This window comes from Medicago truncatula, chromosome 5 (genome assembly GCF_003473485.1).
Source record: "Medicago truncatula cultivar Jemalong A17 chromosome 5, MtrunA17r5.0-ANR, whole genome shotgun sequence".
In the NCBI taxonomy this organism is placed as follows: domain Eukaryota; kingdom Viridiplantae; phylum Streptophyta; class Magnoliopsida; order Fabales; family Fabaceae; genus Medicago; species Medicago truncatula.
Window position 1 is genome coordinate 19,619,657 of NC_053046.1, and position 70,856 is coordinate 19,690,512.

Consider the following 70,856-nt stretch of genomic DNA (forward strand, 5'->3'; position numbering starts at 1 on the left):
GTAAGAGAAGTAAGGGAAATGCAGATTCCACGAACACTAGTCGGGAATATTTCTGAACAGATGATAGCGGGAATAATAGCAAGACCCATGCAGAAGACACTTTCATAGACCACAACACTGATAGCTGAAATCGATGCATCTAGGACAGGGTTGAGTTGAAAAAACTGTCTCAGTACTAGTACTAGTAGACATATTATCAAAATCGGTATCGTGTACAGCATGATTGACCTGTCACGAGAAAATGAACAATGTTGGATTATATGCATTTATAGGATACCGTCTAGATTAACAAAAGTACGCCATCAAAGGCCAAAAGATAGGAAAAAGTACTTGTAAACATACAAATTAAGCTAATCTACTGGCATAAGTACTTGTGAAATTGTATGGGAGAGTTTATAGAAACAACTTATTACATGTTAATAACTGGTGTTTTCAGCTTACTTTCACAAAAACTGAAATAGCTAATCTACTGAGTCATAGTTTTAAACATACCTTCTGCCGGCAACATCCATGAGCCTTACCGAAATAGCTATGCAAGGAAGCATACAGAATGATGTAATAATATTAACAAGAAAAGAAGCAGATATTGAGCTGATGCCTAAATTTGATAGAAGAGATCCTACTCCTGCCTGCTCAAGAATCTGAGGAGCATAGAATAGAAATCCATTTATGCCAGCAGCCTGCAATGTGTATTATTGATTATCAGAAGAAAGAAATAAGTTGGTTTATAATCAATTATCGAATGATACACAGCGCAAAAAAGTTGTACCTGTTGAAGAATTTGAAGTCCGATTCCAACAATTAATGCACGCTTGACACCTGGTTCTAAAAGAGTTCTCCACTTTGGCCCTTTTGCAACGACTTCTGACATACTCAACGCACTCCGGCTGACTATACCAGCAGCCTGAAAAGCTTCGCCACTATCCATAGCCATGTCAATGTCATTGCCAGAAGTTGAAACAACCGAAATATGCGGAGACTGAGACACTGCAGCCGCAGAAGGATCTACATGCATATAAACTCTTTGGAGTCCTTCTCTTTTCCCACCCATTGCATCATCAGTTGATTTGTAAACCAATTTCCAACCTCCACCGATGTCTGTATTTCTCGGTATTTCAACATCATTTCCATGAACCAAACTGCTATTGCTTCTCATGCTTAACATGTCCTTAGATCCATAAGCCCTATCAGCATTGCCGTGAAATGGATTCAATGGAGCACGCAGGCTGTCACTTGTACCGAATGGGCTAGACTCTAAATCTCCCGTGCTAGAGATACTATTAGCATTGTTAATCAACATGCTGTTCAAACGGCTGTTCTCGATGAGAGTACTCTCGTGCAAACTGCCAAATAGGTTAACAATAGGATCTTTGAAATTAGAAGCTGTTTGAGATGAAATGCTTCCCTGCTGAGACAATATACTGCGAGATGCCATGCTTTCGTGCATAGACAGCATACTGCGCGATAGCATGCTACCTTGTCCATTCACTTGAGCAACCATTGTAACTTCCTCATTAGCTCCATATAATTTTATATAATCTTTTCCATCTTCTTTGTTGACGAGGATCTCACTAGCCGGAGAAACTACATATTCTTCAATGGACATGTCTTCCCCCCCAGGACTGAGACCCTCCGCAAGCAAAGCCAACTCCCCTAAAAATCAAACACAATTCACTTCTAATTAGTTGAAATACATGACAACAATCAAGCCTTGTTTTAGTAGGTGGAGACAACTACATAAATCAAACTACGACGCAGTAATATTCTATCCTAAAGATTTTCTTGGATTATCTTTATTAAGATTATGTAGTGTTATAAGAACTTCTGAAATCTTATTAAAACAATTTATGACATTTACAAAGTATTTTAATCTTTTTTCTATAAACTCTTCAAGATGGTTTTGGAAAACAATGTATACTTATATAAAAGTAAATAAAAAAAAATAACTTCATTTCATCTTTAGTTATAAAAATAACTTATACATAATCCATTATATGATAAGTGCTTATATCCTAAGTGTTTAATTAAGTTGTTATTGGAAACATGAGCTAAATTAAATCATGGGCTAATCAATTGAATAATAATGATTCGAAAAACATAAAGCTAACAATAAAAGGCAAAGGCTAAATGTAACCTGAGACATCATTAACACGTCGAAGTCTTTTCAAAACTTTCTCAGCCTCAACGATTCGACCTTTGCTTACAAGCCACCGAGGGGATTCGGGGAGATAAAACACAGTCAGCAAAAAATAAACAACAGAAGGAATAGAAATAACACTAAGCATAACTCTCCAACTAGGCGATGGCATCAAGGATATAATGAAAACAAGAATGTAAGCCAAAAACATTCCAACGGAACAAGAAAATTGTGGAAGAGTGTTCAATTGTCCTCTTATATCAGGTGGTGCTATCTCAGATATGTAAAGAGGATTAAAAGTAACAGCAAGAGCAACGGCAGCGCCTTTGATAATCCTTGACAAGAGAATAACTGTAACATTACGAGCCCATAGCATTACCAAACCTCCAATGATATACATAACAGAAGATGTTATCAACATAGGTCTTCTTCCAACCAAATCAGAGATTGTTCCTGAAAACATGGTGACAACTGTTGCTGTTATAAAAGACACCGACACAATCAATCCTTCTAGTGTTGGATTCTTTTCCAGTTCAAATTCTTGTTTGATATAAGTCATAGCCCCTGCACAAGAGGCAAAAACACATTTTAAACTGAAAATACTATACAAGCAAATGAGAAATGATTGAAAGAGAAGAAAAAAAAAACCTGCAATGGTAGAACTTTCCCATCCATTAAGTAAATTCCCAAGTGTAGCAGCAGCAGCAATAATCACAACTTCCATCATATTTTTGATAGCAAGGTTTAAACAATTCCAACCTCAGGTGATTAAATTTTTCTGAATCAGTATAGTGTTGTTTGTGTTTGGTTCTCATGAATAATAAACAACTGTATCCTTCAAAAATCCTAGAAAAAAAGGAATACAGGTCTGCTAACAAACCCTAGAAAAAACCCTAAGTTTTTTTACTAAAATAACCTTGAGCTCCAAAATGCTGCCTTTTTAAAATAGTGTTTTTTACTGAAATACCCTTAACCAACTCATTAAGAGAGAGAACCACGTGAAAGATATTCTTCTTTTCTTCCCCTTCATATTTGATCGAATTTATTGAACCCTAATTTGGATGGATCGAAGGCTGTAGCAGAAGGTGAATAAAAGGATTACGGATGTAGGGTTCATTGGTTCTTACAAAGGATTTTCATGTAAAATTTTGTTGTTAGCCTTCTTTTGTTAATTATGTGATTAAATAATTTATCTGAATTTGTTTATGATTTTGTTCCTGTAATTTTTTGAAATTGTATTATTCCATTTTATGTTTGGAGGTGAATTGATATTTTAAATAGTAGTTCTCCTAATGTTATATATCATGATTAGTTCTCTTGGTGGAAAGAGAGAAATGATGGAATGATAAAGTATGGTTGATATTTTGAAATATATGTTTCTATCATTCTCAATTTATTGATATTGATATGTTTCTTTGCATTTTTAAGAACTTATTTTTGAAGCATTTGGCATGAAGTGATTTTATTGATTTTTTATTTGTGTGTCATGACTTGCTAGCAAGGTTATAAAAACTATAGTATTGATTTTGATTTGATTGATTTAGAATTTGAAATTGTCTCCACTCTTGTTACATTCTTCGATGCCTAAATATGTGTTTAGGTAATTGTTTCATTCACACGTCTAAATCAAATTCGTAATTTTTATTTGTAAAATATGGCCATTAATTAATTTTAGGACAAGTAGGAACAGGTCTCTCACTACAATATTTTAATTTTAGAACGGTAATTGAAATAATAACCATGCTATTATACATTTTAAACTGATCTCTTACTACTCTTTCATGTCGACTCTCCTCTTTGTAATCCTTTTTTATTTTAATTTTTATATGTTCTATAAATCCTTCTTTTATATTTAAAATTCACTTGTCATGCTTTAAAATCACATGAATAGGGTATTGAACGGGTAATAAACAAGCTTCAACTTCAATGGTGTTATAAGCTTCACCAATCCTCTTCCAAAAACTATCTCCTCTTTAGAGCAACAAACTTTGAAATAGATGGATTGATTTTTTTGTGCCATCGACCTTTAAGTGCCGTCGGTTTTCTCTCTTGAAAATTCTTGTCGCGATGGTTGTTATAAGCTTCACCAATCCTCTTCCAAAACTATCTCCTCTTTGATCATTCCCAACAATTGGATCCTTTGAAATATTGAGCCATGATTGAATGAGAAGTTCATCCTCTTTTGGTTGAAATCTTGTTTTCAAAGTATTCGCAACCGATCGATGTAGCTCCGACTTCTTCACAAAGATTAATTGTTTCCAAGCCATCTTGAGTGCAAGGTTGTGACGTTTCAATCTCTTGATCATTTAATTGGACACCACTATTTTCCATTTGAACTCCATGAGACATGGTGGGACTAGTTGATTGAGATGAAAAATGTTGATAGTGATATGGATAAGGTGGTGTATGATATGGATAATTTCCAATGTGTGGGTTTGGGATAAAAGCATGATTTTGAAAATTTAGGTTAGGATGTGGGTTTGGGTTATTGGATGCATTTTCAAAGTAGGAGACATTTTGTTGATTTTGGATGCATGGAGGAATGCCACCATTTTGCAAGTAGTTGGACCAAGAATTATTGTGGTTGGGGTTCATTGGCAAATGAAATGTGTAGAAGAAAAAATTAAAAAGAGATAAAATTAATAGTTCAAATTTAGACTATATGTGAATGAGAAATTATAATAGATTGAAATGGTTCATCACTTAATTATTTCAACTTGCATTTTATAAGAAATAGTAAAAAAAATAAAAAAATAAAAAATGACCGTTGCAATCTTAACGTTGTACAACGGTAAAAAATTAATGTCATATTTCAAAAATATGTCAATTTTTAATTCATTATAATATTATTTAGAGGTGTATGAATTTTGAATTGCTACCGTTGCCAAAGTATACCACGTATCCATTTTATACCACTCTTACCACATCAAATAGTGGTGTCTTTAATGACAAGCACTGTGGCATGGTTGAAAAAGCAACTTAAGCACCCCGCGATATTTGTGCTCTAAAGTATCCATGACCTCCTTCCTCTCGTGGTACTTGAAAATCATGAACAACACAACAATTTTTGGTTACATAAATAAATTCTTCCTTAGAAGGCTTCTCCTTCAGCTTTAGGATCACCTACAAGAATTTCATACAACAAGAACTTTGTTCGACCATTTCTTTTATGGGCATATGACTTTAAATTTTTCTAAAGCTTTTATGAGATCTTGAAAATTTCCATTTTCTTGATGCTCACCAACTCTTATATCCTAACGTAAGGTATTTCCTTCTCCTAAACCATGGATATAGATCATATTTTTCTACAGAGTCACCGCCAAGTAAAGATTTTGATAAACCAGTATAAAAGATTATTGAAATTTCTTCGTTGTCTTTATAAGGGGGAGACAAAAATGTGTAATGCACTCTTTTTCCCTTAACCATGATTTTATCCCACTGAGTTTTCCTGGTAAAGTTTTTAATGAGGCAGATTAAGACACAAAAGGTTGTTGTAATCTTTTTCCTTTGCTAGAATTTTTTTTTCCATTGGGTTTTTCTCTAGTAAGGTTTTAATGAGGCACATCCTTCATGGACATTCAAGGGGGACTGTTATGAATAAATGCAAATATGATGTGGATGACCATTGTCCCTAGACCTTATATATCCCTTAACTACTATGATTAAATGCCTTTATTTATTCCTATTGATATTTAGTCTCATGGCTGACTCTTCATGTAACTGTAAGTTACAACTTTTGTATCCTATAAATATGACATACATTGTCATGTAAAGAACACACTTGTAAAGTAATGTAATATACTCTCTTCTTATCCCATTATCTCTTTCTCTCTACTCTTCTTCTATACAATGTAACTTTTGATTAATTTCATAATAGTTGTACAAATATAATTTCTTTTATAATAATGAATTATCGAAGAAAGTAAAAGATTATAAAAATGATAAAATGGGCCAAAATTATAAACTCCAAAAAGAGTAACTTAGAAAGGAAAAAAATAATAAGAATTAATATTGGATTGGATGTGTGGATCAGGCATAGCTGTCGCGTTGGGTGGGAGAAAACATTATTAATTCCCGTTTAAAAAACTGTCATAGGGTTATAGATTTAAAATGAAGAAAAATAAAACAAATGAAAAGTCGCTAGAAGGAGGGGTTGAACCTCCGACCTTGTGGTTAACAGCCACACGCTCTAACCAACTGAGCTATTCCAGCTTCTTGTATTTTAATTCGATAATAACGCATTATATTTTAATTATTCGTAATGAAAAGGACGCTAATGCTACGAACCCATCGCAACTCAGAGCAGAAGAATGAAAGGAGCAATAATAATCGAAATGGTCGAATGAAATGAATAATGGCGAAAAAACTTATGAAGTTGAATGTTGTTCCAAATAGAACAAGATCATTCTCCTCTGAAACTCCATCTCTTTACTCATTTCTTCAACCTTCTTTATTCAAATTTAATCTCCATAATGATAATGATAATGATAATGAACCCCATAATCTCCCAACTTCACCACCCCAATCACTCTCTCTTACACATCAACAACTCACCACTCTTCAAACAACTCTCCACAAATCCCTTATCACTTCTCAAACCGACGAAGCTTGGAAATCTTTCAAAACCCTAACAACCCATCATTCCTTCCCACCTAAACCCCTCACTAATTCCCTTCTCACCCACTTATCCTCTCTTCCTGACAACATTCTCAATCTCAAAAGAGCTTTCGCTTCAACCCTCTTTCTCATTCAAAAACACCCCAACCTCCTCGAATTCAATACAATTCATGCCATCCTTCTTTCCATTAAATCTGCCAACACTGCTCCCCCTGCTTTTTCACTTGTCAGATCAATGTTCAAATATCGTTTTTTCATTCCTTTTCATTTGTGGGGCGGCGTGCTCGTTGATATTGCTAGAAACAATGACAACCTTGCTGCCTTTTTACCTCTTTTTGAAGAAAACTGCAGGGTTGCTTTCGATGAGAAACTGGAGTTTATGATACCTGATGTTGCTTCTTGTAATGCTGCTCTTGAAGCCTGCTGTTTTTGCCTTCAATCGGTAACTGATGCTAACAGAGTTGTTGAAATTATGTCCAAGCTCGGTGTTAAGCCTGATGTGTTTAGTTTTGGATTTCTTGCTTATTTATATGCACTTAAAGGGTTACAAGATAAGATAGACGAGTTAAAAGTTTTGATGGTTGGTTTTGGCTACTCCAAAAACAATAAATGTTTTTATTCTAATTTGATTAGTGGCTATGTTAAGTCTGCTAATTTAGTTTCTGTAGAGTCGACAATTCTTAGCAGTTTGAATGATAGAGATGATGAGGGGGAAGTTTGGAGTTTTGATAGAGACACTTTTTGTTTAGTAGTTAAGGAATATCTTCATAAGGGAAATATTAAGGGTTTAGCTAATTTGATTATCGAAGCTCAAAAATTAGAGTCTTCGAATATCAAAGTTGACGAGTCTATAGGTTTTGGTATTGTTAATGCTTGTGTTAGTATTGGATTATCAGACAAAGCGCATAATATTCTTGATGAGATGAATGCTTTGGGAGGCTCTGTGGGTCTTGGGGTCTATGTGCCGATCTTGAAGGCTTACTGCAAAGAGAATCGAACTGCGGAGGCTAGTCTATTGGTGACCGAGATTAGTAGTTCAGGTCTAAAGTTGGACGTGGAAACCTATGATGCTCTGATAGAAACATCCATGTCCGGTCAAGACTTTCAGTCGGTCTTTTCTCTGTTTAGGGACATGAGAGGGGCGAGGGTTCTTGATTTGAAAGGGAGTTACTTGACTATAATGACAGGTTTGATGGAGAATCATCGACCTGAATTGATGGCAGCTTTCTTAGATGAGGTGGTTGAGGATCCTCGTATTGAAGTGGGTACTCATGATTGGAATTCTATAATCCACGCTTTTTGTAAAGCCGGGAGGCTAGAAGATGCAAGGAGAACTTTTAGAAGGATGACATTCCTGCAATTTGAGCCGAATGACCAAACATACTTGTCCCTGATTAACGGATATGTTTCGGCAGAAAAATATTTTGATGTAATGATGTTGTGGAATGAGGTTAAGCGAAAGTTAGCAGGGGATGGGCCGAAGGGGATCAAATTTGACCAGAATCTGGTTGATGCATTCTTGTATGCTATGGTCAAGGGAGGTTTCTTTGATGCTGTGATGCAAGTTGTGGAGAAATCTAAAGAGATGAAAATATTTGTTGATAAGTGGAGATACAAGCAAGCGTTCATGGAGACACATAAAAAGCTCAAAGTGGCCAGGTTAAGGAAAAAGAATGTCAGAAAAATGGAAGCGCTTATTGCTTTTAAGAATTGGGCTGGCTTAAATGCATGAACTGTATCCACAGCTGAGTGACCTCTTATCCCATGGATTAAACAACCACTTCAGGATAAAACAGAATTTCTCTCTCTCTCGCCGTCGCTATTGAATCCGTGACTGTTGGTCTTACCGGTCTTGGTGGTTAGGGAAATGACAGTTAACGAAGGATTCATTTCAAAATGGGAGTTCTTTCAAGAAGCGTGCTTTGATTTCACAAATTCAGAACACTTCAATTTTTTACATACTCTGATAACAACAGAAGTTTTACCTGGCGGGTACTCCACAATGTCCTACTCTTTGTATTATTATGTTATATAAAGCAATTGTTTGACAATCTTTTAATAAGTTTAGGTAGCTAATTATTGCATTTTGGTCTAAGTGTAGTCTAATCATTTTTACCATTTTGTTCTTTGTTCACTTCCATTTTTACTCATTGATTGTTGTCCTCAGGTGTTTTCTTTTACACAGAATAGGAACTGTAAACACACATTGAATCAATGAACTTCGTTATGAGATATGAACTTGTGCTGAATTATTGAGAACTTCTTGCTTGAAAACTTAATGACAGTTAATCGTAAATTTCTGCATATCTGTGTCAGGATAAAGACAAATTTAATGACTACTATAATAGTTATTTCTACCTCAATTTGATCGATCATCTTTTTGGACATGTTTAAATAAATTTGGTGTAAGTCATGCTATGCTATAGATAAATCTTGTATGTCTTGGCAGAAACTAGTGAGCTCACTTCTAAACAAAAAAAAATTGGTTTACCATATGATAATAGTCTCATTTAGAAAAGAAAAAAAATTTCATCAAAAACATTAGTTTCACATATTGCCAAGTTTTGAGTTAATAACAGCTGACTCAATTGACATACCTTTTAGGACACAAAACACCATATAGGATCAATGGAATGGGGAAATAACAACCTGTCGGACATGGACAGTCCTTCCTATAAAATTTCTCAATACTATAGAGTTCTATATATATATATATATATATTTGGCCCACTAAGCTGCTTTCGAATCCCCTACTTGTGTGTGAGCAACTGAGCATGAAGAGTCATGCTATTGTTTGTTCACATGAAGAGTCAAATTTCCGCCATGGTGTTATAGCATTGCAGACTTTGTGCCAGCCTCCATAAGCCGCAACGCCATGTATATATGGCAGATTTTTTGTTGGCCTCCCTAATACGCGATTGACAACTGCATGATGGTACCATGAGTGTGGCAATGAAATTTAAGTGTGTTTTATCTTCGAAAATAAATTGAGAAGGAAGCTCCAATTAAAGGGAGTGGGTGGTTGGCCGTGATAGAAGAGATTGAACTTTGTAGATGGATAATTTTAAAGTGCTTCATGTTGCATTGGTAGCTAGAACAAGGTTACAATCATTTCTTTATGCCTTTGATTTTTTAGCATAATTTATTGTCTAGGAAGCTTACGGATAAATGATAAAAGGAAGAATGTGAGCGAGATTAGATTACCATCTATTTAATTTAGGAATGAGCTTCATCTTTGAACTTGTATTCTTGTTCTGTCACTGCTAATCATAAGCAAAAGACTTCATTCATTCTTGTATTTGTTGATTATGATGCCCCGATACAGAAAGAATGACTATCTGTAATTTGGTACTCTTATTCTACATATAGCAAATGGCTTAGGTTTTCACAAAGTATCTAGACTCTGATAGTAATATACTTTATATCAAGGAGATAAGAAAAATGGGTCAAAGTGCTTTTGTATTTATCAATTGCAAGACAGATCTTTGGGTTTAGAATGACATGGGTTAAGGTTTTCTTCACCATAGAAGTGAAACTTGGCTTCCGTAGGCATGTTGGCAGGAAGGAAGGATTATTTCATTTGCGTTAGTGTGCCTTAGGAAGGAAGAGTGCACTTTTGTGGTGAAAAAAATCTTAAGCTTATACATAATTTACCATTGTATTTATTTGTTGAAAAAACTATCTTTTCAAATAACAGAGTTCTGATATTAGAATTATTGTTAATCGTGCAATTATGTAACTACTGCAATTAGGGTAATTGTCAACTTTGTATTTGTGACTATATATATAATATTATCTTGTGTGTAATTGAGATACTGATGCTCTCATAATTTCTCATTTTTTTCTTGCTCAACATGTTATCTAAGTCCCTCCTAGATCTGTTTTTGTGCCATCTCCATTTGTCCATCCCCAAAATGTCTAGTCCTATTATTGTAAGATTTGGGATGTCCTCATTGCTTGATCTAGCTTTTGTGATTGAGTTAGGCTTGGTCTAAATTCTAAGATGGTATTGGAGCTGGTTGTCGGTTTTTTGCTTGTAATAACCTGGTCACCTAGAAGAACAAGAAAGAGAATGATGTGACGAAATCAGGTTTAGAAGCAAAATATTGAGCTATGGCTTCAGCCACTTGTGAACTTGTATGCTTTGATTAGTTGGTGATTAATACATTTGGCTTATTTATAAAAAAACATTGTGTAATCTTATCTGTTTAAACGTGTCTCAGTAACTCTTGTAGTTTATGTTGTACTCCACTCATGAGTTTAATTGTGTCTCAAGAACCTATTCTTTGCTTTACTTCTATTGTTGGTGAGCTTGTTGGATATTCATTCATCACTGTCTGTTTCTTATCCTTTCTTATTTTTTGTCTCTTAAAATTATTTCTTCTGCTTTTTTGTTATTCTTAAAATTGTTGATATAGGGCTGTGTGTGATGTACAGGAACAGGGTGATGCTTCAATTTCACAATTTTTTCCTTCAATATCAAAGTGTGTACAGGAATAGTTTTTCTTTTGCCTTATAGTTGAGTTTGTGTAAATTTCAGTATTGCTCATTTATGTTTTTCTTCTATGTTCTTTCTAATGTTTTCGAGGTTTGTTTTTTATTGTGGATTTTTCAGGATATGCCTCTTTATAGACTGTTTTATATGTGTTTGGACATCATATTATCAGTTTAAATAAATTAAGTTGGTTGTATTCCCATTGGACTTAAAAATTTGGTTTTTTTATGATGCCAGTTTATTTTGTATGATCAATGTTTTTTATTGTGTTTCTTAGTGGAATTTTCATCAGGCCGTTTCTACGGTAAAAGAGATGTCAGATTTTGTGGACTAGTAGAAGAGATATCAGTTCTTGAGTGCTACATTGTGAGCAGACTAGTAGAATGGATGTAAAGCTGTAAAATGTAAAAGAGAAATCAGATTTTGTGGATTGTGGTTTGAAAAGAAACTGTCTTAGAAAGGTTTTAACGTAGTAAGCTTTAGGTTGTTGATAATTTTCTTTGGAAGATATATTGTTAAACTTCATAGGAGACTTTTTTAATTTGTTGCTATAATGATTATAATAAGACTTCATAGTTCATATCAAAGATTCTCATATTTTTTTATAACAAAAAAGAAAAGATTTGGTCAACTAATATGTATAATTAATGATGATGTAAACGCCAATGCGCATAGTCTATCACCATCTTTACATTTGAGACTCTCAGCTGTGTATTATATGTTTTTATCTGTATAGCCCTGTGCTGGAATTAAGTTCTTACTTATTTTCTATATTACTCTTAATAGTATGTAAATGAATTGTCATACTATCAAATTATATGAGTTGTTCTTTCCTTTTCCCTAAAATCAGCAATATCAGTTTTGCAGGAAGGGAATCAACATATATGCAATTTTTCTAGTTTAATTCAACGAGGATGTTGGAATCTTTTTGGTTTGCAAGCATTTGGTGTATTTGGTGTATTTGGGCTTCAAAGCCTCTTGCATGTTTTAGTCTTGCTGGATAGTGTTAAGAGTCCCACATCGGGTAGGACATAGCCTGACAATGTGTTTATAAGTGGGGGCAATCCTCACCTTATAAGCCGGTTTTGTGGAGTTGTGTTAGGCCCAACCACGATTTCTAAGAGATAGTTTGGTGTTTATGTATGTGATGGAGGTGGCGCCATCTATGGGTTTTTAGTATCAACTGCACCTGTTGCAGGTGCATGAAGGCTGCGGATATTGGATGGAAAGAGATAGTTTGTGAGTGTAACAAATTATTCAATTCAGCTTACTGCAGAATTATGCAGGTGGGAGATTTAGTATTGACTTTGTGATAATTGTCATATTCTGTTGGATAAATGAGATTTAGTATAGGCACAAGAAGCGCCTCTACTTAGTCCACACGAACATAACTTCTCCGATGACCGGTGCTAGCCAATTTCAACAGATATTTAGAGAGAAGAAGGTTTAGAGAGCGGCGGCTAGGGTTTCACAACTTTTGTGAATTAGGTTAAGCACTCACTAAAAGTTAGTTATGCTTCAACATAAGGGTTCTATTTATAGAATCACTTGTGTGGTCAACAAGACAACACTTAAATATACCGTATCTTACGGTGGACCGCGTTTCTCTATTTTTCGTAAATTAAATAATAAACTCATATTTAATTATTTAATTTACTAATAAGTCTCACTTATTATTTTATAAATAAGTCTTACTTATTATTTTATAAATAAGTCTTACTTATTATTTTATAAATAATTCTTATTTATTTCTCTCATCTATCTGTCATTTGTGTGTGACCCTATAGGTTTCCGTAACGTTTGCAATAATATTAAATCACATATTTAATATTATAAACACTGAGCGGTATCTAGCAACACATCACTGCTACCCAAGTGACGAGAATGTCATGTGATCTGATGAAACCTTTCTGTGATAATGATCATGTGTATAATTACCCTTTTGCCCTCATGTCTATATTGAACACAAGCCATAGACCGTGTCGTCCTTGTCTAGTTCAATATTGGGCCCGTAGACATTTCTCCTGTTATGTAGGAGGGGCAAATTTCATCTAGGTCGCTCATGTCCCTCAGCATGATTCATGGAGTACCCATCAACCAACTTTATAGTCATCTTGTTACGGACAACGTTTGAATGGTGACAGAGCACTCGACTCCAATATCTAGGGTACATAGTTATTCAGGTCGAAGGGTGGAATACACAATTATCACTATGAGAAAATCTTATGACACTTTTCATAACTTTTACTATGTAGTATTCTCATGGCGGATCAATCCAATATAAATATTACTCCTAGTATTTATATCTATGTGAAGATTTGATAACTCTTTATCCATGATCTGTGAGATGTGATCATCAGTCTACCCACATAATAGTCTCTATGCTTTAATGATATCCTACTTCTCAATAAAGCTTGACTTCGGATATTTTAAGAATAGATTCCTTATGTTTAACGGGGTCTCACAATTAAGTTATACTTAATGTTCCATTAAACTGACTAACTATTCTAGGGACTTTATTACTTTGAAATAAAACAAAATCAATAAAGAAATGTCTTATTATTTATATATACACAATATATATTTATATCAATATCATGATACAAAGCCAAACTCAATCAATATAGATTGGCTATTAGGGCTTACTCCAACAACCTCCCATTAGCACTAAAAGCCAATCAAATATTAACTCAATATCTATTGGTCAAGTGTTAGCATCAAGCACATTATGGGCAAGATATTATACTAGCAGATAAGGAACTCTTTCCTATGTTGGTAGGTTATACTTCTTTCAATTTCCACTTTCGATCTTCTATCAAAAAGAAATTGAAGTGTCAAAGTATATATTTGGATCATTGGTGAGATCAAGTTTTCATTGCTCGCAAGATTTAAACCAACTTTACCTCATACGAGATTAATGGAATCCGCAACGCAAGAAACACATGTTTGCACTCAGTTATGAGCTAAACAATCCAAATCATATATATTTGACATCTGTAATAGAAACAACAACTATCTGAAGCTTGTACTTTTACAAATTTCATAGTTGATATCCTAACATAACATTTATTCCAAATTACAATTTGGATATACTGTACACCGATATGAAAGTCAACATCATTGTAACTCATTTACAATGTTTCTTTCATCTGTGTTCAAGAAACAATCTATAGTCCTTTAAGACATCCAATGATATTCTTGAAGGTATTATAATGTCGAACACTATAATCAATTTTGTTACATATTGAAAATAATTTTCTAACCATGTCTTACATGTGTAGATAAATTATTGTGGTGACTATTATGTCATCCACATACTCCACCAAACTAATTTCAATGCTCCCACTAATCTCCTTATGTGCACAAGATTTATTTATTAATCAAAGTTTTCATAAAACTTCGTTAATAAAATAAACAATTTAACTTCGAGAAGATTTCTCTAATAAATAAATTTTGTAATACATTTACCTTTCTAGTATCCTTTGGATTAACGAAACCCTGCATATATGTCAAATACATATATAAGGTCATTCTAATTAAAGAATGCAACATCGTTATCCATCTCCTAGAATTCGTATTATACAACAATGACAATTGAGATCGTTAGATTTAAGCATTACGATGATGTAATAGTTTCGTCATGATTTGCATCATGAGTTGCATGAAACCTTCTACAATCAATCACATCTTAAAGGTATTCATAATACCATCCATGTCAGTTTTCTACAAGAAAACTCACATTCATCTTATGAGTCATACTCATTTGGATGATATAACCAATATCCATATATGGTTTGTGTACATGGATTCTCTATAAGATCTTATGGCATCTAGTCACTTCTCAAAATCAAGCCATTTGCGACCTTCTAGTAAGTCATGTGCTCATCTTCCATGAGCATCATATCACCTTGTTGAGTCATGACAAAATCATGTTTCTCATCCTAGTGTTATGACATATCATACTCATCTAGATCATGTGCTACTCGAACTAGCGATTTACCAACAACCCTTTGTTGAATCAGTTCATGTTCCATTCTTAGAGAAACATGTATTTTATGGTACTTGACTTAATTCAAGTTCTACATCACTCCCACTAGCTCTTGCAAAGCTATACTCCTTGAAAAGGAATACTCCAGTTCTAGCGACAAACAACTTTTGTCAAGGAAGAAGATGTAGAAATAGTATCCTCTAGTTTCCTAAGGAAACCTCCACAAGTATACATTCATTTAATTTGAAGTTTAGTTTATCTAGTAAACAATATAACCTCAAATTATCATAAAGTCAAAAAAGTAGGTACTCTTACCTCCATATCTAATATGGTGCATTTATGATTACTCAATTAGAACTTGTTGTGGGTGAAGAATAACTGTAATTTAATTAATTTCAAGAGTCTTTGAGTTATAATCAAACTATTTTAGATCGAGTCATGTCAAAAATGAAACGATATAAATAATCATTATACTCATTAATCAAGCATTTACCATCACGACTTACTCGTATAGTCTTTATACTTTTCAAACTTATTCCTTTTACTTCATTGTTAAAATCTTTGAACAATTTCAAAGTTTTTTTGAATCGTGTCAAATACACTTTTCTTATCTACTAAATGATTTAGTAATGTTAGATGAAGTAATAGAAACAATATCTAGCAAATATGTTTAGTTCTCCATATACATCTCATATGTATATAAACTCAAATAAATTATGTGTCCTTTCACCTTTGTTGGTGACCGGTATACTAATCTATTTTGAAAGGTTGGACTCACATCCTTCAAATGATATAAAATCAAATGAGTCTAATAGTCCATATCCGTGGATTTTGGAAATGTGATTCACACTTGTTTGTACTAAAGAGTGATGCCAATGATATACAAAAGGTTCTAATCTCATTTGATCCTTTTCTCATAAGTTATAGACCAGCTTACCAAGATCATGGAACTCAATTGCACACTTGTATAAACATTATTTGGATAATAGGACAACATTTGTCTTTTTATTCAACTACACAATCATTCTCTTGTCAATACAAGATTTATGATTTAATGCTTCTATTTTATATGGAATTTAATAACAATTATTTTGTTCCATATTAAGTTAAATTAAGTCCAAGCATTAGCTCCTATGTCAATGAAACAATTTGTCTCATTCTAGACGTAAGTGGACTTCGCTTATAGTTAATGTCTCGCTTCTTTAAAACTCTCTATATTTCAACAAATATGAGATTAACTATCAAGTATCATATACTTATGAAGCAAAAGTATAAACTTAACTTTCTAAAACTATATGGGCAAATAAGAAGTCTTGCTTCTATTTTGACTCATTCATAACATTAACAGTTTTTCTCATTATTAAGAATAATTCTTAATTTTGTACCAATTCAGAAACTCCTTTGTGAAGATTTTGTTCTTCATAAGAACATTTAACAGTATAATAGAAATGTATATGCCGAAGAAATTCTAAATACAGAAAATAAATAAAAAAATATATCATGATTTAAAAACATAATTAATTAGGTCTTTAATTAAATATGCTCCCACTATTATATTCAAAACAAATGACCTTCAACATTTGAATTGGAAAATCTCATTAGAAGATTTTCTAGTGGGTTGAAATCCATATTTCACCTTGCTTTAAGTCAACGGGGGCTGTACTCAAAACTCAGTTATTTAGGTAGGAACTCCTTCCAATTGTATCTCATACAACTTTCAAATCATTTGAGTGAATAACTGCTTACTCTAATATATCATATAGATGTTCTCAAACATTGCTTCTAAATTTATTTTAATCATATTAAAATAATTTAGTTAAGTTGGACCCAAAGAATAACAGTCGGGTAAATGGAATTACCGCACCGCAACTTACTAGTAAAGAAAGTTCACCTCGCGGAGGCAAAACCTACACATTTCGATATTAGTCTTGAAGGGTGTCATCCTTTGGAAAGCAATTAACTTAATATTCTTTTGAAGTAAATATATATATATTTTAATCTTATTAAAATAATATAGTTAAGTTAGATCCAAAATAACAATAGGTAAATAGAATTACCGCACCATAACTTACTAGTATAAAAATTGCACCTCGCGGAGGCGAAACCTACACATTTCGATATTAGTCTTGAAGTGTGTTATACTATGGAAAATAATTTACTTCATATTATATTTGAAGGATTTTAATTAAGTTGATCTCACTGACATGTGTGTATCTTATATACACATCTAATATTATACATGACATTCATGTTCATAGATAGCAAGTATATATACGATATTTAAAATATACATGCACTAATCTAAACACATATTTCATGCATCACATACATAAAATAATAAACTAGGTAGTATGGTTATGACCTCCTAACGCGTAAGAATTAAATAAACTACTTTATTACAATTCTTTGACCCACGAGCAAGCTTCAAAAGTTTCTCCATCGAAATCATATTTTGGCGTTGTCTTCTCTACAACTTGAGCATTTACATTATTTAACATTTAAATAAAATAAATAAAAGCAAATCACGACACGCAGATCGTATTTAAATAAAATAAATCACGACACGCAGGTCGTATTTAAATAAAATAAACCATGACACGCATGTCATATTTAAATAAATAAACATACGCCAAAAACTAATGTCATAACCATATACCATAAAATAAATAATAATAAACTATTTATAATTATTTAAACAATTTTAGAATCAATCAAGATTTGGAAATAATATCTTGACCGAGATATACATCATATAAAATTGATTCATATATATATATATTCCTTTTGAAACTATTTTCAAAATCAATCGGGTCATAAATAAAATTAAAATATGCAAATATTAGGACTAAATCTAAAAGATCATATCTGATATTGAAACTTTTTCAAAATCATGATCCTTTTAAATTAGAAATAAATTATATTAATATCATGCAAATCTTTTAAATAAATTCAAAATATCATATATGACCTTGAAACTATTTCAAATCATGATCTTTTAAATTTACTATCAAATTAGGATCGTTTATTACCTTTTCAAACTACTTTTGAAAGACAATCCAAAAGGTAGAATTTTTATTTACTCAATTATAGTAATATTGACACTCAATAATTATTATAATTAAATCTGCTTTATTTGGGCGACCAATTTGTCTCCAAAACAAATTATGGTGCTAAAATTAAGAAAATATTTATTACAAAATTCAAAAAATCATATCTGATATTGAAACCCTTTCAAAATCATGATCTTTTAATTTTATTACCTTTCTCCAATTGAATAAATTAATTAAAAATAAATAATTTCAAAAATTGTTTGTTTAGCATGAACAGCCAGATCTTTGATGCTTCACCAGATTCGGATATCGAAACTCAATCTCACGAATTGTTCAAAGTCACAACAATTTTCTTGAAAACAATTGATCAACCATAATAATACAACTCTTGTATAGTTAGGTACCCTAATACGACAATCAAACATCAATAGTTTTAACAATTGTTTGTTCCGTATGGACAACCGGATCTTTGATGCTTCACCAAAATCAGATATTCGGATATCGAAGCTCAATCTCACGAGTTGTCTACAAATTCACAATCAATTTCATAAAACCTATTGAACGAATGACATCATCAATACTGCCTCCGTCCCAAATTGTATGTCGCTTTGGAAAAAAAATTTGTCCTAAATTATAAGTCGCTTTACAATACCAATGAAATATTAATGTTACTTTTCCTATTATATCCTTAACTATTAATTACTCCCTCTTCTTTCAATTATTTCATTTATCTTTTCCATACCATTTATTAAGGATAATTTTGTAAAACAACTCATAATTTCTCTTCCCCACACAATATTAATTACATTTCTTAATATGTGTGAAATGGCCAAAACGTCATACAATTTAGGACGGGAGAGAGTATATCACATATAATGATGTTGTATTAGAATCATATATCACATATATGATATTAATGAATCAATTTTAATTTACTCTTATTATTTAAATAATAAAATATTAACACTTAATATTATTATAATTAGGATTTGCATTAAAAATTAATCAAATAAAATTGATATTACGGCAACAATAAATATGATCCGATCATATCAAACTAATTCCTAATATATAATTGAAACACTTTTCAAAATCAACTAATAACATCACTATCTCATAGTAATCCGTAAGAGATGCATATATAAAATTATAATCAAATACATATTGCCTTTTTGAGTTAAAACAAAACCTTTTGAATTAAGTCAAAAACAAAAACATGTAATCGGTCGGTACCGTGAAACATATCCATGTGATTGGCTTTGAATCAAAACATAGTGGTTCAAAACAAATGCAAAGTATTTACGAAGATGATGATAAACACAATTATATATCATATATATACAAATAAATTATCACGCCATCATGAAGAACAGTGTAGTGCTCACAAACGAAAATACCTTGCTATACGTAAATCAGATTCGAATTAATGATTCAATCACAACCGTGCTCTCATACCACTGAAGGGATTTAAGAGAGTTTTTTTTTAAATTTTTTTTAATCCTCTTTGCGGAAGAAATCTCATTGAAACGGATCTTGATTAAATTATTAATCACAAATCAAACACATACTTAAACAATTTAAGGATTCATGTGTTTACCTCTTGAAACATTTGTAGTAGAATTATTTCTGATCACGAGCAAAGCAAAACAACGATGCCTCTACTTAGTCCACATGAACAGAACTTCTCCGATGACTGGTGCTAGCCAATTCCAACGGAGATTCAGAGAGAAAAAGGTTTAGAGAGCGGCAGCTAGGGTTTCACAACTTTTGTGAATTAGGTTAAGCACTCACTAAAAGTTAGTTATGCTTCAACACAAGGGTTCTATTTATAGAATCACTTGTGTGGTGCAAGACAACACTTAAATATACTGTACCTTACGGTGGACCGCGTTTCTCTATTTTTCGTAAATTAAATAATAAACTCATATTTAATTATTTAATTACTAATAAGTCTCACTTATTATTTTATAAATAAGTCTTACTTACTTATTTCTCTCATCTATCTGTCATTTGCGTGTGACTCTATAGGTTCCCGTAACGTTGGCAATAATATTAAATCACATATTTAATATTATAAACAGTGAGCGGTATCTAGCAACACATCACTGCTACCCAAGTGACGAGAATGTCATGTGATCTGACGAAACCTTTATGTGATAATGATCATGTGTATAATTACCCTTTTGCCCTCATGTCTATATTAAACACAAGGCATAGACCGTGTCATCCTTGTATAGTTCAATATTGGGCCCGTAGACATTTCTCCTGTTATGTAGGAGGGGCAAATTCCATCTAGGTCGCTCATGTCCCTCAACATGATTCATGTAGTACCCATCAACCAACTTTATAGTCATCCTGTTACGGACAAAGTTTGAATGGTGACAAAGCACTCGACTCCAACATCTAGGGTACATAGTGGTTTCAGGTCGAAGGGTGGAATACACAACTATCACTATGAGAATATCTTATGACACTTTTCATAACTTTTACTATGTAGTATTCTCATGGCGGATCAATCCAATATAAATATTACTCCTAATATTTATATCTATGTGAAGACTTGATAACTCTTTATCCATGATCTGTGAGATGTGATCATCAGTCTACCCACATAATAGTCTCTATGCTTTAATGATATCCTACTTCTCAATAAAGCTTGACTTCGGATATTTTAAGAATAGATTCCTTATGTTTAACGGGGTCTCACAATTAAGTTATACTTAATGTTCCATTAAACGGACTAACTATTCTAGGGACTTTATTACTTTGAAATAAAACAAAATCAATAAAGAAATGCCTTATTATTTATATATACACAATATATATTTATATCAATATCATGATACAAAGCCAAACCCAATCAATATAGATTGGCTATTAGGGCTTACTCCAACAGTAGAAGAGGAAGAATTACACACATAATCTTTCAGATAGGATGGAGGTTGTTTTGGTCTGATAGAGAGAAGGTGCGAATGAGCTATGTACGTATTTGATAATTGAAAACAAAATGAATTAATGAATGAATGAGTTATCAACAAGATGAAGTCAAATTAAAATCAAATTGGTTTTTCATATTTTTGAGTGGTTAAAGCACATACAACAGTTGAACATACCCATCAATATACAATAATGGTATGATGTATAAATAAATTAGAGTACACACTCTTCCACATCCACATGAATGAGAGAAAAAATTAAGTTGAGACCTCACACCACACATATGAATTACTAGTACTCTTGTAGTGTGTGTGTGTGTCTATATATATATATATTGGTACTTTTGAGAGAAATGAGTGGAACAAACACAAATAAATATATATTTGATCAAAGTAAGAAACAATGAAAAAAATGTATGTGACTATGATCATCCTTCTCTTTCTTTTTGCTGCTGCTTCTATGGGTGAACCAGTTTACTGGCCATCCCTTTGTTCAGAACTTCAGAAAGGGGGAACCATGAACCCTGGAAGCTACGCTTGTGAAGAGCTCAAAATGTTCTGCACATGAATCCATAATATCTATCTATAATACCACCTAAATAAAATAATTGAGAGCAGCTAGCCTCTTAATGTATCATTCTTTACTGCCTCATATGAATTCGACATGAAATCTCATTAGACCTCTTACTATTTATCCCTCGGTTCAAAGTAGTTTAGCTATTCAACTCCATCAATACATCATTAGATATTTGAAGTTGTAAGTGATATAAATTCAAGTCATTATAATACAATCAAGTAATTGAGTTCAGGTATATGCATATAAACATTCTCTTGTAAGTCTCTATGTAAAAATGCATTATTCATATCTAATTGATGGAGATGCCAACCATGAATGGAAATAATAGCAAGTAATGTTCTCACTATGGTAAGCTTACTGGTAGGGCTGGAAATGAGTAGAGTCGAACTTGTCTGAGCTCGATTCGACTCGATAATAATTGGTTCGGCTCGAAACTCGACTCGAGTTCGAAGCGAACCTTTTTTAAACTCGAGTTCGGCTCGTTTAAAGTTCACGAATAGTTCGGCTTAGCTCGTTTACTCGAATTGTATATTTCACAAACCTTTTTTTTTTTTCAAAAATATTTGACATATTTTAAAAAAAATAAAAGTAAAACTATGAAGCGTACATTACTACTGCAGCACAATCCATATACTACATGTATAGCTTTTACATTATAATTGAGATGCACTTCTCTCACACACGCACGCATACACGCGCGCACAGACAGACACACACACACACATTGGGCTGGTTCATGAACCAAACGAGTCAAACCATATTTAGTTCAAGTTCAATTCATTTATTTAACGAGCTTAATTTTAAACTTAAGTTCGACTCATTAGGTTCATGAATCAAGTTCAACGAATCAATTATCGAATCTCGCACTATTTTCGAGTTGGTTCGGTTCATTGCCAGCCCTAGCTACTGGAGAGAAAGTATCAAAAAAATCAATACCTTCAACTTGATTATAACCCTTAACCACCAGTCTTGCCTTGTATCTTTGAGTACTACCGTCAACTTTATGCTTGATCTTCTACACCCATTTGCTTCCAATTGGCTTAATATTAGGTGGAAGATCAACAATTGTCCAAGTTACATTCTAATCAAATGCATCTAATTCAAAATTCATAGCCTTTAACCAATGCTCAGACTAACAAGCCTCCTTGTAGGTTTTTTGCTCAGTATAATTTGTAACGGACATAGAAAAAGACTTATGAGAAGGTGATAAGTGTGCAAATTAATGATATGATGCAATAGGGTAACGAGTACCTGAAGAGAGTGGTGTTGATGTAGAAGAGGAAGAATTACACACATAATCTTTCAGATAGGATGGAGGTTGTTTTGGTCTGATAGAGAGAAGGTGGGAATGAGCTATGTACGTATTTGATATTTGAAAACAAAATGAATTAATGAATGAATGGGTTATTAATAGGATGAAGTCAAATTGAAATCAAATTGGTTTTTCACATTTTTGAATGTTAAAGCACATACAATAGTTGAACATACCCATCAATATACAATAATGGTATGATGTATGAATGAATTAGAGTACACACTCTTCCACATCCACACGAATGAGAGAAAAAAATTAAGTTGAGACCCCACACCACACGTATGAATTACTAGTACCCTTGTAGTATATATATATATATATATATACTGGTACTTTGGAGAGAAATGAGTGGAACAGACACAAATAAATATATATTTGATCAAAGTAAGAAACAATGAAAAAAAATGTATGTGACGATGATCATCCTTCTCTTTCTTTTTGATGTTGCTGCTATGGGTGAACCATTTTACTGGCCATCCCTTTGTTCAGAACTTCAGAAAGAGGGCACCGTGAACCCTGGAAACTACGCTTGTGAGGAGTTCAAAAGGTTCTGCACATGAATCCAAGCACTGGTCCCATGAATCAATAATATATATCTATAATACCACCTAAATAAAATAAGTGAGAGCAGCTAGTCTCTTAATGTATCATTCTTTACTGCCTCATATGAATTCGACATGAAATCTCATTAGTCCTCTTACTCTTTATCCCTCGGTTCAAACTAGTTTAGCTATTCAACTCCACCAATACATCATTAGATATTTGAAGTTGTAAGTGATATAAATTAAAGTCATTATAATACAATCAAGTAATTGAGTTCAGGTATATGAATATAAACATTCTCTTGTAAGTCTCCATGTAAAAAGGCATTATTCATATCTAACTGATGGAGATGCCAACCATGAATGGAAACAATAGCAAGTAATGTTCTCACTGTGGTAAGCTTAGTTACTGGAGAGAAAGTATCAAAAAAATCAATACCTTCAACTTGATTATAACCCTTAACCACCAGTCTTGCCTTGTATCTTTCAATACTACCATCAACTTTATGTTTGATCTTATACACCCATTTGCTTCCAATTGGCTTAATATTAGGTGGAAGATCAACAATTGTCCAAGTTCCATTCTAATCGAATGCATCTAATTCAAAATTCATAGCCTTTAACCAATGCTCAGACTGACAAGCCTCCTTGTAGGTTTTTGGCTCAGTACAATTTTTAACAGACATAGAAAAAGACTTATGGGAAGGTGATAAGTGTGCAAATGAATGATATGATGCAATAGGGTAACGAGTAGCAACAACAACAAAATCAAATGGTAGCAACATCAAACAACATCAATTTCAGCATCATCATCTTCCTCTCATCCAAAGTTTTTGCAACAACAACAAACAATTTTTGCAACAACGTCAAACAACAGCAATTTCAGACCCATTTCACAATAATCCCAAATTTTCAAACTTTCTTTCATATTATTCAAAACCAAGAACAAAATGAATAAATGGTAGCTAAAAAACACAAATCTCAAACCCTTTCATCAATTCCCCCAATTTTTTCTTCGAAAATTTCAAAGGAGAGACAGTTCAGATCCATAACTATGGGTGTGATTTTGTCGTTGTTGTTGTTGTTCTTTAAGCTGATTTGATTCAACTGATCCATAATTGGGAAGAGTGAGGTGAACATGTTGAAGTATTGTCCCCATATGAACAAACATCTGAAACAAAAATCCAGATACAATAAAAATTGTTCCAAGAAGAAAATTGTTTATGTTGTTTTTTGGGATTGTGTTTGAAAAGAAGATGATTGTAATTTTGTGTTTGGCAGAGAGTGAAATAGAGGAATGAGTATCAGATTGGAGGAAAAAAAAAATGAGATGAAAGGGGAAGAGAGGGTTTGAACTTGAATTAACCCTTTCACAACAATTAAAACAATTAAAAGATGAGATGAAAGGGGAAGAGAGGGTTTGAATAACATTCATGTGAATCAATTATGGGTTTTTCTCATGAGTTTTTTATGAAGGTAGCTTGAAGATGATGAAGAAGGGGGAATGAAGATGAAGATGATGTAAACCCTAACGTTTTTTTTTTAATTATATTAACGGAAAGGACTAAAACATGTGACGGAATAAAAGTTAAAATACCAAAACGGATTTTTTTTTAGTTATAGGATCAAAGCGATACCAAAAAATTAGTTAAAGGACTAAAATAGCAATTAAGCCTAAATATAAAAATGATGTCCAATGCAATTAAACTTTCAACTCAAACATATCTAAAACACACAGCTCAATTGAAAACTTATCATTTCTCCCCTTTAACATTGGTTAGCAAGTGATGAAGTCCATTTGTTCACAAACATGTATATACACAAACATGTCCACTACATCTTTACACACAACAATGATAACACAATGAAACACAAACATGGATAGTGAAACTAAGAGAATGAATTGAGTTTGTATACTATTCAATGCATTTAATGGAAAAACATACACAAAGTACATAGCAGGGGAGCTAATGGCTTGGGCAACACCGAATTATTTATTATTTTTTTTGGACATGATGATGGTGGGCTAGGAAACTATAATGTAAAAAAATTATTATAAAATAAACGGGCTACGGGCTCGGGCTAAAAAGGCCCGGTTTAAACGGGTCCAATTTTTTATGTTCAAGCCCTACGTTTTTTCGAGCTTTTGCGGGCCGGCCCAGCCCGTTTTGACAACTCTACCAGTGTGGCACGGTGCAGGCAAGATGACATGCTCCTTCTAGTGTGGGGCCTTCAAGCGGTGTATTATAGTCCACGTGTAACCGTGTAAGTGGTCTTGTGACCCGTCTATAATAATATTTATGGATGTTATCAGAGAAACCAACAAGAGAAGTAAAATACTGAAAGTGTATTTTTGGTTATTTGAGGGGCATGTGAGCAATTGAAGTGGGGCTTATAAAGCAAATTTCAAAGTGCCCCATATCGAAACATTAAGAGGCCCATTCTCACATCAAAGAAAGAAAAATAATAGTAAAGAAAGTTGTTAATTGCATAAGTTGAAATTGCAGATGAACCCTAACTCTTAACTGAACTGAAAGCAACAATGGCGATGATGCAAGGGGTTCAAAAGAACACTCTCTACGTGGGAGGTTTAGCTGAAGAAGTGAACGAATCAATCCTTCACGCGGCGTTCATACCCTTCGGAGACATCAAAGACGTGAAGACACCGCTCGACCAAGCAACGCAGAAGCATCGATCCTTCGGTTTCGTGACTTTCCTTGAAAGGGAAGATGCTTCCGCCGCAATGGATAATATGGATGGTGCTGAACTCTATGGTCGTGTTCTTACCGTTAATTATGCACTTCCTGAAAAGATTAAGGGTGGTGAACAAGGATGGGCTGCTCAACCAAGTAAATCTTTGATTCTCTTCTCTCTATTTTTGTTTTTATCTATGTGCTATACTGGGTTTTGATTTTGAGTTTGTGGTTAGGGTTTTAGGATTGAAATAGGTTTTATGCATATTTCGTTAGTAAGTATCATTATTATGAGATAAATATAAGGGCTTAATGATTTTTATGTTGAACGGTTTAACACAAGATTGTAGATTACTGAGTATGCATTTGCAATGTTGTCAAATGGTTGCTCTAGCAAAGCAGAGTAGCGTAATTTGAACAAAACGCGATGAGTTTGCAATAGGACAAAACTTTAGAGATCAGTAGGTGCATTTCCTTAGCTGCTTTTCAATATGGTTCTTAACTTAAAATATGCCTTCTGTTCTCGTGACAAATTTTGAATTTTTTTTGGATTTGAGCAGTTAAGTTAAGAATCATACAAGGAAACCTAAAAAAATAAATCTAAGTTTGTCCTTTGTAATACGCTATTTATTACAATAATTGTCAAATAGCAGCTATATCATTGTACGTCGTGGAATTTGAACAAATTGCTGTTTTTGCTATCATCGATTGACAATGATGGTTTGTTGCCCCTAAGTGGAAGGATACTCTGTGAGCACTAAAACAAGTTCAATATTAGGGGAATTGCTTAGAATGTGGAGTAGTATGTGTCTATAGTTCAGGGTTTGATGAAACTGTTTTTTCTATGCAGGCAGATGTTAGTAGTTAATTTGTTAGGAGATGATAGTAATCTTAGTAGTTTCTGATGTTAGGTGATGGGAGGAATTTTAGTAGGTGCTGGATTGAACCCTGGACTTGCATAAAACTCATTCGGTGTCCACACCTAAACCATTGGGCTACTCATTTGGAAATTGATAAAACTGATTTTGAATTAGATTTTATTTGGTTAAATTGATTCGGATAAAATTGAGTTTGAAATAAGTTGGTTTGTTTATTTATCCTTGACTGTTTTTACTCTCAAAGCAAGTATGAGATATGATGTAGTTCCTCCTAGTATTAATTTTTCAACTTAATGAAGAAGCTATTTTTATACAAGAAAAACCAAGGTATGGAGTTGATCATTTTCAACTTATATTAGTTAAAACATAAATATTTTAACAAAAGTGAAAAACTGTTTTAAGAGAAGGCATAATCAATTCTGAAAATGTACAATGTGAAATCAAACACCCTTAAAATGCATCCGCACATCATTGATGATAGATAATTATGACCGTTACCTGTATTATATAATTCATGATCTATCTGTACAATTATGATGGGACACCAATGCGGCTTATGAATCCTGGTTATTTTAAATGATTTGTTTTTACATAAACAAATGAATATGCTCTAACTTAATAAAAGAGTGATAACTGATGAAAGAGCATGTGATTTTTATTATTTTTCTTGGTATAGAACATTCCCAATTTCCAATGGAAAGACAAAACAAGATTCAAAAAACTGTAATACTGAATTGAAGAAGCATTGTTGCTTTGAGAAGCTTCAGTTTGAACGTTAGCGCTAGCCATTGAAAGAGAACGAAAAGAGAGAGAAAGTAGCGATTGATTTTCGATTTAGGGTTAGGGTTTTTGTTGAAGGAAGAAGCAATTGAATTGAATTGAATTGAGAGAAGAGAAAGTGATGACAGTGTTGTTGTTCTGCTGTTGATTTTAAATGAAAAGTGCTTTTCACGAAACGACGTCGAATTTAAGGTCGGTTCGAAGAATTTGTTCTTTATCCGGATTGAGTGTCAACGGATTTAGCCTCTCTGGACCCTTGTTTCAAAGGCCACACTTACTTCTTTTTATCCGATGTTTTGGTTAATTTATAGGACTGTATTCAAAACAAAATACAAGTTTTATGTGGTTGAGATTTAAGAGATTCTAATTTTTAAAGCTATATGTATAGGTAGAAAATGAAATGATCTCAACTTTCTTGGTTCAAGTTTATCACTTGTGTCGGTTGTGTGGCTGACTAAATATTTTCAATTTTCAGTTTGGGCGGATGCGGATACTTGGTTTGAGCGGCAGCAACAAGAGGAGGACATGCGTCGCCTCGAAGCAGAGAATAAAGCTGCAATGCTGGCTGCTGAAGAACTGCATAGGAAGCAAGTAGCCGAAGAGCGAGAAGGAGAGAAAGAGGAAATTGAGATCAAGGATGATCCCATGGCAAGGGCTGAAGCAGAGGTTGTTGGAAATTGAGATCAAGGAAGATCCTAGGACAAAGGCTTAAGCAGAGGTTGTTCAACACAGACCAATAACTTGTTATTTGTAAATCAGAGAGAACACTTGGTAATAGAAGCTGATGCAATTTTTCAGTTGGGAACATCATCTGTAATGTGAATCTGATGTAGGGTGAGACAAGTTTCTATAGATTATGAAACAGGATAGACGGGGTTCTTGCAAGTGAAACGAAATATTGTATTTTCACCTGTCCATTGCCCCCCACTTGTATTGTTGAAATTCTCTAATTTGACTAAACTGAAAATTCTGAAGAATATATTCATGTATCTAGAAACAAATTGCTGTCTGATGGCTTTGAAGACATGTTCTATTTTAAAAATATTTAGTTAGGATGAAAATGAAGTAAAACATACTTGTGAAATTAAATGAAAAACTAAATTCGGATTTGGTGAAATAAACTTCACATAATGAACTTCACATAATGGTGAGACGAGTGTAAGCCATAAGTGCTTTAGCAAGTGAACCAACACTATCCTTAGCTGACAGTTCGAAAACAACTTTAAAGTTCTTGTTCAAACGAAGGAAATATCTACACTTAAAAGTTGTACATCATTAACCACTTGTTTGCAATTCTCCTTCAACCTTCCACTCGTTACAGTCAATTAAAGTGTCGAGACGAAGCCAATAACTATTATTAACCTAGTATTACCATTACTACTAAACATCCAAATGATTTTCTTGAATTAGATCCTCCCTCCAAGCCATATTGCGATAATTGATTAGAGCACTAGCTCACAAAGATGAGACAAAGTAGGATGGTGGAATAATGATCCGATGATTACTCTCACTACAAAGCAAAATGAATATTTAGTAATAAAAACTCTTACCCCATCGCATGAGACTTCTAACAACCTATATCATGGCTTAATTTCATTTTGTTGATTATCGTCAGGAATTGTTTGTGTACATAATACCAGTTAAGGCCTTACGTTCGCTTCTGCCATTTCCAGCCACAAACATAGGTTGGATTGGCCCTGATATAATGGAGTTGCAACTTAAGCCATGCAATTTATGAAAAGAAACTTCATATTTTGTGATTCACTAGAAACATTGCAAGAAGTTCTGAACAAGGGTTCGCGAACTACATGTTTAACACAAATTATTTTTATCTACATATCACAGAGCACAGATCCTAATAATGCCCACATAATGATAGTTTTAGTATTGACTTATGATGTGGAAGTAGTCACTTGTTTACTTGCAACTGATCCGCCGTAGACTTAAAGTGATGGGAATCTGATTACCGGGCTGCCATTTATTAAAAATACCTCCTGCACGATGATATAAATAGGACTCAGCTGATTCCTCAAAAAAAGAAAAGGACTCAGCTGCTGTTTTGCATATGACAAAAATCTGTGAATCAATTAAGTTACAAAATGTTGGAATCATAATCTGTGAATCAAATACATGGCAAGAACTGAAATAACTACAATACATTAAAAATAAAAATAAAATGGTAAGATGAGGATTTAAATACATGATGTAAACTTTATTCCCATTCTGTATGTCCTTCAACTCAATGTAGTACATGCTTCTTTGCTCTTGCAGTGTCATCATTGTAGTGTTCTATATATGACACTGGAGCAGCAGCGAGACATGGTAAAAAACAGTACTAGTATTGTTTCATGAAGCCAAACACACAGACAAGGAAGGTGGCATGGGAACCACACAAAAAAAAATTAGCACCAAAACAGTGATAGCAAGACAATTCACTGTCCAAATTTCACCGGACAACATTTTTGTCTTCGAATTGCATCACAAATCTTAATGGCATCTAGATTATCTTTGACATTATGCACTCGAACGATATTAGCCCCACCCAACACACAGGCAGTAACAGCAGCAATGGTAGCAGGATCCCTCTCAACTGCAGAAGTGCGAGAGCAAATTTCACCTAAAAATCTCTTTCTTGAAGGTCCAATTAGTATAGGAGCATGAGAGATTGCCAAACTTCTTTTTGAAAACTCTGCTCTAATATCAGGTATTCCTGCAAGGACCTCTAAATTGTCTTCAGTTTTCTTTGAGAATCCAATTCCAGGGTCCATAATAATCCTCCACGCCGGGATTCCCGACATTTCTGCCTCTTTAACCTGCGCGTATAATTCTGAGGATATATCCTTGCAGACATTATCATATTTCAGGTTTTCATTATTCTGCATTGTACACGGATCACCCCTCATGTGCATTGCAACATAAGGAACATCAAGGTCTGCCATGACCTTAAACATATTTGAATCTAACTTCCCGGCAGATACATCATTTATAAGATGAGCCCCTCTGCGCACTGCCTCTGATGCAACTTCGGAGTAGAAAGTATCCACCGATATGAGTTTTCCTTCTGCCTCAGGTATTGACATTACAGCTTCCAGTACAGGGATTAATCTACCTAATTCCTCTTCGACAGAGATCCTCGATGCCATCGGCCGAGTAGACTGAGCACCGATATCAATTATATCAGCACCCTCTGATATCATCAACCGAGCCTGCGAAACAGCAGATTCCACAGACCGGAAATTTCCCCCATCACTAAAACTATCTGGAGTCAAATTAAGAACCCCCATGACCAATGTTCTTTGCGACCAATCAAGCAAGCCATTTGCAACAGGCATTACCCTAGTCATACCTTCCTCTCCAATAAGGGATTCTCCACCTAATTTTTCCCATAATGCATTTAGTCCACCAGAATGGCCTGAAAATGAATGCCAGCTAGCAACTGTATCATTGTCAACAGCTGTTCCCAGTAAATCCATCAAAGGGGCCATGACAAAAGGTCGTTCCCAAATTCTTTCATGAGGTACTGTGAGAATATCAGATCTGACTTTAAATTTACCATAGAATAAAATGTCTAAGTCCATTGGCCTTGGACCATACCTTATACCGTCAGTACGGCCCATGTCCTTCTCGATTCGTTTCAGTGCAGACAATAATTCATGTGGCCCGAGTTTAGTAACAGCTCTTACTGCTGAGTTCAGGAAGCGAGGTTGGTCAGTAACATACGCTGGTGCTGTCTCATACAGACTCGCATGTCTTGTAATGTTTATGCCTGACTTTCTCATCAATTTCAAGGCTTCCTTGAAGTTCTGTAGTCTATCGCCAACATTACTTCCCAAAGCAATCACTACTTCCTCATCTTGAGTGTGAAGTTCAACAGAGGAGTTTGGAGCTGTGTGAAGAGATGACAATCCGAGTACTGCAAGGAAAAATAAAATAAAAAATAACATTTGTAAATAATAGGCTTTGATTGAGTATGCCAAAACTGATGAACTCTGATAACCTTCTTTCTAGATTGATTATATCCTTTTATTATGAAACCTTGGCAATACAAAAAACCAGTTTATGTACTGTCTGTGGATTAGAGAGCTAAAAGAACTTATTTCTTAATCGCATAAATATAGAAGTATTGTAGGAAAACCAAGAAAAGAAACCACCCTCTCCATATCTCCACCCGTGAGTATCAGTAGATGACAATGTTTGGGTTTAAGAACCTTTAAACAAAGAAAAAAAAATATTCACTAACCAAGGCCAGCTCTAAAAACAAGGCCCTAAAAATGTGTAGTTAATAGATTTTCTTAAAAAATAGTATCATCATCTTATTACGACTCTCTTAAATAATTTTATTTTATTCACCTCTTTAGTTATAATAATTCAATAACTAACTTTACATTTCAAAAAGTTCAAAAAATAACCTTCAAATCAAACTTTACAATGACTTTGATCCCTAAATCTCATTCTTGCACGGAGAGAGATTGACAGAGTCGGAATGGCTTGTAGATGTAATGTTATTATAACAAGTTTGAAGATGGTGAATGGTGGTAGAAGCTGCAGCCTGCATGCTTCACAAATTATAATTTTTAGCTGAAAACGAACAAAAAAGGCTAGAGTGGAGTGGAATGCTGATTTTATTTTACAGAAAAGGTAAAATGTTTAGTGACTTTGGGATGTTGGTTTTATTTTACAGAAAAGTGTATAGAAATAGCCATAAATTACTAGAGCATGGGTTTGAATGGCTTTTTGAACGTTGGATACGGTCTAGTGTGCTTTCTGGGTTGGATCCACATGTTGAAGAAAAGTGAATATTTCTGTTTAGTAATCGAAGTTTTATTAAACTAGAGTTAAGTGTATGCGCCTTTCTCTCTGTTTACCACTCTGTTCTGTTCTCATCTTTTTAGTTTTCTGCAAGTCAGACATATTTCATACTAACCAAATTTACTGGTAAAGTCATTTGATTAAAAAACAAATCACATCTCAAGCCAATCCTCCATCACCCAAACCCCTTATATTGACAACTCCTCATACACATATTTGGTTTTGCCTTTGAGCAACACTATGCAACCATCACATCACTCAACACAGATTCACATAGCATTGAAAAGAAACAAACTTCAATCCAGTCTTTCTTGCTTTCCTATATCTATATGGTTTTAATTTGTATACATCGACGGTCTAAAACTTTTTTACACATGCATCCAATCAAATTATCTCATGATGCCACTTTCTTAGGTTGATTCCTAAAAAAACTCTAGAAATAGTATAATTTGATTGGACGCATGCTTAAATTTTTTTTTTTTTTTTTGCATTGCCAGTGTATTGAAACCAATCTCTTCCTATATTAGATGATAGAAATTTCAGGGTTGTACACAAAATAGCAGCTTCTTTAAGTTGCATTACCTTTAAGGTAGTTTCTTGCAGCACAGAGCTGACTCCTGCGCGCGCTCAGGTACTTAAGTATACTCATCTGAGAAAGGCTTCCCGAAGTGTATCGAAGCCAATATCCTAAAACTCTTGAGCTGGTACAAACTGAAATCATGCATTAGTCACAAGAGAAAATAGTCAGAAAGAATTCACATTATCCCAAAAAATCCAATTTGTATTGAAATTTCATGCAATAGCAATAAAAAACAATAAGGCATTATTCCAATTTAGTGAATCTCACAAAAAAATAATAGTCAATTGCATAATAAAAGCTTGGATATTTGTAATTTGTAATATGATATAACACGAAAAAGAAAAAGAAAAAGAAAACAGATCCAGAAGCCTTTGAGGCATATTATCAAACACATGGCATGATAAGAAGTAAAAAGAAATGGCCATAACTTACTGAATTGATGATTATTTTATGAATCATGAGTTGGCTTGGAAGAGGAATGCACAGAGAAAAAACATTCCTAAGCACCTATGCAAGAAGGAAGAAAAAGACTAAAACCCCTCACTTTTTCGTTTGTTTAATGGTAACGCATGTAAACCATAAAAGATAACTAGTTTTGTTTTTTTTGAAAGATAAAAGATAACAAGTTAAATAACAAGAAGTTAAATGAAAAAATAATAATTAAAAGAATACTTATATTAATATAAGTAATTTTTTAATTATTACTTTGAGGTTGCAAATTGCAATTGGATTTTGATGTTTCCGTATCCTTTTCTTATTTATTAAATGAATAATAATAAATAAGATAAATAAGAAAAAGATACGGTTTAATTATTGTTGTACAGAAATTTAAAGTAAAAATGACATGAGTATGAAAAAGAATGTTGACACAAAAATTATCATCAAATGGATGTTCAAATATTATTTTTCTTACCGGAGGGTAATATGTGTTTTACCGAAGACCCTTATCTCTTTTAAACCCCCTTGTCGTTTTGGTCCTTGTTAAACCCTTCACCTCTTTCTCTCTCTCTAAAGCAAATCTTCTTCTGTTCAAAACCTTAGCTAGTATGTTAAGTGTGATGCCTAAACAGAACACTAACCTCTCTTTGTAACTCAATTTCTTCTCCAATGTCGTCTCTTTCCTTTGCTCACTTTCTTCCACTTCCCAGGTACCCTTTATCTGTAGTCTTAAAAAAGTAACAAAAACACTTTTCTTTTTCTTTTTTTTTTTTTCTTATCCAATTTTGATTTTTAATGAAATGGGTAGCATGAATTTTTTTTCAATTTTGCATAAAAATATAATTCTTCTAAAAAAGTTACTTTTTTTATTCAACTTTGCTGTGTGTGTGTTGGGTTTCAGCTCTAGTTTTGGAATTGAATGTTAGTGTATAATTCTTTTGCTGGTTGAATTTGAATGTGTAACTCTTGTCTTTGCAAGTGTGCAGGTGTAACTTGACTTGGTCTTATTGCTATGCTTCTATGAACGTAGTTCAACTTGGGGGTCTCAAAATTCAGTGTAAATCTGGTCATGTTGCAATGGCTAGGAAGAAAGCTTCACTAGGATCTGTTGAAGAAGAATCTAGTGAAAATGAACCTGTGGTGGAAAAGAAAGCAACTAAAGCATCTAAACCTAAGAAGGTGTCGGCAAAGACTAAGAAAAAATCAATAGATGAGTCTCCTGAAGGGGCAATTGATTTGTTGGTAAATGTAGATAGTGCGTCTATTGTAGAAGGCTCATCTCCCTCTGGGGATGGTTCTGAGAAGAAAACACGAAAGACTCGGAAAAAAGGTAATCTAATCGCTTTATCTGTCTCTATGTTAAGAATTTTATGTGTGTTTTTGTTTTGTTTATATGTGTTAGTTAAACCTTGATATGGTTTATAGATGCATCTAGTTCTGCTGTTTTGGAAGAAGAGAAAGAAGTTAAGGAAGTGAAAAAAGTTACAAGGCGAAGGAAACCTAAAGAGGAGAATATAATTTTAGAGGATAAAGGTGGTGGTGAAGCCGAAATCAGTGACATAGACGAGCCTTCCTTTATTGAAAATGTGGAGGATGAGATTGACGATGGTTTGGATCTGGAAAAATATGATGGAGAGGACATAAGTGATACCTACGGTTGGCCTCCTCTTGTTTGTTGCTTTGGAGCTGCACAACATGCTTTTGTGCCTTCAGGTAGGCCTGCCAATAGGCTTATAGATCATGAACTCCACGAAAGAATGAAGGATGCCCTCTGGAGCCCTGAGAAATTTGTTAGGGCTCCCGGAGGTTGTGCCGGTAGTGTTGCCATTGCTCTTGCTAGTTTGGGTGGCAAGGTTGCTTTTATGGGAAAACTTGCAGATGATGAATATGGTCAAGCGATGCTGTATTATATGAACGCAAATAATGTTCAAACCCGATCGGTCAGCATTGATAGTAAAAGGGCAACAGGTGTGTCACTGATGAAGATTGGTAAAAGGAAACTTAAGCTAAGTTGTGTAAAACCCTGTGCTGAAGATTGTTTGACAAAGTCAGAGATAAATATTGACGTGTTGAAAGAGGTACGGAACTAGAAACTCATTGAAGAAAATGATTTTTAAATGAAGTAAATAGTATTCTCTGTTGATTATATGTTCTAGTCTCATCATTGGTGATATAGCAGCCTTATTGAACTTGAAATTGATGTGCTTTTCTACATTTGATAGAACAGTTTTTTTTATGTTCTATACTACCTCTGTCCGTATTTGTAAGTCCTTTCATCATCATTTTAACAAATATGCAGTTTCATCATCTTTCTATTGTAATTGTTATATACTACCTCCATCTCTATTCACAAGCCCCTTTCATCATTTTCACATATATATTAAAAAAATAGGTATTGTATCTAATATGTGTATGACTGTTACTAAAATAACCTTTTGTATATAAATGTGTCAAACCCTAATTTCTCATCTCTCCAGATATATAAATTAGTAGTATTATAATAACGGGTATATTTGGAATAAAGTAATAAATGCATCTATTAATTTGAAATGGGGCTTATGTTTAGAAATTAATTTTTTCGTTCTAAGATGTACTTATAATTAGGGACAGAAGTAGCATTTTACAACGATATTGTCTACTGCAATGGTGTGTCGTTACGATATTAGTTACAAGCATGCATACATTTAAGCAAAAAAGTAGAAACATGAATGATTCTGTAGATGGCTTCATTCTTTTTGAACCAACTATCCCAAAACTAAGCTATTTAGTGAAAACACTTGAATCGTTGTAGTATCATGCCCTTTCACACAATAATTGTTTGGGCCTGACTATTGACAGAGCAAAGACGACTAGATGTACCCTATATTTCTTTAAATCTATCATTTGTTTAGAAACATGGCGACAATAAGGATTGGACCCTAGGACGACTTGGACATAGAAGCTTTGGTTGCAAACCATAAACCAAAAAGTAATGCTGTTGGTTGAAAGCTCGTGAATAGTTTTATACTTAACAGTTAACATATAAGGCATGTTTGTTTGATTGTATGTCAGATTCTCTGTATAATGTATGCTTCTACTTAGTTTTTTGTTTTGTTTTAGCTGCTTGGGAGTTTAGATTATTACTAAATGCTATTGAGTCTATTAAGAACACATCTCATGCAGGCAAAAATGTTCTATTTCAACACACATTCCCTCCTTGATCGTCACATGAGATCCACGACATTGCGAGCTATCAAGATTGCAAAGCATTTTGGAGCAGTTGTTTTCTACGATGTAAACCTTCCTATGCCACTATGGCACTCTCAGGAAGAAACTAAGACGTTCATTCAGCAAGTGTGGAATCTTGCAGACATCATTGAAGTCACTAAGCAAGAACTAGAGTTCCTATGCGGGATAACACCATCTGAAGAATTTGACACCAAAAACAATGCCAGGTCAAAGTTTGTCCATTACGAACCCGAAGTAGTTGCACCACTATGGCACGAAAATCTTAAGGTTTTGTTTGTGACTAATGGAACTTCCAAGATACATTACTACACCACAGAGCTCGATGGTGCTGTTAGCGGTATGGAGGATGCCCCAATTACCCCTTTCACTCGTGACATGTCAGCATCTGGAGACGGCATTGTTGCAGGTACGTTATATTGAAAATACATTTTGATCTTTTTCACCAATCCATTTGAAAAACATAAAGGAAACCCTTGTTAAATAATGTTGAAATCCTGTCTCCCACTATTATGTGAAGAATCATTTAATATGTGACTCCTTTTGAAGCAATGCAACAAAGTACTGGAGATTTATTCTATAATTTCATAAATTTTTGCTATCTTATGTTCTGGAAAATCAGCCGATTGGACTTTGTTGGCAAGGAGCTGAATTTGATAGTATTATAATAAGCTGAGTTATGTTTCCTTTCATAGTGATTTTAGGAGACAATATCACGATTGAATCGGCTTAATGAATGCCATAACAAGGAGCCAACACTCAGGACTTATATTACTTGTATCTTTAAAGAGTTGTATATAAAAATTTCTAGCATTAATTCACTTGAGTTTAATTTGTGTTTTATGATGAAACATCTCTCTAAAGCTAGGTCACACTTATGAGTTCTCTTATTAACTTTTCAGCTCTCATGCGAATGTTGACGGTTCAACCTGATTTGATAACTGATAAAGGATACCTACAGCATAGCATCCAGTATGCAATTGATTGTGGTGTAATAGATCAATGGATACTTGGTCGAGTACGTGGCTTTCCTCCGCAGGAAGATACAGAGGACATTACTCCTGACCCTTATGGCATAAAATCGATTACAGAAACAGAGTATCGGACATTATTAGAGCCAGTTAGTTGAACCAGGTGGTACACCGAGTAACACATCAGTTTTGTAACTTACATTTCTCACATTGTATAGAAGAAAACTGTGTTTCAGTTATTGATTTGCTTTTTTATGTGTTTTCAATTGATAGAGGTTATATTGCCTTAGACTTAGTACTTAGGTTTTTGTATCTCACTTTTGGTTGTAGGAATTTGTTATACGCATTTTATCCCTTGAAATTTCAATTGTTATGATTTACGGATTTTTTCAATAAAATTAGAAAAAAGAAAACATTAGATGGCGTCGCCCGGACTTGAACCGGAGACCTTCAGTGTGTTAGACTGACGTGATAACCAACTACACCACAACACCTATCTTGTCTGTTTAATATGAACTCAATTTCACTAACTTTGAAGTTTATGTTCATTCATCATATATCAGTCAAATTTCAGTTGCTTGGCCTATATCCGTGAAGTTGGGTCTCCATTGCCTTAGCAAGCTCCTAATTATATGTCATTGTTGTCGTAGATTGTTAAATTATATGTCATTTTAATAAAATATGTTTTTCTAATTTATATGTCATCATTTTATAGTAGCACTAAAAAATTAATGTTTATTTTCTATTATGTCATTAACTATTTATTACTCTATCATTTTTTAATTCTTTTAATTTATTTTCATATACCATTAATAACAAACATTTTTGTAAAGTGACTCATAATTTTTCTTTTCCATTAATTACATTTTATTATTTGTGTGAAACTATCAAAAGTGACATGAATGAATTCTATCAAAAAGAATTCTCATGTGTTAACAATCTCACCATTGAACTTATTTGCTCTCATTTTTTATATTAAAAACCAATCTCACATTTTCCATTTAAATGTTGAGATTGTTAAGACATATGTATATCCATCTATCTATACTCAAAAGGAGGAAAAAGGAGGTTGATCTATTCTCCTATTATTTATTTCTATCTATCCATATTTGCAAAAACCTATCCAGTGTTTTCATGTTGATTGTCAATTGTCTACTATAGTTGTGTGCTTCAAGTTGTTAACAAATTAACCAAAAGTCATTAACAAATTGGTTAGGTTGAACAAATTGCTTCATATTGAGTCGCATGTCTCAGACCACAGGTTGTGTTGTACAGCTTGAAAAGTCTTGGCATAATTTCAAATTTCAAATTGTTTGGAGAAGTTGAACAAATAAATGTTGCATGCATCAATAGCCACAAACGGCAAAAGAAAAAGTATATTTTTTCTATTTAAGTTTGAAACAAAAGAGCCATCATCTTCATAACCAATAACCCAATGAGGTTTTGAAAGGAAAAGAGGAAATTGGAATAATGCTCTCAACTTCTCCGAACAAAAAAGGTAAAACAAAGACTTTCTATCCAAGAGAAGATAAATAAGCAGGATCTTAGGATCAAACATTTGTCAAATCCCTCAACAATACATACAAAATTAGATCTCTGCAAGGGACTTCATATACTAATTGTTCAAGTCGGAGTCTTCGAGTTTTGTGGCAGCCAGTTTATCCAAAAACCACACCAACTTCCCGTTAGCTGGTTGGACCATTCTTGCCGGTATTGACGGGCAATCAGGTCCAATTTCATCTACTGCCAACAGTACAGCATCTGCTTTGCTTTCACCTGCTGCGACCACCGCTACATTGGATGCAGAATTGATAACAGGCAAAGTGAATGTGATTCTCTCAGGTGGGGGTATAGGGGAGTCAGTGATGAAGGTTACCCATTCTTCTCTTTCATCGAGTGCTGGGTGATTAGGAAATAAAGAGGCAACATGACCATCAGTACCCAATTCAAGCAGAATGAGATCAAATTTTGGGCAGTCACTAATCTCAGATGCGTTGACAACACGGGTTCTTACTAACTGTCGGATGACAAACTCATAATCATCAGCTGCTTCTTCTGCTGACACAGAATCGTTAATAGAAACTGCATGGCTTGGGACAATAGGCACCTGTTAATGTGACAAGCATGTGAGCCATAATTGAATATTAATTAATGACAAAATCAAACCAGGTACAATCTAATCTAATTGAATTAAAAGACAGGCATGGAGAGACAAAAAAGGAGAGTAAATCTTAGAAACCAAAGCAAAAGATTTATCAGAGATTCTCAATTTAATTTTGCTGAACTTAACATTTTAATGGAAAGCAAGCAAAACCTGAATAATTTCTTTTTACATTGGGAAATAATTTATCCACAAGCACGAGAAAAATGCAACTCAGGGTTCCCAAATGGTGCCTACTTCCTAACATGAAAAATGCACCTCTAACAACAAGGAAACATCCGATACAATCAAAGAATACCAAGACCATGGATCTTGGAGCAGAGCAAAATATGAACACAAATACACAGAAGATAATGGTGAAAACATAAACTTGATGCCTAATTATTGCATTTTACAGATCCAACTATAAAAGTTTTCTCTAATTCAATTCAGCTACAGTCCATATGTTACATAAAGCTTAAAGAACAATCTAGTAGTCAAGCTAAACAAAGTTCTACAATACCTCAGTTTAATATATTCTTTTCCTGTATTGATTTACAAACTGTAACTGTTCGGATCAATACATCAATAGAAAGTAGTACACCACAGGGATATTATAATGAATTTTATAATTCTATGTATACTTGAAGTGTCTTAGGCACCCATTCTTCTTCATTCTTTAATGCCTATATAAGTTTAAGAAAATACTCAAAGGAACAAGAGAAATAGACATGTAGATCTAGATAAGTTTTTTCACAGAACCCTGAAACACTACAAATTGTACTGTGTGAATCTCCATTGTGCAACACATGATACTCTGGAACCGTTTCAATTTCACCTAGTTACTCTGAAACTAAATTAGCTGGCATTGATAACATTTTCATGAAGAAATCATCACTAAATCTTAAAGCTATTCAAAGATATTTGATATCTTGCCGAGTCTTTTGGCCACTCGGTCTTTCTGAAAAGTTTATATTAAAAACTTCCCTGCATTTTCTGGCTGGTATAGATAACCAACAAGTCGAAAGATGGATATAATTGGTTGCAGAGCATCATGTGAAGTCTTGTAGCTGTGATCTTCAGACCAGATATTATTTGATTGAGGTTTTTTCCTTGGAACAAGTTGAAAACATATCAGGATCTTTGTAATTATTTATATATCATTTCGATATGAATCGTATGTCCTATATTTATTTAACATTTATTGGTTGAGCCTATATAAAACAAACACCTTTAATTTTCCGGGTCCTGCCAATTCATTTCTGGTTTCCACCCTATAATTCCAAATCAACTAGATTTTCTGCAAGCCCAGTCATCAAGATTTTAGAGCTTCCACATATGGGGACAATGGCTTATAGAGAAAACTATATATGGCACCAACTAAGGAAACCAAAAACAGTAGAACGGGACATATCCGATGCCTCAACCTACAGTTTTCAAGAAGAGACCCCAAGAGGTATAGGTGTGTTTAAACTCTTGATCTTCTTCGTCAAGTTTAGAGCAATCAAAAAATTAAAGAGAAGTGCTGATTAGGCAAGCAATTGATAATTCAATGCAGAATCAAAGGATATCTATGAATGCCAAAGGATAGAAAAGGAATACCGACAACCGAATCAGATTATCAAGTTGATATCAAAGATTTAAGATTTATGTATTATCAGGATGTGGGGGAATCTATAGTGCAAATAAGTTCTTCAGATTTTTTTTTTGAAAAAAACTGCAAAAGGTCCCTAAAGACCAAAACACAAGTTGAATCTAGGCATTGAATTTGAAAACTCTATGCCAACAAGACTTCCCAAAGTTCCTCACTGCTAGTCTGTGACGCTTCATCAATTATCCCAAGTATCAAAGCTGCAATCTTACCAATGTGCCGAAAGCCATACAACTGTCAAGCTGATGTGCTGGCAACCTAAAATTCAAACGATCAGCTCAAGATTTGGTTAATCTCAATCCAACTAGGTCAGAAGAGCACCATATAAATGTGGGATTGTGACCTATGGTGCTGCCATGGTAGGCAGCACTTCACAAAATCTACCAGACGGTCTTCCGTGGTGTTGCACTATCCTAGTCTCCTGAACCAAACCCACTAAGGTTAGAAAGTCATCTAACACATGTTAGCACTAGCAGTTATCAGGATTCAGGATCAATCCTTGCCAGCATAAATAGGGTCCTAGGTAAATAGGGCACTAGTATCTAACGTATCTCTACTACAGAAAGAAGTGACCTAGGTAAGATTAGGGGATTTTTTTCCCGATCTATAAATAGGGTCCTAGCCTCTCTAGGCGTAGTCATTTATTGACCATACCCACTTTGAGAAATCCCGTCATACTGTCCAGTCACATACTTGGTTGCCAAAATCTCTTCTGCAGATTCAACCACTGGTGTAACTCAAGCAAACGACTAAGAGGCTACCTTAGAATGGAACACAACTGTTACCATTACAATTAGTTGAACAAAAAGGTGACAACCACACAAGAAATCACAGAAACTGTTGATCAAGAATTTAAGGGGAAAATAATAACATTCAACTATACAAGCAGATATTAAATGCCAAATTATTATTTTGTAGAGAATGATTGCATAAGTAAATCGACATTCAAAATAAGGAGCATCGAAGGAAAAATCTCATCTGCCACGTGACGTGACCAAGAGAATTTTACGAAGCGTATTTAATAAATAAATACTCGTTAAAACTATCCGGTTTTCTCAGCCAAGTGGCAAGAATACATAAGCTCAAAGAATAATTTACCGTAGCCCTATTTAGTTTTGTTCTTTTCCCTTCTGAGAAACAATCACAAAAGAAGGTTAATTAGTAAAGAATAATTTAATGCTTGTGTTACTCTCCTCCAAATTAGTCTTGAGAGTAAACCGATCTTTATAGACACAAATCAAGCAGTAAAAAACACAAGAAATTTGAATTGAGAGGCCAACCTTAGACAAAAAGACTTCTTTAGCATGCTTAAAACTGCTATCCTCGTGATTTTTCGAGACAACACACTCGTCAGCCCAGAAGATATACCACTTGGTCCAGTCCACTGTCTTATTATAAGGAGGTTGCAAGAGTTTTCTGTTTGCAACAATAACCTTTTAACCAACCGCTAAATCATAAAATCATAGAAACATTATATGAAAAAGACTAAGATACATATACCCCATTAAATCAATGAGAGAACCACCAGATATAGCGAGGGCAAAGAATCCATGATCCTGCACAGCTTCGTCCGACATTTGATTAATGTACTCAGCCAAAACAGTTTTCACCTCATCTACACTGTCAAAAATCCTCAACTCTCCTCTGTTTTTATGATCACCAGAGAGAGCCATGCTTTGAAAAAGTTCAATAGCTCTAATACATACCAACAAAAAAAACAACTAGATTATCAAATAAATTTCATATAGAAATAAATAATAAAGCATTTAAACACCAAGGAATATATAAATAATGAATTGTAATAAATTTGAAATTTAAACCTATGAAGCACGGAAATAGACACGGACACAGGACATAACATCTAAACTGACACGTCGACAGCACTAATAACTTCAGAATATAAATTAATAGACTGTATCACGTGTCGGTGTCGTGTTGGACACTAACACGTGCCAGACATTGGACACACCTTTTATCAGAAGCTATGAAGCACAAACACTCCTCAGATTAGATGTGTCTTGGTGTCGGATACACATTGGTGTCAAACACCGACACATATGATTGCATTGAATTATGTAATTTTCTCAAATTATTATCGGTTTCAGCGTGTCAGTGTCCGTTGTCCTTGCTTCAGAGATTGAAACAGGATGAGCCCTGATCCTAGTAAAACCTAAAATACAACTGGGATTCTAGGATTGTCTAGGATCCTTTCTTCACAGCTTAAAACAATAATCACAAGAAGGGGAACATATAATAGACATAGTTATAACTTATAAGATAATTTTACTATTTACTTCTTAACACAGCTTAAATGACTAAATGATTCAATAACAGCACTAGGGTGTACAAAAAAAAATTATATATACAAAACTATAAGCTATTTTTTTTTTTATAAAATTCAACTTATAGATTATATATGCATGTAGAGTCTCTAATTGTCAAAATGAAGGAAATTGAACAAAAGGGTATCACCGTGACAACACAAATTTGAAGCGATCGATGTCAAAAACAAAAATTGATGTAACAAAAACTAATACATAACAAAAAAAAAAAAAAAAAAAACATGAACCAGAGATCATAATAAAACATGTTAAATTAAATTGACAGTGTAGTATAACGTTGTAAAATAAGGAAAATATGAAGGTGAATGATAGTGTCATGCAGAAGAAGAAAGAAAGAATCAAAACGTTTGAGAATGATAGAATAAAAGGAATGCTTACAGAGAAAAAAGAAGAGTGGCACACAGACACACAAGCTGACTAATGTTAAAGAGATGGGTACGAACAAGTTTGTATATACACTTAAGTAATAACATATTTTATTATTATATTGTGATGATTTGGATTGTCTATGGTTCTAAAGAAACTCGACCATAGATTTATTTTTCTTATTTTATTTTTATTATATATAGAAATACATTTTTTTTTTTTTTAATAATTGTGAAATGTAGGTAAGTAGGGTTTCGGTGTTCATTGGTGTTATGAAAGAACTTGTGGTCATGAGAGTATTTATTGAGGTAATTTCATATTATGTGCGAGTGAATTTTTTACAAGCGAGATTCAAACTCACGAGTATTTACGATATATGAATTGAATTTTAATGATTAATAATCTACGCTGAAAGAGACATTACATTCTATAAAAATTTTCCAACACTCGTTATATGATTAAATGAAATTGACGTGGATTTCGTCAGTTTAAAAAATAAGTATGAGAAACATTAGAGTCTAGAGACACTCTAAACCTCTGTTTGGAATGAACGATTTAGGGGAGAGAGAGATTGTAAAGAGAGAACGAGAGAAGAGAGTACATATCATTTTTTTGGCATGCAAAAGAAATATGAAAGAGAGAACAAATTAGCCGAGTCTCACTTTTTTTGGCTTCATCACTCAAATGAGAAGAAAGTAGAAAAGAGACAAATTATTTTTCTTTTTTTTCATCAATGCCCTTATATAAAAATTATTTAATTATGTGTGACCATCCTTTTACTTTCGAGTTCGAATCTGCTCCAGTTAGCATTTTGTCCAGTTTCCAGTTAGCTTAATTGATGCGTGACACTTGGCAAAAAAACATTTAAACGGTTCAGATTAAAATCAATATCACTACTCCCTCACGTTCTTCCCTCTGTGCTTTGAACATCTTCTCCCTTACGCGTTTATCATCTTCTGCACCTTCCACATCCGTCAAATCCAGTACTAGAAGAACTTTCACTTCGTCGCGCCGTCTCTCCGTCTTACATCACCGTCCTCCTTGGAAATCAGAACCAAACAAGGTTTTCAATTTGCCCAAACCGTTTAACGAGAGAGGGAAAAACAAAGGACTGTATTTTATACAACAACCCAAACGTTAGCTCATGTTATCAAAAGAGCACAAATTTCAGCAATAGATTTTAAAAACACCAATTTCAGCATTCAAACCAAAGGAGAACAATGGAATGGCAATTTGGGAAGAGAATGAAATGTGATTGGATTCAATTCTTTCAACATTGTATCATAACATTGAGAATAGTCAAGAGTTGGAAAAAAATTGAAGAATCGGTTGGGATGGAGAAGAGAGCAGAGGAAACATGAGCGTGTTTCATGTTTTTCTTTTCAACAATTACTGTTTTTCAAAGTTTATTCTCAGCTGTTGGATTTTGTTTTGACACTTGTCAAACATCTAGGCAGCGAACTGGGAAACTGGAGCAGATCTGAACTCTTTACTTTCATATGAGATTTTTTATCTTCTCTATTTCTTTTCCATTTCTCATATACCAAACAATTTATCAAATATACTAAATTTCTCACACCTTTCTCTATTCTCGCACCCTCACCTACTTCTCTCTTCACAAAATCTCATCAAAACCAAACACAGGGTATTTAATTAAGTCATTCCAGGAATTCTTTTTTTTTTCTTCTTCATGCTTTATACACAATCAAAAAAGAGAGAAAATTTTATTTTTTATTTCTTTCATGGCAAACAACTAAAAAAAAAAATCTTATTTTCTAATTTTTCCCTACATTCTTTGATCTCCCTTTCTTTTTCAAACCAAAGTGAAAGTAATAGACTTGCTGAATACTCCCACAATGTCATTTACTTCTAGTCTCCTATATATTGCTTGTATTTTTCCTCCTCATGATTGAAGTTATGTCATTTCAGTCTTTAAGAGGTCTTTTTAATTTTGATAACCAACTTTAAGCCGTATAATTTCATGGTGTTGCCACTGCTGATGATATCACCATTTCATCCATCATTTTCATGAGTTTCTATCCAACCTCCTCCACCATATATAGAATCAAAAGATGAACATGTATGTGAGAATGGTTGAGGATTGAAATATTTTGCAGTCTAATACCATATTTATATATAGGGAACTCTAATTTAAATATTAAAATACATGTAACAATCTTTTTAGGCTCTTGAAATCGCGTTTAAATATTTGTTATGGATTTTTTGGACAAAAATAAAAAATATAATCTTTTTTTGAACGGATTCACTTTAAAATAAAAAAGAAATATAAGAACGTCATTTCGAAAACCATAAAATGAGTGTAAGATGTATTTTAATTTTTCTCTTAATTTTGGTTAAATGAAATTTTAAAAAAATAAAGTTTTATGTTTTTTAAACAATAACACAACCATAAAAAGACCGAACCATATACTTTCTCATATATTTATTTGAATAACGTGTTTTTTTCCTAGTCACATTAACTGTTTAAAAATGTTTTATTTTCTCATAATGTTGAATTATATAATGTCATTTTTTATGTTGAATTGAAATATCATCACTCATATATATACTATATAATATATTTAATCTTGAAGGTATTATATCAATGCATAAAATGGAAAAATAACTTGATATGATTGATGATAGGGTCTTGCAACATTGATTGCCCCTTTTAGGAAGAAGAAGTAAGAGCCATGAACCTATGTTGTGGCTGACATCTTCTCCCCACTTTAAATCTAAACTTCAACTCAAAGCCATAGATTCAATTATGCCTTCAAACTCATACGTGATGTTTAAAAACTTTAACTCAAATCTAAACTTTAGTTAGTTGTTTGTTTTTATTTGATGTTTAAACTATTTATGTATATCTTACTTGGCCCTATACTGGTATTAATCTCTCTTGATTTTAGGTTTTTTTATTTTATTTGAGGTTCTTTTTTATTTTCTTGACAAAAATTTATGAGGCTCAGTATCAATTTTATTTATTATATATGTGTGTATTGTTTAAAAAAAAAATGTTTTCATTTCCTTACAAAAAGATACTTTGTGTTAACAAATTTTGGTTTTAGAGTCATAGCAGATCTTAAGAGATATTAGAGCCTAAAGCGAACATAAACCTGAGCTTTTTTTTTTGGACAGGAACTTGAGGTCCTTTTTTGAATGAATGAGAGTAACTAGCAACACTCTCTTTTCTATATGTTCCTTAACGACCACGCTATTATTGATTTAGATCAATGTAGATCTCACACTTTGAAAATACATATTGATTTTATACTGTAAGAGATTGAGTGTTAGGGATAATGTTGAAAGGAGAATATCTCAAACATTACTCGTATAAATGAAATGCATCAACCTTTTATCCTTATATAGGGAAACTTGCTTATAACATTTCATTGATAATAAGAGTTTCAATACAAATATGTATTTCATGATAAACAGCGGGACTAGCTAGTAATGTGGCTTCTCTTGCAAGAGCATGAGCAACCCCGTTAGCTTGTCGCCTAACAAATTTCACCCTAGAGTTGGAAAATAAAGAAGTAAACAAAGAACGACAAGAAGAAATAATGCAGCCAAATTCGGACGTGTCATTCCTGTCAGAGAGAAAAGCATCAGACGTCAACTTAAAATCCGTTTCAAAATCTACATTATCAAACTGCATGTCACTTAACCATTGCAAAACTAAGCGCAATCCGAGCGCTTCACCCACATCTACCGGAAGAAGACAAGGATGCGTCACAGTTTTTGCCAACACAAAGCTACCATCTGACTCCCGAAGGCAAATACCAATACCTATTCAATTGAGGGAATTATAGAAAGCGGCATCAATGTTGCATTTGTACCTTCCCGGCATATGTTGTTGCCAATGACTTCCATTACGTAAACCCGAAGTGGAAGGCCCAAGCTCGTTCCCTACTTACAAGTCAACAACCATGTTTCAAGCTCGCTCCAAAACTGTTGCACTAGTTTCTGTTGCATCGTCCCAAATTCCAAGGTTACAATGTTTCCAAATGCTCCAAATTACAGTTGTTAGACGTTGTGATAAATCAGGGCTATTACGTTGTGATAAATTACAGTTGTTAAAACAAAATTGAGACCGATGGCTGGAAGATAACTTACTACACGCAATTTTTTTTATTAAATCAAAAGGTAACTTTTTTTATAAAGATAACCAAAAATAAGAAAAATGAAATCTAAAACATAAAAAAAATCAAATCCCAAAGCACTTGCCTTACTGGTTTTGAGCCAGGGCTAGCCCTATTTAGAGTGCGTTTATTTAGATTAATCAGAGGTAAAATCACCTTTTTATTTATGTTTCTGTTTTTTTCTCTTTCAAAAAGCATTTTGTTAAAAAAATAATTTTTTGCTAGAAAATGAAAGTTATTTTTATTAGCTTTTGAAGAATTGTCATTTCTAACGGTAGAAACAAACATAAATACACAACGGTTGGTTGTATTGTGGCTTATAGTTGTATTTTTTTCCCTTGACACACCTTGTACCTTGCATAGTTTTTTATTTTTCAAAAACAAACTAGCATAGATAAGATAAGAATTGAAAATAAGTACATGAGAGGGAGAAAAAACAGAGACTAAACAAGCACTTAGTCATAAATGTGGTCCTGCAACTTGGACCCCATTCCTTATAATCTATTATCACTGGTAAAAAAACAAGTGAAGACCACTTCTCCAATTATGCAAAGGAAATACAAATACCTATCACTCTCCCTTCAATTTCGCTTCTCGGTTATTTAAATATAATAAAAAAAAAAAGTTTACGAATATAATAAGTTACTCTAGAAGTTTACAAAATTTGTCAATTTATTCTTTATTTAGTAAGATGTATTTTTTTTAGGTTTGTTGTGACTATATTGATGAATTTCATATAGTAGTATAGAAATTACTTATTATATTTATTTTTATTGATGAATTTCATATAGATGTATTTATTTATATAGTTCATTTGCCCCTATTTATAAGACCTACTTTTCAAACTTTCACATGCATCAATATTTTCTTTACAAAAATTCCCCTTATTTAATTTAGAAACATAAATTCATTTTTTGTCTCTTATCATATCAATAATTGTAGTAGTTATAGAAAATTGTTTTTCTATCATGTGCAAATTTGTACATGTTAAAAATAACATGTTTTTTCTTATCAAATTATCACTACAACTACTTTTCTTAATACTACAAATTTTGGGATATGAGTTTCATAAAAGGGGGGCATAAATAGTACTAAAAGATAAAGGACTAGTTGCTGGGCCTGTGCATTGTCCATGCTTCAAGCATGAAGGACTAGTTGGGCCTGTGCATTATCTATAGAAAATTGCTCTTTAGTATCCATGTTTTGCTCTCAGGTACCTTACTAAACATTTTATCACGGGTGGCGGTTAAATACCGTTCGCTGGTGAACAACAGTTAACCACTGGTTCAAACCTGCATATACATGATCACAAAAAAATAAAATCTTGCTTTGAAGCAAACTTATCTCATGAATATTTTTTTTTGAAAGGTTATCTTACGAATATTAAACACCACTAAAAGGGAAATCATTGGCTATTGGAATTCCATGTCTTTGCGGAAACAACGAGCACTCAAAGCATATGCTGCTATGTGCCTGTGTGTGTCTTTTTAAAGAAGATGAGGTGAGGGGGGCATGAGAATTTGGAAGGTGGACTGCATACAACACTTGGGTCTGTGTTTTGTCAAATTATTTAACACAATGTTTGAACCGCAGTTAACAACCGTGCTTGAATGGTAGTTGTTCAAAGCAAGTATTTTTTTTCTTCTATGTGCATATTTGAAATGTCAGTTAACCACCGTACACCAACAAACAGCAGTTAACTGCCGTGAAGGTAAAATGGTAGCTCAAAGTACCCGAGAGTAGAGTAAATTATGATGCCTAAAGAGCAATTTTCTTATCTATACATTCCATCAAGCAGAAGAAATAAAAGAGTTGCTACATATGTTAAAATTGTAAGCATGTAATTCACAACCCCTATTTTTTCTTGAGTAAAATGATAAAGATACCATAAAATGGTAACAAAATGAGGGGGGAAAATTATATTACCAATATTGTTGTATTATTGACTTCACAGTAGTAATACAGCTTACGTACCATGTAGATTACAATTGGAGTTATTGTTGTATTTTTTCTGAAAATATTTCCACATATCAAAGATAAGGGCTGGGGGAAGGGTTGGAGAGATAGAGAGAAATCACAAATTCCTAAATCAAGTAACATAAGATTTTACAACTAATCAATGTACATAGTTACCATTCTATGCAAGTTGAATGGCAATCTTAATCTCCAATCTTTCTGTTTACGATTCAACGGCTTGCCTTTTATTGTAGCGTCTCTATTCTCTTTAACATCTGCCAGCTTCCAAACACATACCTCAGAGTCTATTTCAATGGAATCTAGCAAGAATACTCCATCCACTTCACGACAATTTGACTCTATATTTTCTGCATAGCAAACTCTCATAGGCATTTCTTTAAATCGATTAAGATCATCTGGCACTTTCAGAATCCTATCAAGACCCGGGGAAGAAACCTTCAGGGAAAAATTGTGTTTTGTCAGGTACTAAGTATGCTTCAGAGGAATGATCATTTGTTAGAAAATCCTATTACCTCAAGACCCAAATCATCAGGTATTTCTCCAAGTGCTCCAACTTCATCTAATCTTTTCTTGAATTCCTGATTGTAGCTATCAAGCTCCTCCATGCTTGGACATCCATATCTGAATAAGAAAGATGAAAAATTTACCACACAATGAAGTAAGATTCTATCGAATAGACAAGGAATTAAAAGCTCATGCTGTAAATTATGTATCACTGGGTTGTCATTGGTCGAGTTTGTACATGTCATGACATCTACAATAACATTTTGCCATTTCTAATAAAGAACCATTTTACATGCCTGAGATAGCATGCTTGGAAAATGATAAACAAACCATTGTTAGCACATACTATGCGCAAATTTGGACACATGTTTTGAACCAGCTATGCCCAAATCTGTACACATGTTTTGAACCAAGAAGCTAAATAGGGAATATAAGATAACAGTAGCTTATCTAAAAAATGGAAGGAAAAGTGGTGTGTAGTGAAGTTGGGAAAGTAAATTATTTGATTAGGTTAACTTTGAGACAATAAACCTAATCAATGTAAAACAATAAGGAAAGTAGGAAACAATTTGATGTAAACCTCTGGCCCCAAAAAAATAAAGTCTATCTGTGGAGTGGAGGCCCAGGTAGAGAGAAGAGCATGACTAACTGGTTAGAATTAGCAGTGGGTGATAGAGTGAGGAACTACGTTATAATTAGTTGGAATTTAGGAGAGGTTGGGCACTCTTGAAATTGTCTGCGTTATTATTTTCCTTGTTTTCTGCATCTTTCCATTGTAGACAGACACTAAATAGAGGGTCAAATATAACCTTGCTACAAACCACCATTCCATTAATACATCGAAACCAGTTTTTTTTTTCCTTAATCCATGATATTTTTCACAAATTTAATTTCACAAAACAAATTCATTATAATTACTGGAAAGTTCAAATAGGAGTTTTCTATTTCCCAGCATTCGTGTTAAGTTCCATGACCCATCAATGGCCCCTCACCACATCTTTCGACTATACTGGAGTCTTTTCACTTTTCCTAGATCAAGGTACCCCTAACTTTATAATAATCTTAAACAACATTGCAGACTTCCTTGCTAAATAGGTACACCCATGTTTTAAGCATCAAACCCTATTCCTAGTTCAATAAACACTTCAACGATAAGGACCAACGGCAGGTCTACTCATATTTAGTTAGAGTTATGTTATGTTCACTTTCTTGGGGCTCTTTCAGTTATAAGCTGATCTTACCTGTAACAGTTTCCTTGAGGTGTTCTGTTTTTCTATTCCATGCCATCTGAGGGAAAGATCATTTGACTAGTCACACACCATTGACTCTCTTGGAACAACCCACACCCTATGTCCCTACCCACCCACAAACGACAAGCTAATCAAAAGAATGTAAAGAAATTTTAAACATATATATGCACAAGTTGAAATATTACTTGGTTGTTAATTTATCCAATCTCACGTAAACATATCCACGGGGACTAGTCTTGAAAGCAAATAGTTTGAGGTCCTCACTGAACTGCACAAGGACCTCCTCCGCAATAGAGTGGGCTCGCTGACCCCATGGCACATTTTGCAAGACAACCCCACCACCATTTCCTCCGTCACCAATCTACACATGTAAGATAGGGACATAGAAGAGCACCAACTTTAAAGCAATGTTTAACAGTATTCATCATATAATTCAACTGAAGATCTCTACAATAATCCGATTTAAAGACCTGGTACCTTAGGATCAGTCTCGTCTTCTTCCTCCCATCCATCTGTGCTTGCACCTTCATCACTTGTCTCATCTGCAAACTTAAACATACTTGAATGTGTTAAGATAATAGTTTTGTGGAAACATTGGTAAAGAAGCAATATAGTAATAATGCACTAAAGAAAATATAAATCCAATGAAAATATGATATCTTGGGAAGCAAAACTGAAAATTGCAAACTAATTTAGGAATTATGTAATTTTCTCAAATTATTAGCGGTGTCAGTGTCGGCCTGTCAGTGTCCGTGTCCGTGCTTCATACCTACCAAGGCTCCAAAGAAACTGTTCTACCTAAACACAGTGTGTGTGCAATTCCAAAAAAAAAAACTACTTGTGATTAAGATTATTTTTACTGCATAAACCATGTTTGCTGTATATTAAAACGGGTTTAAAATTTTCAATTGTATTTGTATCCCAAGCTTAAAAAACTAACTCCTTGTGATTAAGATTATTTTTACACAGTAGACTAAAAATATAGACAAAAAATTTGAATGGAGATGAAGAAAAAAAAGAAGATTGAACCTGAAAGTGAAGGTGAAAAATGGCGAGAGAAGGATGTGTGAGGAGTGGAGAAAGGGAGAATGTGAGAATTTGGTGGAGAGAGATAACGATTTTGGAGAATGAAAGAGTGGGAAGAGCGAGAAGTAGAACGTAGGAGAAGAGTCACACCACCAATAATATTCCTCGTCTTCTGAATCATACACCTCGCCGCCATAGCCATGGTTGAATTTAAACAGAAGAATGCAACAAACAGGCATTTCTATACATTTTAAACTGCTACTTACACCTCCTAGTCATTCTAGATACACCCCTGATTCCTGAAAACGATTTCCTCAAGAAATGCCCAAGTTTCCTTAATATCAATTTAAAATTGCAAGAATTATGCTCTTTACCCGACATATTTTGCTCATTTTCAACTGAAATTCAAATATTACTCACGCTGGTGTTAATTCGGCGTCATTTAAGCCACGTTGTCTGCTGTCAAATCACCCAAATCCTCGTTTTCTCATTTCCCATTTAAAATCCTAAAATCTCTCTCAAATCACCTAAATCTGAAATTCCTTCAACTTCAATCAAACAACACTCTAATCAAGTAAGTTTTCATAATCAAACACTATTAACCTTTTTATGTTTTAGATTTTTTCTCTTAAATTAGATTTTTTTTAGTTTTAGGGTTTTGTTTAATTTTTTTTTTTTTTTTTTGCAAGAAATGATACAATGTTACATATAAATGACTTATATTGCTTAATTGTTTAGATTTTTGCATGTTTATGTTGTAGTTATGAGTTTTAGGATTTATGTATAATTTGTACTCCAAGTGTTTTATGAAATGTTTGAATGAGCATTTCATTGATTGTTCACTTTTTTATGGTGTAGATTTGAAACAATGACCAATTTGTTCAGTGTTTGCGTACACTTCAACGGTGGAAATCCTTAGATGTTCAAGGTTTGGTAAATTAATGTCACGTTAAAAGGTCTCAAGGCTCAATTGCATGAAATCAACCAAGGACTCAACCCCAAAGACACAAGAAGGGTGGAATACATTTGATATGAACGTCCAACGTTGGACAACGGGAGAATAACGTTCAGTCAGCTAGAATTAACGAACGACGACGACGTGAAGAACATGTTCTCCATTTTTTGGCAGCACAACATGTTTCCGTGGATCGATATGTTTGTACGTTGCTGAGATCGCCTGAAGATATTCTCAACAATTTGATTCCGCCATAAGATTATGATTAGGTAGCGTCATTATTATGTATTGTCTTTATTTTGTTGGAATTTAACTTTAATTCTTGTTAGTTTGCTGAAGATGTTGGTATTGAAGTGTCTTATACTTAGGGTAAAGGTTTGCAAGTCTGTTCAAAAACTCAAAAGAATGAAGGAACACAACATGTATTCTGCAAAATCAGCTATATAGGTTTTCACATCGAATTCCCTTGTATAAGATGAGTGGGACGTAAGTGAGTGCATGTCATTCCTTTACGTTCTTACTCATCTTATATGAGGGAATTTGATGTAAAAATCTATATAGATGATTTTGTAGAATACATGTGTTGTTCTCTTCATTCTTTTGAGTTTTCAAACAGACTTGCAAATTTTTACACTAAGTATACGACACTTCAATGCCAACATTTTCGGAAAACTTTCAAGAATTAAATTTAAATCCAAAATCATGATGATACCACATATATTTAGGGAGAATGTAATCTAATGTAGATGAAATTAAAACTAAATAAAATTGTGTATTTTTTTAATTGATTTTGTGTAATTATGTCACTTTATTCGAATTTATTTATTCAATACTCAATTTTTATTCGAATTCATGCTGGCTTTATTTAGTCTTTATTCAAATTTATTTATTCACTTTATTTGAATTATTCAATACACAATTTTTATTCAAATTCACGCTAGGTTTAACTAGTCTTTATTCGAATTTATTTATTCGCTTTATTCGTATTTATTTATTCAAAACACAACTTTTATTCGAATTCACACTAGGTTTAATTAGTCTTTATTCGTATTTATTTATTTAATATGCAAGTTTTATTTGAATTCACTTTATTTGAGTTTGTTTATTCAATAAAATAAATGCAAATATAAGCAAAAATAAAGGAACAAAAATAATAAACATAAAATCTCATTTTAATAATATAATGGATACATTTACAATGAGGTAAAACTAAATCTGGGAAAAAAAAAATCACAAGAAAACCAACCTCCATGGGGTAACACTAAATCTGCTTCTTTTTACCCCCAAGAAGATTGGTCACCAATCATCTCAAGTTCAAAGCAACCTCTCGAAATCTTCAAAGATGCCTCTTTCTATGAAAGGCCAAGGATGGAAAAACAACATTGTTGTTATAGAAGGGTGAGGAGGAGAGTGAGGAGGAGAGAATGTGAAAAATGGTGAAGGTTGGAAGGATATTTATAGGTGGTTTAGGGTAACATAGGTTTTAACTACACTTAATATAGTCAAAAAAACGTGTAAAACCTTGTAATAAACGTGTGAAATCCATTTAAAAAAACCTAGACCACTGTCTAGAAAAATGTGTTCCTTGTGTTCATAACCACCGACCTATTAGCCTGTATTTTTTATAGGCTATATTAAATGCAGTCCATGGTGTTTGACTTAGACTTTGAAGAAAAGTTAATATGTTTGACGCACTTGTCTAGTCGAAAATATGGACTTAGAGAGGTTTGTTGTTTCAAAGGTTATAGTTCGACATAGAAGAAAGCATCGAAAGAAGATTGGTTCTAGATAAAAACCAAACAACAGTTGCTTACAAAGGATGCTATTTGAATTTCAAATTGAAGAGGTGTTTATAGCCATTAGTAGCAGTTAGTTTCAAATATTAGCATATCCAATTGACATTTTTAATACCTTGTTATCATCAAAACTCAAGGTGGTATTGTTAAACACATTTTGTTAAACACATATTTTGTTCAAATCCTCAAATATGTTCTCACATACCTCTTTTAATATAATAGAATCTAGCAAAAGGGTAGGAGGATGTGATACATCTATGGTTTAAGGTGCAAACTTGATCATGGATAAGCTGATTTGTTGATGAGGAAGGTATATCAATTGTTTGTTGAGATGAGATGTTAGGATTACTGTCAGCGTTAACATCAGGCATTTCATCATCAAAGTCCATTGAACTGCATAAGGTCCAATCTTTATGATGAGATGTTTCTGATTCAACAAATTCATGACTGACAGAGGCTGAGACATTTGTAGGTTGAGTTTCAATCACAGGTTCAACACTAGAATCAATTGTAGCTTCTAAAGAATTCTCAGGCTTTGCTACATTGATTGGTTCAACAACATAGGCTATGTCTTCTGATACTGATATGGATGTATCAGAGACTGATTGGTCTTTGATTGATGAAGACTCTGGCTTGAAATCAGGTTCAAAACGTTGAGTGGTTTCTGGTTAATGTTGATTTTCTGAAGCAGCAAATTCAGAAGTTGTTTCAGAGGCTTTATTTGAACTAGGGATATAACCAGGTAACTCACCTTTGTAATGATTAGATAAATCATCAAGCACGGATGAATTATTAGTCTAGGTTGCTGGTTGTGGTTGAGATGATGTTGATTCAAGGTTATCAGAAGTTGCCTGAGGTGATTCAAGCCAGAGGTAGTGATCAGTAGGAAAATTCACAAAAGGAGTCATCACAAAAGCAGGTTGAAGCCAGTCATTAGTAGGCAGATTCTTACAAGAATCAATCCTTCTTTTCACCAAAGAGCCAATCCTTTCATCTATGGATAATGGCTTTGATGCATCAACATCATGAGGCTTTTTAGTGGTTTTGGTAGATGGTGATGGGGCTAAGTCTTTTTCTAGATTTGTATAGACTCTATTCAAAGGAATGTCATCTAAATTGGTTGAGGGTGAGGTTGAGTCTAAATCTATTATATTATCAAAGATAGTGTGAATAGAACTGTTACCTCTTATTCCAACAGCTTCTGAAACACCATCTTCTGAACAAGCTTTTTCCCTTTTGACTTCCATAGTGGCCTTCACCAAATCACCAGTCTCTTCAATAGCTAATTCTTTAATAACTTCTGCAAATTCTACCACTTTCTTAGCATCTTCCACTGCAGTCTTTTTCACCAAAGTTGCAGTAGGTATTTCCAGTTGACTTGCAACTCCTAAGGCTTGTTCCATCAGAAAAGCTTCTTGATTTGTTGTCAAAGGTTCTGATGATTCAGAAACAGCCTTCTTTATCCTTTCCATTTTTGTCTCAAGAGTAGAAGTTTCTTCCACTTCAGCATCTTCTTCTTCAACATACTTGGAAACCTTTATCTTCCTGACAATTCTTTTCTTCTTCTAAAGCTGAAGTTCAACCACATTCAGCTGAGGAGATAATTTGACTTTCTTTTGCTTCTTAGGCTTTGGTTCAGGTTCTTCAACAGCCTCTGAAGCAACTTTCTTTGATATCTTCTTCTTACTAGCAACTCTTAGGAACACCACCCTGAGTTGCAGGAATAGAATTGCAGTTGATGATCTCACCAGTTCTTTCATAATTCAAAGTCACATAAGAGGATAGAACCTCTGGATTGTCTTGCTTGGAGATTGGAGGGAAGTCAGTCATCAGATCAGACACAATCTGTGACTCAGTCAGGTCAGTGCTCAGCTTCTCAAACTTCTTCACAATGCCCATATACCTCAGGGTTCTTCCATTGATGAATTTTCCAGTCATTGTTCATAAGTGTTCATCAGACGCTACACCAGATTGTCTCAATACAATAAGTAGTCCTCCTTGGTAGAAGATTTCTGATATCAGCCTACCATAAGGGATATACTTCCTGTCATCTGCCGGCTTTCCTTGAATGCCCAGATCATATGGTTAAACATATACCTTGGAAAATACACCTTCTCAAATGTTACAAGAAAATAAAGGAAGACTTTGTGTTCCAATGACAAAGTGTCAGTACCACCTTCCTTTGGAAGAAAGCAGTCTTGAATCAGCTTCTGAAGAACTCTATGTTCTTTTTGCATGTATTTGCACTTGTTGTAGGTTCTTCCTTTATGAAGAGCATCATACGTAATTTGAATCCAGAAGCTTGTCTTGCTATTTAGATTCCACTAGAATTTTCCTTCATTAGAGCACCTTGCAGCTCTAACTATAATCTCCTCTGTAATGGTGATAGGAATCCCCATTACTGCAGAATGAATCTATGTTCTCGTAAATTCATTCAATCCCATTTCTGCTCTAGATTTTCCTTCCAAACTAGAGTCACCATTGATCTTATGTATTTCCTCTAGCTTAGAAGCTTCTTTGTCATATACTTCAGCCTTAACCCAGCAGTTCTTCACAAGTTCTTCATAAGTTGGAACATTCAAAACACGGAAGTAAGTATCTAGGTCTTTTCTCCGTAAATAGCTTGAAACATCAACATCATTATGTAACAACGACGCAAAATCTACTGGTCTCTCAACTTGTTTCAAGTTCTCCATGTTTGAAAGAAGTAAGAAGACATAAGAGTTTTTCTGAGAAAAATGGAAAAAAGAGAAGAAAGGTGATCAGAAAGGAAGAAGAAAGTGGTTTATATAGCGTAAGAGGGAGGAAGGAGTAATGATTATCAACCTTTCAGTTTTCCCTGTGAATGTAAGCCACATGTTCACTTCTGAAAGGGTCAGTTTATTGAGGAGGTTAGAAGTTAAAAATTTTAATATTAGAAGTTATGGATTTAATTTATGATATTTATTTATTTCAAGGAACTTTTCAATTCCCAATTTAGTTTCCAGTGTTTTGTCTAGAGAGACTTTTCAGCTTCTTCTAATTTCAATTTGTTGCTGAGTTATAGCTTAAAAGGTTGAGTTTGATTGATTCATATTCGACAGAGTTTAAATAAGCAATAGCATATCAAAAAGGCTAAAGTGCACTTTTCCCCCCTAACTTTCAAAAACTTGCAATTTTGGCCCCCTAAGTACAAAAACTACAATTTTGGCCCCCTATGATTTAGCCCCATTGCATCTTTGGTCCTTTTGGTCAATTTTGACTTATTCAACGCCTACGTGGCAGGCCACGTGTGTAATTAATTAATTAAATAATTTAAAAAACCAAAAAATCTATTTTAAAATTAAATAATTTAAAAAAAGAATTAAAAGATTAGAAGAAAAAAAAATCAATTCTTTTCGCTTCCAATGGCTTCTTCCCTTCCAATCTATGTGTTTGGTTGGTTCAATCTCCCTTCTTTCTCTCTACTAACCCCAGCCACCAGTACCACCTTCCATTCCAATGGTTTCTTCTTCTTCTTCCTCTTGAACCATCACCTTCCCAACAAAACCCCCCAAGTACTCCATAGTAGCTACAAGTCTACAACCCCATATGGATCTGAGAGGAGCTTCTTCCATATTAAATATATAGGCGTGTTCTTGTGCGTCGCTAAGGCGTGTTTGAGGCTTGAGGTATGAGGCTTTGTGGTTCTGTGGCCGCAGAGTTGATACGGTTGGGGGGAGTTTTTTGGCCTAACACTATGCCTGTTGTTGCTGGTTCTGTTTTGCTCTTTAGACTTTCTAGCTTTTTTTTTTCTTTCTGTTTTTGTGCTGCATTTTCCTCATGCTGTTGGTACATGTATTTGTTTAAATTCAATTTGCTGCTGTTTTTGTGCTCCAGATCAACCTGAAAACTTAATTCCATATCCAAATCAATTTGATCTGATTGTTACTGATATTTATGGTTTGCTTAAAATAGGAACCGTAGAATAGCATTATTTGGGTTGAAGATGAAGTGAATGTTTTGTTTTTGTTTGTTCAACTTGTTGCTGGGTTTGATCAAGCAAATTTTTGTTTATGAAGCTAGATGAATTTAATCATGTAAGTCACATAACAAATATTTCACTACAAATATGTCAAGAATGAGAAGATGAAGTTTTAATTTTTTGAAAGATGAAGTTTTTCTGGATTTTCACGTGCCTCTCCTTCTTCCTTTCCTTTCCTTTCCTTTTTTTTTTCTTTTCTGATTTTTTAATTTATTTAATTTAAAAATTGATTTTTTGGTTTTTAAAATTTTTTAATTAATTAATTACACACGTGGCCTTCCACGTAGGCGTTGAATAAGTCAAAATTGTTCAAAAGGACCAAAGATGCAATGGGGCTAAATCATAGGGGGCCAAAATTGTAGTTTTTGTATTTAGGGGGCCAAAATTGCAAGTTTTTGAAAGTTAGGGGGGAAAAAAATGCACTTTAGCCTATCAAAAACGGATAAAACCGTTAAAATTCAAAACACTATAGTTGAAGAGAATGGCTTAAAAATTCAGAGGAAAGCAATAAACTGAAGTTTCTAAATATTTCAAAGTACATATGGTACTAAATCTTAAACTCAGTTTTGAGCTTGTTGAGATTAGTCTTCGAATGAGCCAATTTAGCATCAAGAAGGTCTCCTTCAGTTTTTAGTTTTGCTATTTCAGCATTTTTCCGCTTTGAATCTTCGACCTTCCTGATGGTAAGATTTGCTTCCTTTTTAAGCCGTTCATCTTTTTCCAAAAGGGATTTCTTGTTCGACTTCAATTCTTGAATTGCCTTTTCATATTCGGAAATGGCAAGGTCGTACTCCTCCACTTTCTTCTTGACATTTGGAACTTCCCTTTTGAATATGTAAATCTTTTCCTTTGATTCCTCGATTTCATCCATGAGCTCATCTCGACACTTATTTTGGTCTGCAAGTTTAGTTTGACTATCCTTCTTCATGTGTAAATCGACAACAATTTGGTCCAAGATAGGCTCCAATTCGACAGAGAATTTGATAAATTTGGGATCAAGAGAAGAATTGGTAAGCCTGTGGAGCACATTCTTAATCCCATGGATGATGCTTTCATCTTGTTCAATTGCTTGGAACAAATCAACCTCTAATACTCTGGTACGAAGTTCTTCAATCAAGTCGGCCTTATAATTTTCTGAAAGTTCACTTGCAGCACTAGTCGAAGACTCTGTGTCAGTATTTGAAGGGAGGATATTACCAACCAACATAAGATCAAGGGCCTCAAAAGGGTCACGTTCTTTCAGCACATCAAACTCCTCTTGACTTATTGTCACACTGGTAGAATTTGTCACTCGAGTAGGAGATTTTGTCTTTGGAGAATCTTGTTTAGATTCATCTTTAGATTCTTTGACATATTCTTTACGACCTTCCCCATCAGTGTCAGTGTGCTTTGTATCATCTTCAGAGTTCAACCCACGAGGTTCTTTACTTTTTCCACTTTCGACCAGAGATGGACCCCCTTCATTTTCTTCATCAATGTGTTGTTGATCATCTTCAACACTTTTATCATTCAAATCTTGAGGAGGTTCAGAAAGCATTTTCTCTGGGTCTTCATCATCTTTGGGAGGACTAGAGTCAATTATCATATTGTCCTCAAAGATGGGGTTAATTGACTGGTTAAAAGTGGAAGGAGGTGTTTGTTGCTTGCCCGTTTCGGCATTGCTAACTTCAGCACCCTGAAACACATTAAAAAGTCGAAGTTAATAAAGAAGGTTTGTTAAAGAAAATTAAGGGAATTCTCAAAGTTAAGTAGAGATACCTTCGACGCATTATCTCCAACGCATGAATGTGTACTACTAGGTTTGCCTTGTTTACGCCCTCGATTTTTCTTTATGGGGCCCTTCACAACAGCTTTTCCATCAGTTACATTGTTACCATTATCTAGATTTTCTTGAGAATGATTGACGGAATTTTGCTCACTAGAATCTTTGGGTTTTTTTTGAGCATGTTTTCTTTTCTTCTCCTTCTCAATTCGAATCTCAGAAACAATTGCTTTTTCAGCAACTTTGATGGATTTAAGTGAAACATCGGACTAGAAGAAAAAATTGGTGTTAGTAAATTTTGGAAAGAAAATACCAATGCACACAAATGTGTAAAGAACTTACTTCTTCTCCACTCTGTTTCGTCTTTTTCGAAGAAGGCTCAGAAGTAGAAGTTCCTTTCCTCTTTCGATCCTGTCGAAAAAATCATGTGGTTAATAGTCTCAAAGTGTATTTACAAATGTACTTACACGCCTAAGGAAACAGACTAATTAAAGTAAAAAAAAAAAAAACTAAAGTCTCACATAAAATTTAAAAAGTCGCATAAATATTCAAGTATTAATGAGATTCTCATATCAACAAAAGAATCCGAACTCACTTCATTATGATGTATGTGTTGAATTCTTGCCAATATGATCAACACTAAGGATTGTATAGCATTTATGATGTATGTGTGGTGTATAAGAGAACTTATTACCTTTTGATCTTTCAATAAGGAAGGATGTCCAATTTCAATAACCCTCTTTAAAGGGCGTTCATATCCACGCAACATTTCTTCTGGTTGCTGCAATTTAAGTTGTTGTCAATGTTGGTTTAAAATTAAATAATAAAATAAATGACTTTATTTAGATATTTAAACCTTTTTGAATGAGATGTTCATATTTTGATTTCTCTTTGGAGCAGCAACATTCTCACTTACTTGGTTAGAAACTGCAAGTGTAGGTTTCTCCCTGGACATGATTCAACCATATTATACATATGAAAGTGAAATATTAAAGAATGAAAGGGTATTGAATAAAATAACCAATATATATATATATATATATATAGACAGAGAGAGAGATAGATAGTAAAGATTTAACAAATGAACTATCAATCAACAAACTAAGTACTAACCAACTCTTATGGTTAGATATTTTTAATAAAATAATCGGTGAAGGAAAAACATTACTAATAATGGTGGTATTATTGACATTTTACAACTTTTTAGTACTATTTTGCACTTCCTATGTTGAGGTTACAAAGGAAAATGCTTACAATCTGACAATTCATAGACTAAAGAAGTATTAAAGCACTCAATAATCAATCAATATTTCAATTACTTAACTTATTTGCTACCAAGAATTAAAGTCAATCATTCAAAATTACAATGTGTGAATAATTTTGAAATTATACCAAATTATAGATTACCTTAGAGATTGAAGTTGAACAATTGATGTTGTATCATATTCTTCAGCGACCCTATTTGCACTCATAGGGCCTACTTTTCCAAACTTTGCATCCATTGCTTGTCCAAGCCTAGTTAAGTTAAAGAAGTCATACAAAAATCAAAGTTATGGAAACAAATCAAACAATATAAGAAAAATAAATTTTGTAAAGCTAGTTCACAAAAGAAGGCATAAAGTATATATATGCCACAAGGAACAAATTTCTAATGGTTAGCCTATTTGTTCAAGTATTTTCCTCTCTATAAATATGGGAAAAATCTAAACAAAACATTTCGAATAGCATGAAGACAAATTTTCCATTTGACCTTATACTTTAAAGGAACAAATTTCACATTAATAAAACATTGAAGTGAGATAAGTGAGTGACACTCAAGCCATAAGTTTGTCCAACCTCTAGCATGAGTAAAATGTAACATGTTTCATAGAGGATTGAGCCATTGACCCTAAAAAAGAACAGAATTGAACCTTACATACTAGTATTAGAATTAAGTTCGTCGTTACTTCACTCTTATAAATCTTGCTTGTAAGATGAAAATAACATAGGAGCCAATTTTGGTTTCATAAGACTACAATGACATAAATTATAAAAAGGTTACAATAGAATAGATAATAATAACTAATAGACAGTACTACTAATATAAAAATCACAATAACATAGGACCTATTATCTAACACTTTCTCTCAAACTCATGATCCATCGACAAGAAGCATAGAGAATTAAGCCTCTGTCACACTAGACTTGACGACGGGTTTATAAAGTTCTTTGTAGTTCATTTAAAGTCTAACAATTCTCTAGTTCCCAGATTGTTGAGTGTATAAATGTGTTTGCATCCTTATCTTTTGGCTAGATTTTGGGATGAGATCCAAGCCCGTTTAACATGGTATGCTATTTAGGTTAAGGATTACAACGTGAAATCAGACCTAGACTGACTCTAGACGTCAAGGTAGGTATTGAAAGTTATTCGAATCTTGTTTAAAGTCCTACATTACTCAGGTCCTCTAATTATTAGGTGTATAGATACACATGGGTACCCTCATTGTTTGAGATAGCTTTTTGGATGAGATCCAAAACTCATTTAACAAAAGAAACATAAAAAAAAATAAAAATTTGAAGAATTACTACAACTAGAAGGCTAAGCGATTATATTCATAAATTAAACTGCAAATTTTTTTCTCAACATCGATAGTAGATAATAAAATCATATGAGGATCTAGATATTTGCTTAAGTGATTATTCAAATATTAAATTAAAAAAGAGTAAAAGTCTAATGTAACATGGTTGTCTAACCATGTTTGTGACAAGAAATATTTGGTGGCATTATGGGAATATCAAAATTAGTGCATCAGTGCTAGTTAGATCGAGATCACACGATGTATATTTTGATGCAGATATTGATTTTTCTCTTAAAAATAAAAAAAAAACTTGAAATCTGGATTGTCTGATCTCGATCTAACAATCACTAATGTGATGTATAAATCAATGTGTGTAATCATTTACTGCAAGGACTCCAAATTTAATTAAAATAATAAGTATGTGGTTGGTATTTTCTATGATGTTTTCATTTAGATAGTGAAACACACACATAGTAAATTTATTTAAAAAAATAAAAATCATTTAATAGACTTGAATAAAATTACAAGGAATCAAATTGGTGGGTAAGGATGGATATACTTGGGAAATGTAAATTTCAAATCAGCAAGAATTTGTTCTTCAGCAAAATGATTATCTTCGTCTAAGAGAGAAGCAAATGTGTATTGTCTGGGCACCCTGCAAAGTAAAAAATGGGTTACTTAGCTTGTTTACCCATTTAATCAAAATACATAATACTAAATTCTATGAAAAAAAAAAAAATGAAGCCTTACTGAATGGTATTTGGTTCCTTGCTTGAATAATCAAACTCAACTACAGGCAATTTGTTAAGATCAAATCCTGTAAGATTATTTCCTTCCTAATAAAAACATTAAATCAAGTGTTGAATTCAACATATTTTCAAATGAATAGTAAAACACCACTCATAATAGTAAAAGTCTACATGTAGAACGTATATTCTAATTTTTTTTGTCATGCCATCCAATCTTACAAACAAGCCCAACGTAGGCATGGATTTGTGAGTTGATGGTAGAGTTGGATGCTTATTAGCATATGGTAAATCCACGTCCCAAAATTTTCATAAACATCATATATGAAGATATGTTTTTGTATAAATACATGAACAAATTAAAATATGAAAGATATACAAAAAAGATTAGATCAACCCTTACAAGGTTTTCCATGAGGCAAGAGCAGCTACCAACTTAGTTAAAGTTTTTTTTTTTCTTCAGTGTTTTGGTATTGAAGAATTAAAACACTAATGAAGTTGTTTAGCACAACATATTTTCTTCAGTGTTTTAGTTATAAGGAAACGAAAATGCTATCACGGAAAAGAATGATCAGAAATGTAATATTTATCTCATCAAGGAAATAAATATATATAATATTTTTATTTAATTATTTCCTTCGATAATAATTTAAAAATGAGCAAGTAACATTGAACCTTGTGCGGATTTTATTAAAAAATTAAATACAAAAAGTATTCACAAATTATTTACGACATTCATGCATTTCAGACAAAAATAAAATAGCCATAAAAAAATTCAAAATGTTAAATAAAATTAGGAAACAAAGCATAAAGTTTGAAAAAAAATTATGTAATAAATTCATTGTATATGTATAATTTTACAAATTCTATTTTTATAAGGCACCGAAAATTAAATTAAATAATATTTTTGGATAGAAATAAAGAAAAATTCATTGAACGATAATGAAAAGAATAAATAAATCATCAAAAGAAATACTTCTAATTTTAAATTCTAAAAATCCTAAACTCATTTTTTTCCTTATAAGCTAAGAGTGAGCTTAAACAACAAGGAGAGGTCCTCGTGAGCTTAGCTCAATTGGTAGGTACAATGCATAATATATGCAAGGTCCGAGGTTAAGACCCCAACCACCACAAAAAAAAAAAAAAAACAAACAAGGAGAGACCGGGGTATCCCAAAAAAAGGTGTTGCTCAACCACCCTTGGAACGATTGTTGGAGGAATTCAATTTTTTGAGATGTTTCTTCCGCTTCCTCGTCAAATAAGGCGTAAAAGATTTTTTTATGATCTCCTTATTTTTCCAAAGCCCTCACCTGTCTAAGAAGTTCAAAAACCTTCTGAAGTACATGGCAATGGTGTATGGGGTATTGCTGACGTCTACAACTGTGTTTCAGGGTCACTCTTCTCTTGGGACGTATTCTCAGCTTGATCAATCTGCTCAATATTCTCAACATGCTCGACATTATCTATATGCGTAGCTAGATCAAATAAAGGTTCAACAAAGTCACACCTATCTCAAATTACCTTATCAATGACATTCTGTAAAATTTGCTAGACTTGGATAAAGAGTCGTTATGTGAAGCAGCATTTGTCTCACTAACCTGTTCAATAATCATGGGAAATGGGTCTTTTTTAGCAATGATAATCAGCAATTTTATAGGTTATTACATTGCACTTATCCACCATAATCTATGAGAAATTGAGCGATTCCACGAGATGTAGCTCTTGATGAGTGACTATTTAGGAATTTATGGTTTTTAGTGTTAGTTAGTCATTTTGAACTTGTAATGCTTGTTGTGGATATTCTGGGGAACAGGTTGAAGAAATACAAGATAAAACGTGGAAATGGAGTATAGCGAAGTATGATGGGTCTTTGTTTACACTATTATTTTCAATAGGACCAAAATTGTCTATTGATTTACTTAAACGACACATGTACTCTAAGATACAACACTATAATGTGGTCTCAAGAAATGTCGTTGTGGATCACCTAGGGTGGTCATATGATTGTACAAACTCACGGGACCCTTACTTATTATTGACGGTGAAAAAAACACAAGAGGATGGGTTGAATTGTATTAACTTTTTCAAAAACTTTTCAAAGTGTTTATCAAACTAGAACATGTATTGATTAGAAGTTATGACCAGAGTCTAAACTAAAAACAAAGTATGCAATGAAATTTAGATAAACACAAATATAGAGAGAAAAAAAAGAAAGAGACGACACAAACAAATTATCCTGGTTTCCCTCACAATTTGAGGTTAGTCCATTCCCCTTGCACTTTCAAGTGATTTTTCACTATAATCACATAAGATTACAACTTGCTCAAACATACGGGTAAGAGACTTCCTTGCCTCACACAAGAGGACTTCTACAGTCAGAGTTTTGCAAATAAAAGATTGTGTTTACACTTGATATACAATCAGAAGTGTAATTAACTCAAAGTTCAAGTGACTTCTAAAGACTTAAGAAATTTTAAGATTGAATGTTTGTAAGATATTTTATAAGTGTTTGTGTGGTAGAGAATTTGACAGAGTGTTGACACATGTAAAATGATAGAAATCTGGTTGTATTTCTTCAACTGCTCAGCTCCTTATATAGGAGAGAATAAAAGAGCCATTGTTGAAGATTACCAACTCATCAAATTTTTCCTTGAGCAGCCTAATTAAAGTCGCTGAAACTTTGACTCTTATTGATAATGTCATTGTATAGTTGATGACAGGTCATCTTACGTTATTATTAGCATGTTATTCAGTCATTTTCAGTAGGTTTAACAGGAAAAATAAAGGATTATTAGATTAATTTCTTATTATTTTGTGACATTCGTAATGTTTTCTATATTTAAGTCTGTAATTCTATTCTTCCCAAAACATAGCAATTTTAGGATGTTTTGTTGTAATTCACGAAGAAATCATGCATATCGGTTAAGCAAGACATATGAAGATTTGCGAAGTCCTTGGGAAGATGAAGAAAGAATATTCAAGAGGCCTCAGAAGACGTTACAGAGGGAGGAATTATGTTCCCAAGTTCCAAAACATCATACTTAGAAGCAAACACCCAAAAAGGCAAATAAACAAGCATTTTCAACATCGAATGCACTCACAAGCGCTCAGGCACACAAAAGGGGGCGCCAGGAGCCCATGAATTTATACTAGAATGACCGACGCATGAAAGTAGGCTCCTGGCTTAATACTCACATGCACCTGGCGCATTGTCCTAGGCGCTTGATGCCTTTTGTGAATTTTTGGTGAAGTAAACCCGTGTTTTTAGCCCAAGTTCAGTTGGAAACTCTCCTTATAAATACCACATTCCTCATTCACAAATTCTCATTCAGAACGAAGCAGTTCAAGAGGAAGGCAAGCACTAGGAGCTTCAAGGGAGGAGTCTCTCTCCTCATTCAAGGTTTTTCTAGGGTATGTTTTATTTCTTTTGTAATTTGTTTTTAGTTACCATGGGTAACTAAATATTTTTAGGCTAGGGTTCTAAGATAAACCTCTATTTTGTTTGTTGGATAATTATTTAATTTAAAGTCTTTTTATTCATTTTTTCTGTTTACTATTTAGTTTTACTGTAGTGCGTAAGATTTGTCTCCTCCGAATCATAACCCTGATTTAGGAACTTAGGTAGTCACATGGACTAATATTGATATTCATATCTTGATATTTCTATTTTTCTAACCAGGAAGTAATTAATTAGTAACTAGCGAAACAAACCGAAAGCGAGCGTACCCTGATAGTAAGTACTTTGGGAGGTGACATACCTAACATTGATGAACATCTATTGTAATGAGGTAGTAACTAGTTAGTAATTAAGGAAACAAGTGACTTCACGTCTTAAATCAGCCCAATAACTCCATTCTTCTTGCACCTTGGTAAGGTAGACGCTGATAGGGCTGTCCGTTTGGAGAACTACCGAGAGGGAGAGTGTGCAATGTACTTCTAAGATTCATAAATGAAGGAACCTTTAGGAACATTGGAAAGTCATACCTTTGGAAATTTAAGAACTCTAATTTGTGTTTATGTTTCGATTACCCCTAAGCGAGTAAGACCCCCACACACCGTCACATGGATCAGCAGGTGCAACTCCCCATGTCTTTGCTGGAATTAAGTCATTTGATTATTAGTTTATGACCCGTCACTTGGATTTAAGAAAGTAGAATATGACCATGTGATGAGTTCGTAGAAGTTTATTTGTAATATCGCCGCAATTTAAGCAGTTACAATTACAACGTTCCCTTATGACGAGTCATATTCCTAAATTCATACTCAAAGTCGATTGAATGAATTCAATTTGGAAACTAGGCAATTTACTACTATCTAGTTCAGATGAAATTAGGGTTGTCAATCCTAGTATGCTTCATCTAAGATATGGTACGGAAACATACAAAAAGAAATTAAATCAGACACTTGAATCATACACTAAATAAAATAATTTATTAATTGAATCCAACAAATAAGAAGGAGTTCATCAAGGAACCCTAATTAAAGAGGTTTAGTTGTACATGTTAACAAACATCATTATAAAAATATAGAAAAACTTACCCTTGAGAGAACAAGAGGAGGATGAAGATCCTCTGCCTTGAAGCTTTGATGTTTGACCCTTGCCTTGTACCACTAGCTTTTTGAATGAATAAAAGAGTGTATAAGGGTCCATATTTATAGTACATCACTACTTATGGTTAAGAGAAGAAAGTTGGGCTTATTCCACTAAAACAACTTGAATAACTAGCAATCAGCACTCCCTGCCCACATACCATGCGTAGGGCGCATTAGGCAGTAGCCAAAGCTTCCTCAAGAGCAACGACACATCAAGCAGCAGCCCATGTGCAAATTTTGCAACTTTTGTCCCTTTTTCGAGCGTTCTTCCATCTTTCAATCCTTTGGAACTTGAAATGAATTTTCTTCACTTTGTATTATCTTCAAAAACCTTCTAAGAACCCTTGATCTTCAATCTTCAATCTTCATTTCCTTGATTCTTCACTTGATGTCTCGTTTTGCCGATTTACATGATTTCTCACTAAAAAGACTCAAAACACATGAAGTTGCATGATTTAGGATAAAACTGAACTACATTGCCTCAAATGAAAACAATACAAAAAGTTCCACAAACCCTTGAGAACTCATCTATTAATAAGAGAGAAAAGAGAGATATATGATGAAAATCGTGTCTGAATAGCACAACGGAAGATTTATTATATACGAGTAAAGTAGCTTAGAGACTAAGCTATGATATATTTGTAGAATGATTATTCAACATAATATTATATCCTAAGTAACTTGGAGAGTAAACTAAAATATATTTACAGTGTAAATAAAATTATTTACTATTTATTTATATATCAACACTTCCCCCTCAAGTTGGAGTATATAAGCCAAATGCGCCAAGCTTGCCACATATATAACTTATTCTAGGACCTCGCAGAGCTTTTGTAAAAACATCTGCCAACTGATCATTTGAATTTACAAAGCTTGCGACGATGTCCCCTGATTCAATCTTCTCTTTGACAAAGGAACAATCTATCTCAATATGTTTGGTCCTTGCATGGAACACTGGATAACGGGCGATATGAAAATCGGCTTAATTATCACAAAAAAGCATCACGATGTGCT

The 70,856-nt window shown here is 33.7% G+C and overlaps 8 protein-coding genes and 2 non-coding genes across 13 annotated transcripts in view; 3 read left to right on the top strand and 7 right to left on the bottom strand.

Moving 5' to 3' along the window:
* Window positions 1–2,864, bottom strand: part of LOC11433608 (monosaccharide-sensing protein 2) — a 3,093-nt gene extending 229 nt beyond the window's left edge. Inside the window, exons 1-5 of the mRNA XM_003614060.1 lie at window positions 2,786–2,864; window positions 2,135–2,701; window positions 770–1,653; window positions 493–680; window positions 1–228 (exon numbers count right to left, since the gene is read on the bottom strand). The exon at window positions 1–228 is cut by the window's left edge and continues 229 nt beyond it. Coding sequence (XP_003614108.1) covers window positions 1–228; window positions 493–680; window positions 770–1,653; window positions 2,135–2,701; window positions 2,786–2,864 — 1,946 coding nt within the window. The remainder of the gene's footprint in view (window positions 229–492; window positions 681–769; window positions 1,654–2,134; window positions 2,702–2,785) is intronic.
* Window positions 2,865–6,275: 3,411 nt separating this feature from the next.
* TRNAN-GUU (transfer RNA asparagine (anticodon GUU)) lies at window positions 6,276–6,349 on the bottom strand. Its single transcript has one exon. It is a non-coding gene; the product is annotated as a tRNA-Asn (tRNA).
* Window positions 6,350–6,455: 106 nt separating this feature from the next.
* Window positions 6,456–11,774, top strand: LOC11424790 (pentatricopeptide repeat-containing protein At1g69290). Its single transcript, XM_003614062.4, has 2 exons — window positions 6,456–8,746; window positions 11,192–11,774. The coding sequence occupies exon 1, from the start codon at window positions 6,492–6,494 to the stop codon at window positions 8,484–8,486; it is 1,995 nt and encodes a 664-aa protein (XP_003614110.1). The 5' UTR covers window positions 6,456–6,491; the 3' UTR covers window positions 8,487–8,746; window positions 11,192–11,774.
* A 14,362-nt stretch (window positions 11,775–26,136) lies between these two features.
* Window positions 26,137–29,017, top strand: LOC11433110 (peptidyl-prolyl cis-trans isomerase E). The gene is made up of 2 exons (XM_003614064.4): window positions 26,137–26,506; window positions 28,484–29,017. The coding sequence occupies exons 1-2, from the start codon at window positions 26,200–26,202 to the stop codon at window positions 28,687–28,689; spliced, it is 513 nt and encodes a 170-aa protein (XP_003614112.1). The 5' UTR covers window positions 26,137–26,199; the 3' UTR covers window positions 28,690–29,017.
* Window positions 29,018–30,015: 998 nt separating this feature from the next.
* On the bottom strand, window positions 30,016–33,978 carry LOC11427230 (folate synthesis bifunctional protein, mitochondrial). Of its 3 annotated transcripts, XM_039834516.1 has the most exons (4): window positions 33,400–33,534; window positions 32,418–32,557; window positions 32,106–32,216; window positions 30,016–31,921 (listed from the first exon to the last, which is right to left on the bottom strand). In XM_039834516.1, the coding sequence occupies exons 3-4, from the start codon at window positions 32,116–32,118 to the stop codon at window positions 30,441–30,443; spliced, it is 1,494 nt and encodes a 497-aa protein (XP_039690450.1). In that variant the 5' UTR covers window positions 32,119–32,216; window positions 32,418–32,557; window positions 33,400–33,534; the 3' UTR covers window positions 30,016–30,440. The 3 variants fall into 3 exon arrangements, with proteins under 3 accessions (XP_039690450.1, XP_003614113.1, XP_039690449.1); XM_003614065.4 differs by lacking the exons at window positions 32,106–32,216; window positions 32,418–32,557 and adding an exon at window positions 33,830–33,978 and having other exon boundaries at window positions 33,400–33,528; XM_039834515.1 differs by lacking the exon at window positions 32,418–32,557 and having other exon boundaries at window positions 33,400–33,528.
* A 393-nt stretch (window positions 33,979–34,371) lies between these two features.
* LOC11428684 (fructokinase-like 2, chloroplastic) lies at window positions 34,372–38,415 on the top strand. Its single transcript, XM_003614066.4, has 5 exons — window positions 34,372–34,545; window positions 34,822–35,165; window positions 35,261–35,913; window positions 36,998–37,469; window positions 37,963–38,415. Exons 1-5 carry the CDS (start codon window positions 34,505–34,507, stop codon window positions 38,187–38,189), a joined length of 1,737 nt encoding a protein of 578 aa, XP_003614114.1. The 5' UTR covers window positions 34,372–34,504; the 3' UTR covers window positions 38,190–38,415.
* A 36-nt stretch (window positions 38,416–38,451) lies between these two features.
* TRNAV-AAC (transfer RNA valine (anticodon AAC)) lies at window positions 38,452–38,525 on the bottom strand. The gene has a single exon. It is a non-coding gene; the product is annotated as a tRNA-Val (tRNA).
* An 843-nt stretch (window positions 38,526–39,368) lies between these two features.
* On the bottom strand, window positions 39,369–44,672 carry LOC11420516 (probable 6-phosphogluconolactonase 1). Of its 2 annotated transcripts, none has more exons than XM_003614067.4 (4): window positions 44,543–44,672; window positions 43,323–43,517; window positions 43,103–43,238; window positions 39,369–40,138 (listed from the first exon to the last, which is right to left on the bottom strand). In XM_003614067.4, exons 1-4 carry the CDS (start codon window positions 44,635–44,637, stop codon window positions 39,647–39,649), a joined length of 918 nt encoding a protein of 305 aa, XP_003614115.2. In that variant the 5' UTR covers window positions 44,638–44,672; the 3' UTR covers window positions 39,369–39,646. The 2 variants fall into 2 exon arrangements, with proteins under 2 accessions (XP_003614115.2, XP_024640333.1); XM_024784565.2 differs by lacking the exon at window positions 44,543–44,672 and adding an exon at window positions 43,792–44,348.
* A 5,839-nt stretch (window positions 44,673–50,511) lies between these two features.
* LOC11442066 (uncharacterized) lies at window positions 50,512–53,727 on the bottom strand. The gene is made up of 5 exons (XM_003614069.4): window positions 53,433–53,727; window positions 52,881–52,945; window positions 52,589–52,764; window positions 51,162–51,270; window positions 50,512–51,084 (listed from the first exon to the last, which is right to left on the bottom strand). The coding sequence occupies exons 1-5, from the start codon at window positions 53,629–53,631 to the stop codon at window positions 50,785–50,787; spliced, it is 849 nt and encodes a 282-aa protein (XP_003614117.1). The 5' UTR covers window positions 53,632–53,727; the 3' UTR covers window positions 50,512–50,784.
* A 7,003-nt stretch (window positions 53,728–60,730) lies between these two features.
* LOC11433111 (uncharacterized) lies at window positions 60,731–66,709 on the bottom strand. Its single transcript, XM_024784806.1, has 9 exons — window positions 66,560–66,709; window positions 65,254–65,339; window positions 65,063–65,158; window positions 63,353–63,460; window positions 62,802–62,892; window positions 62,640–62,726; window positions 62,288–62,356; window positions 61,942–62,214; window positions 60,731–61,858 (listed from the first exon to the last, which is right to left on the bottom strand). The coding sequence occupies exons 1-9, from the start codon at window positions 66,707–66,709 to the stop codon at window positions 60,731–60,733; spliced, it is 2,088 nt and encodes a 695-aa protein (XP_024640574.1).
* Between the last annotated feature and the right edge of the window lie 4,147 nt (window positions 66,710–70,856).

Bases quoted from the DNA above. Each gene is read 5' to 3' on its own strand.
- LOC11424790 (XM_003614062.4), top strand. From the start codon at position 6,492: ATGGCGAAAAAACTTATGAAGTTGAATGTTGTTCCAAATAGAACAAGA.
- LOC11433110 (XM_003614064.4), top strand. From the start codon at position 26,200: ATGGCGATGATGCAAGGGGTTCAAAAGAACACTCTCTACGTGGGAGGT. The intron at 26,507-28,483 runs GTAAATCTTTGA...TTCAATTTTCAG, and splicing joins AGGATGGGCTGCTCAACCAA to TTTGGGCGGATGCGGATACT.
- LOC11427230 (XM_003614065.4), bottom strand. From the start codon at position 33,466: ATGAGTATACTTAAGTACCTGAGCGCGCGCAGGAGTCAGCTCTGTGCT. The intron at 31,922-33,399 runs GTAATGCAACTT...TTTTCCTTGCAG, and splicing joins TGCAAGAAACTACCTTAAAG to TACTCGGATTGTCATCTCTT.
- LOC11428684 (XM_003614066.4), top strand. From the start codon at position 34,505: ATGTCGTCTCTTTCCTTTGCTCACTTTCTTCCACTTCCCAG. The intron at 35,914-36,997 runs GTACGGAACTAG...CATCTCATGCAG, and splicing joins ATATTGACGTGTTGAAAGAG to GCAAAAATGTTCTATTTCAA. The intron at 37,470-37,962 runs GTACGTTATATT...TTAACTTTTCAG, and splicing joins TGGAGACGGCATTGTTGCAG to CTCTCATGCGAATGTTGACG.
- LOC11420516 (XM_003614067.4), bottom strand. From the start codon at position 44,637: ATGTTATTACTTAAGTGTATATACAAACTTGTTCGTACCCATCTCTTT. The intron at 43,518-44,542 runs GTAAGCATTCCT...GGTATGTATTAG, and splicing joins GCCACTCTTCTTTTTTCTCT to AGCTATTGAACTTTTTCAAA. The intron at 40,139-43,102 runs GTTGGCCTCTCA...TCACATTAACAG, and splicing joins AAGAAGTCTTTTTGTCTAAG to GTGCCTATTGTCCCAAGCCA.
- LOC11442066 (XM_003614069.4), bottom strand. From the start codon at position 53,631: ATGGCTATGGCGGCGAGGTGTATGATTCAGAAGACGAGGAATATTATT. The intron at 52,946-53,432 runs GTTCAATCTTCT...TTAAGTTTGCAG, and splicing joins TTTTTCACCTTCACTTTCAG to ATGAGACAAGTGATGAAGGT. The intron at 51,271-52,588 runs GTAATATTTCAA...TTTCTTATTCAG, and splicing joins TTGGATAAATTAACAACCAA to ATATGGATGTCCAAGCATGG.
- LOC11433111 (XM_024784806.1), bottom strand. From the start codon at position 66,709: ATGTCGAGCATGTTGAGAATATTGAGCAGATTGATCAAGCTGAGAATA. The intron at 65,159-65,253 runs GTAAGGCTTCAT...TTTACTTTGCAG, and splicing joins AAGGAACCAAATACCATTCA to GGTGCCCAGACAATACACAT. The intron at 62,357-62,639 runs GTAATAAGTTCT...TTTTTTCGACAG, and splicing joins CCTTATTGAAAGATCAAAAG to GATCGAAAGAGGAAAGGAAC.